At 44.8% G+C, this 71,842-nt stretch overlaps 1 protein-coding gene and 1 long non-coding RNA gene across 7 annotated transcripts; one reads left to right on the top strand and one right to left on the bottom strand.

Moving 5' to 3' along the window:
• Positions 1-12,975: 12,975 nt before the first annotated feature.
• On the bottom strand, positions 12,976-40,876 carry LOC132014300 (uncharacterized). 5 transcript variants are annotated; one of them, XR_009403278.1, is made up of 8 exons: positions 40,789-40,876; positions 29,062-29,197; positions 22,860-22,969; positions 19,520-19,626; positions 17,973-18,134; positions 17,672-17,707; positions 15,409-17,317; positions 12,976-13,353 (listed from the first exon to the last, which is right to left on the bottom strand). It is a non-coding gene; the product is annotated as an uncharacterized LOC132014300 (long non-coding RNA). The 5 variants fall into 5 exon arrangements; XR_009403275.1 differs by lacking the exon at positions 19,520-19,626; XR_009403276.1 differs by lacking the exon at positions 19,520-19,626 and having other exon boundaries at positions 16,720-17,317.
• On the top strand, positions 40,808-46,694 carry LRATD2 (LRAT domain containing 2). Of its 2 annotated transcripts, none has more exons than XM_059395157.1 (2): positions 40,808-41,369; positions 41,889-46,694. In XM_059395157.1, exon 2 carries the CDS (start codon positions 41,982-41,984, stop codon positions 42,930-42,932), a length of 951 nt encoding a protein of 316 aa, XP_059251140.1. In that variant the 5' UTR covers positions 40,808-41,369; positions 41,889-41,981; the 3' UTR covers positions 42,933-46,694. The 2 variants fall into 2 exon arrangements, with proteins under 2 accessions (XP_059251140.1, XP_059251139.1); XM_059395156.1 differs by having other exon boundaries at positions 40,809-41,355.
• The last annotated feature ends 25,148 nt before the right edge of the window (positions 46,695-71,842 follow it).

The raw sequence follows: 71,842 nt of genomic DNA, 5'->3' as shown, positions 1-71,842 counted from the left end.
ATAAATTAAATATATGCATTACTGCACTAATAAATCTTGATTCTATCTCTTATTTAGTAATTGGTCTTATGCTAATTTCTTATCTGTACTCCAGCTTCCTGATCCTTTAAATGGGGACACTGGGATATATATATTGGGTGTTGTGAAAGTTAAAATAATTAATATATGAAAAGCATTTAAAACAGTGCCTGGTATACAGAAAAATGTTTAAAATGCCAGATATAATTATTATGATTGTGTCTATTATAAAACACACAAAAATGAAATTTAAAGAAAATAAAAAACATGAGACAAATTTTATTTCCTAAACTTTTATGCCTTACCTAAAATATTGCTAATACTAATTTTAGCAAGAGAAATACAATTAAATATGCTCTGTTGTTTTTGAAAGTCTGGACACAACATTTTGTGGTACAGTGATTTCATGGCCTAGTTCAAAATCCATTTCATTTCTTGATTTTACTAACTGCCTAACTGAAAAAATATACTTCACAAAGGAAGTCCTTATGGAAAAGGCATATTCATATACAAGTAACCATATTAGCTTGAATTATTATTGAGTCCTGGCCCCGACTTTTGGTCCCATTCACTAATAATTCTAAGTTTAATGTTGATATTTGATCAATAAATTTCCATTTCATATAATGCCAGCCTCTTTTTTTAAAAGATTAATGGAAAGTATTTAATATCTATATATATTTTACAAATGGTCTTAAAACTCTAGAAAGGCTTCATTTAGAAGATTTTTGAACAGACAAGAAAATTCAGCTTTAAAGCCTTATTAATATCAAAATATGAGAGTTTTATAGGTAAAATACACCGATCTTCATCTCAGGAACAAAAATCACATAATGATGGAAATATGTTTAAACATATTTTCAAAATTCTTTCTCCAAAGCATGAATTTCTTTCAAAAAGCTGTTATTTTCAGGGATACCTGGGTGGCTCAGTCTGTTAAGCATCTGACTTGGGCTCAGGTCATGATCCCAGGGTCCTGGAATGGAGTCCTGCATTGGGCCCCTTGGTCAGTCTACTTCTCCCTCCACCTGCCACTCCCCCTACTTGTGCTCTCTCTCTCTCAGACAAATAAATAAAATCTTTCTTTTTTTTTTTTTAAAGCTGTTCTTTTCTCATGTATTATCAAAAACATCACCTTTACCTCAAAGGGATCAATTAAGTGGATACATTTCATCATAAAATCACTGTCAGATTATCTATTACCAATAGTTTTGTTTGTTTGTTTGTTTTAGTGTATGTGCTGCCGAAGCCAGCACTAGATATTATTTTTAATCCCATGATATGTCTGAAAAAGAGTCCAAAAGAGAAGAACAAGATTTTCTGGTCTTCCCTTTTTCTTGTTATCTTGGGCTTGAGTTATCAGTATCACTGTTTTAAGTAGGCTCTACACCCAGTGTAAAGCTTGAACTCACAGCCCCAAGATTAAGTGACACATGTTCTATGGACTGAGCTAGCCAGGTGCCCTTGTTAGTATAATTTCGACCTGTGGATTTTTTGCAGGAAATATTTTAAGTCACTTATATGTTTTAAGAGGGCTAGTATATTAAAATCAGTAAAACACTGTATAAATATATTTCATCAGGTACATGTGAACTGGGGACACCTGGGTGGCTCAGTGGGTTAAGCCTCTGCCTTCAGCTCTGGTCACGATTCCAGGGTCCTGGGATCAAGCCCCACATCAGGCTCTCTGCTCAGCAGGGAGCCTGCTTCCCCCTCTCTCTCTGCCTGCCTCTCTGCCTACTTGTGATCTCTCTCTGTCAAATAAATAAATATATAATCTTAAAAAAAATAACTTATTAAAAAAAAAAAAGAACACGTGAACTGCAATATGGCACCATGCATTCATAGCAAATGAATGGAAGAGTTGGGCACCACCAGCCTGAGTTCTGGAGTCCCCATCCTTGGCAGTGTCCTTGAAGACCAATCAACTAACTTACCTATTTGATGATGGAACCAGGAGCAGTCCATATATTAAATATTAGTAAAGCCTAGCATATTTCTACTTTCTTAAGATAAAATATAACCAGAAATTGAAATTCTAATATTTTCTTCACAGATATTCTTGCATGTCCCTAGAATGTTCCCATCCCTGTTTGGAGACTATCCCACTACAGCTGTGTCCTACCAACAGCACCACCACGTGGTCGAAAAGAATACCACGATGCATGCTTTTTCCGAGACCTGTTTTTCCCACTAAAGAGACACGAGCACCACCAGCTTTCCTCTTTCTTCTGTCCTTCATTGTATTTACCACTAAACTCAAACAAATTAAGACATATTATTTTATTTATTTTATTTTTTTATAATTTTTCAAAAATTTTTTATAATCATATAATGTATTATTAGCCCCAGAAATACAGGTATGTGATTCGCCAGGTTTACACACTTCACAGCACGCACCATAGCACATACCCTCCCCGATGTCTATAACCCCACCACCCTCTTTCTACCCCCCTCCCCCTGGCAACCCTCAGTTTGTTTTATGAGATTAAGAGTCTCTTATCATTAAGACAAACATATTATTTGAAACTACATCTCCCTCTTGTTTCACTTATAATCCCCATGTACGTTCTTCCTACTCGTTTATTCCTGTTAGCTGAAAATTCATCCTTGCATATAAGCATGAAGACGGTATTAGTTACACGTCAGCATCCAGAAAATAAAAACTATACATTTTTATCTAAAATTACACGGTAATTCTCAATTTCAAAGCCATCACAGATTTTTAGACATCTCCTTCACAATTCCTATTTTTCCCATAAACTTCTAGCCATATCCTCATCTTCCCCTAGTTGCATCTGTTTGCGTGAAGCATTAGCCTTCAAAAGACATGCTTCCATCTTTTTCTTATTCAGTTGTAACACTGCTGTTTCAGGAGTCTCCATCCTTGGTAAGATGGAGTAAGCACAATGCATTCAGTCTCTTTCACTGAACACAGCTACAAAACAGGGACAGAATACACAATAAAGCTACTCAGAGACTCTGAGAAATGAGCAGTAGCAGGAAGATTGGGAAACAATATCAGAATTTGAACTATCACCAATCAATGGTGATTTATTCATTTTTTTCTTCCCTTAGGTATCTCCCCACCTGAGTACAATGTAGCCTGAAACCAGCAAGTAAGTATCAGCAGAGAGATCTCCAGAAGAAGCCCTTAATTTGGCCTCAAAAAGTGCAAACAAAGTATGTAAATTTCCCTCATCTTTTTTTTTTTTTTTTCCCCTTCTGTTTCATACCCTGGTCCCCACGCAATACTCTGGTAGTGGTGGCAGCGGTTCCCCATGGAAGCCCCCTGAATGGGGAGGGTGTTGAGGGACCCTTCCTCTCTGTGGAACTACAATTCCAAGAAGGTGGGATAAAACCATTTCTGCTCTCTCTCTCTCTCTCTCTTTGTCCTCCCAGAAGTTGGCCCCAGACATGGACAAAGTCACAGAAATGCGAGGCAGGGGAGGATTAACTCAAGCCCCAGTTTTCTAGCTGAAGGAGCAAAAGGAGACACCCAGGGAGCAAATATCAGTAGATTGCAAAAAGGAAGGAGATCAAGAAACTGATCCCATAAAGTTACTTATAAACTCATACGCATTCCCCCAAGCTGTATATGCATGGGTGTGCTCCTAATCAGCGTACCAAAGAATTCCAGAACTGGACACACCAGCCACTGCCCACATCTTAGCCTGATCCCTGCATGCCACACACATGATCTAACCAGACCTGCAAAGGCTTTAAACCTGAACTGACATTGGAACGATAGCCCACAGAAGAAAGGATGGAACTTGTAGCCTGAACCTAACCAGGACAATTGCCTGATGCAACAGAAACTCCCCATCCACATAGGAAAAGATGATCAATCGACAACAACCCCAAGATGACAGTGTTATGGGCTGAACTATTTTCCCCCAAAACTTATCCACCGACGCCTTAACCCCTAGAATCTCAGAATGAGACTGAATTTGGAAATAGCTTCTTTTAAAATGTGATTAAATTAAAATGAAGCCATTGCAGGGGGGAAGGGGGTTCTAATACAATCTGACTGGTATCCTTATAAGAAGAGGAAGCTCAGACACACAGAGACCCCAGGGACACATGTGCACAGAAGAAAAAGCATGCAAGACACAGTGAGAACACAGCCAAGCACAAGCCAGGGAGAGACACATTGGAAGACACCAAACCTGCCAGAGCCTTGGTCTTGGACTTCGTTCCTCCAGAATCTTGAGGAAATAGATGCCTGCTGTCTAAACCCCTAGTCTGTGGTCATTGTTATGGCAACCCTAGTACACTAATACACACAGGTATCATAATTTTATTTTTCATTTTTTATCATGTTTAGTATGTTATGATAGTCACCATACAGTACATCATTAGTTGTTTTTTTTTAAGATTTTATTTATTTATTTGAGAGACAGAGATTACATGTAGTCAGAGAAACGGGCAGAAAGAGAGGATGAAATTAGTTCCCTGCTGAGCAGAGAGCCTGACGCAGGGCTCGATCCCAGGACCCTGAGACGATGACCTGAGCCGAATGCAGTGGCTTTAATCCACTGAGCCACCCAGGCGCCCCACATTATTAGTTTTTGATGTAGTGTTCCGTGATTCCTTGTTTGCATATAACACCCAGTGCTCCATGTAGTCTGTGCCCTCCTTAATCCTCACCACCGGGCTCACCCATTCCCCCCACTCCCCTCCCCTCTAAAATCCTCAGTTTGTTTCTCAGAGTCCACAGTCTCTCATGGTTCGTCTCCCCCTAATTTCCCTCCCTCCAGCTTTCCCTTCCTTCTCCAAATGTCCTCCATGCTATTTCTATACCTCACATATGAGTGAAACCATACGATAACCGTCTTTCTCTGCTTGACATATTTCACTCAGAATAATCCCCTCCAGTTCCATCTGTGTCGAAAAAAAAGTTGGGTATTCATCCTTTCTGATGGCTGAGTAATATTCCATTGTATATATGGACCACATCTTTATTCATTTGTCCATTGAAGGGCATCTTGGCTCTTTCCACAGTTTGGCTACTGTGGCCATTACTGCTATGAACATTGGGGTACAGATGGCCCTTCTTTTCACTACATCTGTATCTTTGGGGTAAATACCCAGGAGTGCAATTGCTGGGTCATAGGGTAGCTCTATTTTTAACTTTTTGAGGAAACTCCACACTGTTTTCCAGATAGTATAACTTTCTGATAAAGACTTAAAAGCCTCTATTTTTAAAATACTACAAACAATAGCAAACATTCTTGAAACAACTGAAAAAAAAATAGACAATCTCAGTAAATAAATAAAATACCAAAAGTATCAAATGGAAATTTTAGAAACAAAAAGCACAGTAACCAAAAACTCTATCAATAAGCTCACTAGAGAAAATCGTCAATGAACTTAATAATAACATCAATAGAAGTTATCCAATCCAAGCAACAAAGAGAAAGGGGATTGGACACAATTTAACACAGTCACAGGGACCTGTGGGGCTATTGAAAAAAAGAAAGAAAGAAAGAAAGAAAGAAAGAAAGAAAGAAAGAAAGAAAGAAAGAAAGATTGATTGCTGGAATCCTAAAAAGGTAGGAGAAAGAAGATGGTGCTGAAAAAATATGAGGAAATAATGACTGAAAATTTCCTCCGTCTGGTAAGAGACTTAAACCTACAGATTTAAGAAAATGAAGCAAAACCCATACAAGATAAGCCCTCAAAAATCCAGGCACATCCTAATCAAACTTTGAGAAACTAACAAAGAAAAAAAATATTTAAAGCAGCCAGAGAGAAATGATGCCTTGTCTATGGGTGGGGAGGGGGGCACTTCAAATGACAGATTTCAGAAACCAAAGAAGCTAGAAGCACTGGAGCTCTCACAAATGACACCCAACACATGACTCATAAAAAAAAAAATTATAAACTGAACTTCATTAAAATTAAGAACTTCTGCTCTGCAAAAAACATTGTTCAGTGATTGAAGAGACAAGCAACAGACTAGAAGAAACTAATTAGATATCTGACAAGGGACATGTATATGTATAGATAGAACTCTCTCAACTCAAAAGAAAGAAAACAAAAACCTGATTTTTAAAAATGGGCAGAAGAACAGAGGATACTGGTATGGCAAATATGCATATAAAAAAAGATGTTCAACATGATGAGCCATTAGAGAAATGTAAATTAAAAGCATAAGATGCTAATGCCTATCTATTAAAATGGTTAAAAAAAAAAGAAAAGAAGAAAGATACTAGTAGTACTGTTAGTGAGGATGTGGAACAACTGAAACTCTTGTATTTTGCTGATGGGAAAGTTAAAATGGGACAGCTGCTCTGGAAACAGTTTGACGGTTTCTTAGAAACATACATGTGTCCTAGAAGTCCTCAGAAATTCCACTCCTGGGCATTTCTCCTTGAAAAATGAAAACTTGTATTCATTCAAAAACCCTGTACCTGTTTGTTTACAGCAGCTCTATTTCCAGTTGCCAAAACCTGGGAACAACCCAAATGTCCTTCAGTGGTCAGGGGGATACACAGACCTAATATAATGAAATACCACACAACATGAAGAAGGAACAAACCACTGATGAACAGAACAACGTGGCTGGACCTCAAAAGAATCAGAGAAAAGACTGTTCTCAAAAGATCCCATTTATGTAATATTCTTGAAGTGACAAAAAACTAGTAATGAAGTGATCCATGGTTTGCCAGGGGTAGGGGTGAGGGCTGCTGTCACAAGGTAGTTTTGGGGACACCATAACTGTTCTGTAACCTGACTATGGAGGCGGTGCCATAAATCACATGTGTGCTCAAATTTGAAAAAACCATACACCTCAAAACTGTCAATTTTCCACCATGATAATTTAAGAAATAAAATTAATAGGGTGGCTGGGTGACTCAGTTGGTTAAGTGACTTGCCTTCAGCTCAGGTAGTGATCCCGGAGTCCCAGGATCGAGTCCTGGGTTTGGATCCCAGCTCCACGGGGAGTCTGCTTCTCCCCTCTCATGCTCTCTCTCTCTCAAATGGATAAATAAAATCTTAAATAAATAAATAAATAAATAAATAAATCAAAATAAAATAAAGTAAATGAGGGAATATATTCTTCTGTTTTATTTAGTTATTCGTTGGGTAACATTATTACTTTTCCAAAAAATGCCCATTGTCAGCTATTACTTACATTATTGGAGGAATGAGCCTTTGGCAACAGGCCTGTAAATCTAAATACAACTTATAACAGTATTTTCAGCAAAAATTGTATTTTGAGTTACCCTGACAAAGAAGAAGGGCTTCGTTCAAAAGTCAAAGAAGCAAGATGAGGCCAGACCAAGACTAGCAGGGGGGCTGGGGGTCAGGATGAGAGCTGCGTGCAGAAAACAGCCCCAGGGACAGTGAGTGGCCTGGGGTGCTCAGGGAGACAGGAAACGAGGCGGCCCAAAGAGGGGAAACATCAGGCCTGGGGGAGCTCGAGTTTTCAGTAAGTGGTTTATTTACCTTAAAGAGGCTGAAGAAACTACTTCAGAAAGGAAGAGACTGAACTTCTCAGTCACCAAAGGTTAGTTAGTTCGGCTACTCTCGGCCACCTGGGTTCTTCCCTGCTGGGGCTGCCAGAACAGAAGGCCACAGACTGGGAGGTCTACATGTATTTCTCAGGGTTCTGGAGGCTGGGGGGTCCAAGATGGAGGCTCCAGCCGTTTCAGAGTCTGGTGAGGACCACCTCCTGGCCCACAGACAGCATCTTCTGGTTGGGACCTCACATGCCAGACGGGACAAGGGGCCTCTCTGGGGTCTCCATCATCAGGACCCTGATCCATCCCTGACCGTTCCAGCCTCCCGACCTCATCGCCCCCCCGCAAGGCCCCACCTCCTCAGACCATCCCACTGAGGGTTAGGATACGAATATATATGAATATTGGGGGGACAGACGCGTTCAGAGCATCATACCACGCCCTCCACAGGTAAGGTGGCACCAGAGCTAAATGCGGTAAATTCTAGAAATAACTTTTTTTTTTCTTTTTGTCACAAATACAGATACATATAGACCGTGCGTGGGGTGGGGGAAGGGGGTGTTGGTGAGGACAGCAGGGAGGCGGCGGCCCAGGGGCTGTTCCCACTGAGGCTCGGCTCTGAGCAGAGCGTGTCAAGCACAAGCCAGACCTACCCATTGGGGTGATCCCGGCGGGACACGCCTCCTGCGGGGACTCTTTCCAGGTGCTTTCTGTGCCCACGTTCAGAGTCATGCTTGTCAAAAGCCAGCTAATCTTCCTGGGCAGGAAGGTTCTCCGGGCGTGGGGGGCAGGGCTGCGGGTGGGTGGCGTTTATCCAGAGGGCCAGAGTGCAGATTCTGCCAAAAGTCTGTCCTTTGTGCCAGGGGTTGTCTGCGCCCACGAGGCAGCCGCCTGGAGCCAGAGTCCGGAGCTCGCAGCGAAAGCCCTGTGGAGACGGAGCTGATCCTTCCGGCTGCCAGCGGCCCGCTTCCCAGGCAGGCTGTGGGAGGAGGTGATGGAAGGGACAGGACTTCCGGTTGACCCTGGAGCAATCGGAGACTCCCCACCCCCTCTGCCGGCCTGGGGATGTACATTTAGTCCAGCACTGCCACAGTAGGAGCGGCTCAGGGGTGCAGCCGGAGGCAGGGAGGTGCTGGTGGCTGGTCCGAGACCGAGCCCCGCTATAACTGCTAAGATTCTGGCTGGTCTGTGCCTGGGCTTGCGGGGCCCAGGACAAGCTTCATGGGAGCCGCCACCGCCCTATCTGGAGGGGCCTGCCTCTTTCTCCCCGCTGCGCTCCCTATGCAGAGCCTGGTTTCTAATTTTACCTGGGAATCTCCCAAGATTTCAAACCAACGTGCAACCAGCACAAGTTGTCCATGGCCTTAAAAGATGAGTTTACCCTGCGGTACTGTGTCGCTTTGCTCAGGAGCAGGTGGGGGCTGAGGGGCCCAACAGGGAGCCCGTGAACAGTTTCCTCCAGCAGCAGCATGTGCTGTAGGCAGACGGGCCAGAGACAGCCCTGGCCAGGCCCAGGCAGAGGAAGTCACCGAGCCTGGCTGCACCACCCACAGCTGCCCAGATCAAGGCTGCCTCCAGACTGTCACACTCACTGAAGACACCCAGGGACCAGGCAGAACTTCTGCAGGGCCCGTGGATGCGCCTGATTCTCTAGCAACAGCCAAGCCTTTAAATGATGACAGGTTCAGCTAACACCTAATTGAACCTCCTGAGAAACCCCAAGCCAAAAACAGCCCAGCCAAGGTGCTCCTGAAGTCCTGCATCCAGAAGGGGTGAGGGATAATAAATGAGTATTGCTGCTGGGTCCTACGTTACACCCCTCTCTAGGGGGCCTAGATGCCTCTGCCCTCCTATAAGTTACTTTATTTCTCTTCAAGTACAACATCTCATATTACAGAATGGCAACCAGCTACCTGGAATTATTCAAGAATGTATCGCAGGGTCAGGGAGCTAATTTATAACCAAGTTGGAATTCACACTCCAGACAGGTCATAGAACTGAGTTGCCAGGCACCAGAAACACAGAAACGGAAATGGTAAAGTTGGGGGTCGCTCAGAGGGAGACCGAAGGGCACAGGTGGACAAGGGTCATCAAGTTCAGCTGGAAGAAATGAAAGAGCTAAATTTGCAAATCCGGTAGGGTAAGGAGGAAAATCTTACCCAAAGCGAGAAGTGAAACAAGACGAGAAAAATGCAGAACTACGGGATGGTTTGTGATCTTTTAACGGCAGTTGGGAGGGTAGCTGAGAACACAGCGGGAGTGAGTCTAAGTAGAGAGTGTCTGACAAAGCCAGCCTGCTCATTTTCTGTTCCTGGTCACCCTGGCAATAGGACCTCCACCTCGTGATGATATTTAAAGGAGAAAAGTGCATGCAAATGAAGTAATTTGTGATTTTATTGGTGCTGGTGTTCCCATGTGTCTAGTTTGCTCCACCTGAGTACAAATCTGGGAGGAGTTTTGTGCCAGAAAAAAATGAAACCATAAAAAGGAACAGGGAGAATATGACAAAAGCTTGGGCTTGGAATGTCTCCCATAAACCCCTGGTCTGTTTCTTCCCCCCCATAACCCTGGTAGGAATCAGGTTAAGTAATAAATCTTGCAAGTGTTCATGTCTGATCCATTCTGGCTTTAATGCTGAGGAAAATCCTCTAAGTCAAGGCCCCAGCCAGTCAAGGCCAGCCAGTCACTCCCAGGGCCTGGGTAAGGGTTCAGAACCCTACGGGTGTCTTGCTGCTTGAACTGCTCTGCCCGCTTTGGCCATTTTTGCAGGGAATTAGGTGCCCAGAAAGAGTGTGTTAGTTTCCTAGGGCTGCCTTGCCATGTTGCTCAAACAGGGTGACTTAAAAAACAACAAAAAAAAATTCATTATCTCCTAGATCTGGAGCCTCAGAGTCCAAAATTAAGGTGTTATCCGAAATATGCTGTCTCTGAAGGCTTGTGTCGGGGATCCTTCCCTGACTCGCCCTAGCTTCTCATGGTTTGTTGGAAATCTTGGCTTCAACCTCCACTGTCACATGGCCATCTTCTCTGTGTGTGTCCATGCGTCATCTTATAAGAAACCAGTCATGTTAGATTTGAGACCACTCCAGGGACCTCATCTTTTTTTTTTTTTTTAATTTAAATTCAATTAGCCAAGGTGTAGTACATCATTAGTTTTTGATATAATGTTCAATGATTCATTAGTTGAGTATATCACCCAGTGCTCAGCATATCATGTGCCCTCTTTAATGCCCATCACCCAGTTACCCCAACCCCCACCCACCTCCCTTTCCACAACCCTCAGTTTGTGTCCCCAAAGTCAAGAGTCTCATATGGTTTGTCTCCCTCTCTGATTTCATTTCCGCTCCATTTCCCCCTCTGTACCCCTGTAGCCCTTTGCACTGTTCCTTATGCTCCACATAGAAGTGCAACCATATGATAATTGTGTTTCTCTGTTTGACTTATTTCCCTTGTGCCCTCATCTTAACTTGATTATATCTGCAAAGATCCTTCTGCATGTAAGGTCTCCTTTTGAGGCATTGTGTTAGGATTTCAGTATAAGGATGTGCTGGGGTGGGGGAAGCATTCAACCCGTGACAGAAAGGGAGCAGAATTCAGAGTCAACAAAAATAGATCAAAGGAGAAATGACCCAAAATGAAGTCCAAGTTCATTCACACTTTATATATACCCACCTGCACTCCTGTGACAGTCCTTCCTTTGTCTCCTCGTGTCACTTGCAGTCCCCACACCATCACAGTTTATCTAAGAGATAAGGTGCTGCCAGACTTAGAATGAGAAGATACGGCTCACCAGGACTCTCCTGATGAGTGTGTGACCTTCTCAAGTTGCCCACCTGAGCACCTGATCAGTGACCTTCAAACAAATGTCCCTCAAACATATGTCCCTCATGGGTCACCTGAGCTTTGGTGAGGCATTCACAATAGGCAGGAGTTTCCTCAGTACAGGAGACAACTACTTCCTAGACAGGTGCTGGGTCCGAGGTACATCTCTGAGCTCCCATCAGTCTGCAACTCAACCTTACAGAAAAGCACAGGCAAGGGGAACACTCATCTATAAATACCTAGGGAACAGTCTGGAAATGGCACACGTCCCTTCTGGTCACATTCCACTGTCCAGAACTCAGCTATATGTATGGTCACACTCAGAAGCCAGATAGGCTGAGAAATGAGGTTTCTAGCTGGGCCATATTTTCCACTAAAAATCAGGAGTTTCTTATTAAAAGTAAAAGGGAAGATGGGTATTAGTAGAAAACTGCCGCATACTTTATATACGTATTTTTAATATTGTGAACATTTTCTGTGCCACAATCTTTCAAAACATCATTCTAATAAATGCATAGTTTTCAACCACTATTAGACAGTTGTATAATAATTTACATCATTATTTCCCTCTTACTGGACATTTTTGTTAACTTTTTCACAGTATAAATAATGTTGCAAAGAACAAACTCATCTTTGTGCAATTCTTTGATCGTGTCCTTATGATAATCTTCTAAAAGGCTTCTTTTGTTTTTTTTAAAGATTTTATTTATTTATCAGAGAGAGAAGGGGAGAGAGCGAGCACAGGCAGACAGAATGGCAGGCAGAGGCAGAGGGAGAAGCAGGCTCCCTGCTGAGCAAGGAGCCCGACGCAGAGCTCGATCCCAGGACGCTGGGATCATGACCTGAGCCGAAGGCAGCTGCCTAACCAACTGAGCCACCCAGGTGTCCCCTAAAAGGCTTCTTTGAGGGGTACCTGTGTGGCTCAGTGGGTTAAGCCTCAGCCTTTGGCTCAGGTCATGATCTCAGGGTCCTGGGATTGAGCCCCACATCGGGGTCTCTGCTCAGCAGGGAGCCTGCTTCCTCTACTCCCCACCTGCCTTTCTGCCTACTTGTGATCTCTTTATCTGTCAAATAAATAAAATCTTTAAAAAAAAAAAAAAAAGAAAGACTTCTTTGAGGCCCCAGAACAGGGACCAAAATTAGCCTGAACTGCTGATCAAGTCATCTTTGAGAAAAGCAGATCTTCCATGTTCTTGGCACACTCTGCCCCTCCCCCATACCCCTTTGCTTTGGCCAGCTCTCCTCCTAGGCCCAGAACTGGTTATCAGCAGCAAGGTACTTGGGAGATAAATTGTTTATAGCCAGATGTGCCATTACTGGGTATTTTCAGGGAGTTTGATTCGAAGGGCTGGCCTTGAAATTGTGTGCCATGTGTCTCTAGGCCATTGGTATGTACTATTTTTACTCATCACCTGTATTTGCATACTGCTTTATAATATGCAAATATTTAGCTACACATGATCTCACTGGCTGGATCCAACAGTGATTTTTCTGAAACACAAATCTGATAGTATCACTTCCATCGCTTAAACCCTTTGAAGTCTCCATGGCACTCTCAGGTTCCAGTCCAAATTCCCTAACATGATTTATGAATCGCTATGACTGCCATATCACTTAGCTTTTACTGAAGAAGGAAAAAGAAAAAAAAACACTCAAAATTTAGCTGAATAAAATATTCGCCATTTATTTAGCTCATGATTTTATGAGTCAGTAATTTGGGCTGGGCTCAGCTGGGCAAGTTCTTCTAATGAGCTTTGCTGGGCTCACTCACGCATCTGTGGTCAATAGCAGGTCAGTTCTGCTTCTGAAGATAGTTGACTACAGGCCAGGGATGATCAAGAAGACACGGGGCAAGCGTCTCTCATCACCCAACATGTTATCATGGACTTATAAAATTGGGCCAGTCTCCAAGAAAAGCAAGCAGCTTTTCTGGGAAAGCATTTTTCTAGCCTCTTCTTGATCTTCCTCTTATAGTTGCTAATTTCTCATTGACTGAAGCAAGTTCCATAGGTGATTCAGATTCAAGGATGAGATGAGATGTCCCCTGTTGATAAGAGGAAAAGATGATGTGGTCATTTTCACCATCTACCACAACTTCCTTTTCTAGTCTCATCTCTGTGTCCCTGTTTTCTTCTGCACAGACTCTGTTCCAGCCAAACAGAACTGCTTACAGCTCACCGTCCTGCCTTCTTCTTTTATGCTTCCAAGCTATGGTTCAGGCTAATGCCTTGCCTGCTATTCTCCTCCATTATTCACATAGCTGATTCCAACTGGGTCACATCCTAGATGTCCCTTCCTCCAGGAAGCCTCCTCTCATCCCCAAGTATTATTTTAGTCTTCTCTGTGCTTCCTCTCCCAGCCCTTACCATGCTCTGTTACAAATATCTGTCTTCTTGTCTATTTCTCCTACAAGACTATAAGGTACTTGAGAGCAACATTTGTTAACTGTTGTGTATTTTGTACCTGGGGCCAAATAGTGGGAGCACGACAGCTCTTACTAACTGCATGTGAATAAGTGAAAGAAAATATGTGTAGGAAAGCTTTTTGCACATCTGTAAGCACCCGACATTTCATGAGGATGGAATCTGCGAACTGGAGGGGACCTTAGTTATCTTCCTGTCCATGTATAAACCCTTGGAACATGGCTACTAATTGCTCCTCAGTCCATCAGGCACAGCCATAGAGATGAAAAAGTCTTCCCTTTAGCAGAGCTCAGTCTATTGCTGAACTGTTTTTAGGCTCAAAACTCTCTCTCCAATTGAACCCAAAACTATTTCCTCGTGCCTCGCACCTGTTGTGGGAGACTGTCCATCTGAAGGCTCAAAGGTAGAGAGTAATCTAGTTGCCACACATCATGCCTCTTCGTCTGAGATGTAGCAAGCATTGCTCTCCTAGCATGTTCTTAAAGCCCTCACCATTCCGCTGGCCCTCCTCAGGACTTGCCCAACATATCTCGGCTTCTCTTGGAAAATGACATCCAGAGCTGGGCAAGATCTTCCCCTGGGATTGAGAGATGCATCTCCCTGGTTTACAGATAGACCGTGGCGGCAGCCGCGAAGCTAAGGAGTGCTGGGAATCGCAGCTCCCATAGAAACGGAGCTCAGGCGCAAATCAAAATATTAGGATGACATTTCTAAAAAGCACGTTTCATCTGGCACTGGCACGAGGACAACCTGTGTCTTTTTTTTTTTTTTCTTCCTCTTTCTTTAACCTATTCTTAGCATTTGTATCCAGGTCATGGTCCCCAAAAGTTCAAATTTTCCTGATTTCAAATACATATTTCTGGTAGAAAGTGGCAAGAGATAGTGCAGTGGGTGTCTGTTTATGAACAGACTGTAAGCTTTGGGATGAATTAAACAGGGGTCAGACAACTCGGTCCAAAATGCAGTAGGTGTGTGCATTAAGGAAGGGACTTAACCCCCCCAACGCCGTGCTTTTCCTCATCACCTCTGGGTTACTGTTAGGATCATATGTGTATTTCGAGCTTGCCACGTGTCAAACTGAGTGTATTGGGCTCGTCTTGCGAGAAGACAAAATGGAGACTCGGAGGATTTGTAGAAAGGATGTAGAAAGTCATTTGCTAGGCATCCCAGAGCTAGTAAGGGGACGTGCTGAGCCCTAAAGCCAAGCTTCTTTAGCTCCAGATCCCATCACCCAGTGAACACTCCCGTAGGCTCCTGCATCCCTACCTTGAAAGACTGGCGGGTGATTCCTGTCACTAAAGGTGATGGATAGGAGCTGCCCCAGCTCCGTAGCCACAGGGCTCACGTGGTGGCTGGGCACAGCCCTCAGTGGTATGGGCCTGGCAAAGACTCCACGCAGTACAATACTCCGTGAATCTCTCTGAGGTTTGGCAGCTGTGACCGGTTTTGTTGCTATATTGGCACACTTGCCCAGAAACAGATTAGAAAGCAGGAAAATTTTTTAAAGACGGGGGTGGGCGGGGGAGAGAACCCACTCTGATGTGTTATTTCGCTAACGGCCTTAACTTTGTAATAAATAAAGACTGCAAATGGGAAGCAAATGCATAAACTGAAAATACGCTGAGTGAATCATGGCACGCAGTATGTACAGTATATAAATATTCATGTTAAATTACCTTTTACTCTGACTCCATGGTTCTCCTGTGTGCACTTAAGGCTGAGTGGTTTCCGTAGGCCTTAGTTACCGACACAAATGCGTGTGACTTTTGTGAGAGCGTGAGGAGTAACTAAGGACTATTAGCACAGGCCTGAATAATGTCGGATCCCGGTGTTAGCCCCAGAAGCTCAAGCACCCTGTCTGCTTTTGGCAAGAGAACAGTAATCCATCTCCTGGTCTTTCCTAGTCAATGGAAACTGAGCTGAGGGAGAAAATCCTTAATCTTAGCAACAGCAGAATCTGGTATTTGAGCTGCAGAGCTTAGAGGAAAAAAAAAAATAAAAAGCCTCGTTGAAAAGTTCAAATCTAGGTAACCAGTTTCTGAAAGAGTCTTTTGTGTGAACTGGAGACAGGCTGCAGGGGCAAAGAGGAGTGAGGGCCATTCAGGGAGGTGCCCAAGCTTTCAGGAATGCGGTGCAGGGTTGGTTCCCTTCCTGTGGGGAGAATGGCAACCCCGAGAAGGGCTGGTACAGGCTGACACAGCACTCCTTGGGAAAGCCAACAGGGGGAGTGAACGTGCCAGGAGGCTCAGCGGTCTCAGAGGCCAACATTCCCTCCCTTCTTTAGCTCTGACCTCCCAGTGACCTTGGGGTTAAACTACAGTCAAGTCCAATGGCCATGATAACACTTATCTCATTCCTCTGTGCTGCGTGGTGAGGCGCTTCCCACCAAAGGGAACGTTTTAAATGAGAGCTCTTGGAATTTCTTACCAGAACACAGAAAGAGGTGTTGCAATCTTACCCCCGCAAGCCCTCCCGGCCTGTGCCTGCCTAGGAACGCGAAGTGTGTGGAACGTGGAGAGTATGTGGTTGTGTGTGTTCACATCATGCTAGGAAAGTATCTGAACGGAAAAAGGATCCTACACAAATTCTGATATATATAATGGCAGAATGACTTTAAAGCGTTAAATGTGGGGCGCCTGGGCAGCTCAGTCTGTTCGCAAGGGACTTGTGACTCTTGATTTCCGCTCAGGTGAGGATCTCAGGGTCCTGGCCGTGAGCCCCCTGTTGGGCTCTACACTCAGTGCAGAACCTGCTTGTCCCTGTCCCTCTGTTCCTCCCCCACCCTCATGCTCTCTCTCAAATAAATAAATACATTCTTAAAACAAAACAAAACACATGAAGCCTAGCTTTCTTCTATGCCTCATGGGTGCAAACTCATTACATCAGCATTTCCTTCACATAAGAGTCTATAGTCCATGAAGTTAAAACTTCCTAAGTATAGCTTTGGGTGTTTGTTCCAGTTAACTCAACAAGCACTTTCAGAACACCTGTACGGAGGCAGGGATTCTATCCAGGGCCAACACGGCTCGTGCAGAGAAGAACGGAGACCCCCGAGTCAGACCAAGTTCGGATTCTGGCTCTGCCGCTTGGACCTTTGAGACTTTTGGTAAAAATGCTGAAAATTGTGGTGCCTCAGTTTCTTCATCCATACAGTGTAGGTAACAGTGCACCGTAGGGCGGATGTGAGGATTCCGTGAGTGAGCATGTCCGTAACTCAGTAGCCTGATGCATGTTTGCTGGGATTGCATCCCCGGTGTCGCCTGCGTGGAAGGCACAGCCTCACAGGGAGCCTGTCGGCAGAACAGAGCGTGTCGGGGTGTTGAGGTCTTGAATGGGGTGTGAACACAGTTCCAGGGAAGGGCAGACACAGGGAAACTAGAGAGAAGAGCTGATGGTGTGGAGTGTGGAAGGGCAGCCTTCTGGATGGAGGCTCCGCAGGAGCAGGTGGATGGAGGTGGGCACCGAGACGTTGTGTCCATCCACGGCACTGGATCGATGGAGGATTGGGAAATAGTTCTATTTCCCGTTGGTGTTAGAGAATCTTAGTGAAGTATCTCTGACTCCCTATTTTTGGAGCATTTATGACTGTTTAAGATGAAATATAAAATTAAAAATTAAAACCTTAAAAACCAATTAAAGAATAGAATAAAATAGAGTAGAATAGAAAATAGATTTTAAGGGAGACAGCCATGCACTGAATGCCTACAGGTCCTTTGCATGTGTGATTCTTTCACTTACTCCAAATAACCTCACAAGAAAAATATTATTGCCCCCACCTTAACAAATGGGGAAACTAAGGCTTAGAGAGGTGACACGGCTCATCTAGGTTCACACCATCAGTAAGAGGGGGGAACTGCGGTGCCAATCCCACCTTGATTAAGGAACTTTGGCACTGGGCAGTAGGAAGACAGGCTCCCTTCCCCATTCAAAAGGACTCACCTGTGTTTTGCTTGTCTGTCAATATGTGGAATATTCCTATGAAGTAAGACACAACATTTACAGAAATCTAGGCACCATGACTGGTTCATGCTCACATCAAAAGCTAAGGCAGAAGAACCATGTGGGAGGTCCGTTAACACCAAGACTGGGGACGGACCTATCCCTCTGAATCTCTTTGATGAGAGCTCACGTCATCTTCACACGCTCTACATCCCACATATACTGCCTCGTGGCAAATTGAGTCCCCTTTTCCTGACCCTCCAATAACCCAAATAATCCTTATTCTTCTGAGAACCATTACCTTAGTGATCAGTAGCTTAAATCACATTTTCTTTATAATAGCAATTCACATGCAACCCAAAACGGCAAAGAAAAGATGACAGGAGTTTCAGGAGGTGGGATGGGTTCAAAGAAGTAACTTGAGCATTCCTCAGGACAGGAGAAACGAGTCAGGTTTCTTCTTCTGCCAAAGGAAGCACAAACTCATCATTACTTGGGCATGGGTGAGGACCACATGTATAACCCCTGTTGGGCCCTGCTTCATCTGCTTAGCCCTAAAACACTGCCAACTCTTCTGATCTAGAACACAGAAATACTAAGTGTCACAGTTAGCTTTCCTTAAATACTCTGCACCAGGAACTATGCCCTTAAGGCCAACAAGCCTTAGGTCATTGCATTCTGTAATCAGCTCTACCATGCTGTGAAGTTTGTGCTGGGTATCTTCCCTTTCCCTTCCACCACTGTCCCCACCCTCTTCACTTTGCTCCCTTGACCCTGGGAGGGCTGGTCTCTATAGCTTGTAACACCTGCTTTCTTGCCCTCTGGCTTCTCCTTGGGTTGGGCCAACAGGCAGCCTCAGGAGAGCAGGGCTTGGGAGAAAAGAAGGAAAGGAAGGTCAGGTCCTCTCTCTATGAGGCCACTTCTGGTAGACTAAGTTCTTGGCTTTTCTCAAAGAGGTCTTTGCTAAGCCTCTCTTCCCCCTTTGAGTTCCTGTCCCTTGGCTCTTCCCTCTTTCTACTGGCTTACATGTAGCCATAGCTCTGCTAGGAACCTGAGTTACCTCACTACCTTGTGTGGCTTCCTTAACCACTTTCATACATTTATAGCTTCCTTTTTTTTTTTTTTTCTAACTAAAACCTGTTTGAATGACCCTAACTTAAGTGAAGCAGCCTCTATTTCCTGTCAGGATCCTGATATAGGCATCACGATTATACCCATTTTATAGACGGGTCCTCACACTAAGTAAAGTCACGTGTCCAAGGCCTCATAGCTATCCAGTGGCAGAACTGGATTTCAAAACCAGCCCACATTCTTAACTGCTGTAGTGGAAGAGCAGTAAATAGTTCTGGACAATGCAGGCACACTGGGCATCCTGGGGACGCAGCCTTGTACCTCCTCACGGGAACATGCGGTGGGAAGAATGACACAGGGCAGACGGTTTGCACCCCTGTCAGCCTCGCTGTCAGTCAGAGCTTACCCAAACGAAAGTGGGCAAAAAACAGACATCCTCACCGGGCTTGCTGTCCCTGACACTGGACTCTCTCTATGATACTGGGGCAGAAAACACCTGCCAGTGCAGGGAGGCTGGGAGGGAACACCAGACACATTGAAATCCTGGCTGGGAATCGTATTCTAGAGCCCCCATCAACCTTTCTCTTATGGCCCTGGTTGAATTAAGAGAGGATCCCATTGGGGCCAATAGACTAGAACAGACAATGGTTGATGGTTTATTCCAAAAGGAAAATCAGGGCCAAATTTGACCACCCCCAACACTGAACTCATTCACTAGACCCTAGGAGAATCCATAGCCAGAACTAAAGATGCCACTTGTATCTGAGCAAGACTGACCTCAGCATGCGAGTTTCTGTCTTCCACCTCAGGAAGCTGCATCATCTTTATTTAATTCTGCAACACTGAGCCTCCCTCTGCAGCGTGAGGAATTTATCATCTCAGGCCTCAGATTAAGTGAAAAGAATTTTTTTTTAGCTAAAATAGTTACGTATATACATTTCCATAAATCATTTTACCATAAATTAGGAAGAAGTCTACTTCCTCTGCCTAAAGCAAGAAAGATTTTAAGCGACAATTCTTGACAGTGCCTTCTTCCAAGTAGTTCTGGAACCTCCTGTGCCTATCTTGGGACTCAGCGTACTGAATTATGTTGACAGATCATCTCCTGCCCTGGAAAGTGAGGTCCTTATAGGCAGATCCTGTACCCCCTTTATCTCTCCATCCCTGGCCCAACACAATGCCCAGCATACAGCAGGCACTCAATACACATTCCAGAAGAACGCACGTGGATGCCCTCGGAACACCCTGGGAGGGTTCCCATCAGCGTGTGTTACGCAACTACGTGTTGACTCACCAGCCTCATCCGTGAAGGGAGACACCATCTTTTATTTAATTTTATACCTCGTATGTTTGGAATATCATGACTGCCCAAAATATATTTTGTACGAAAAAAAAAAAGAACTGGAGGATACAGCAAACAAAAAATAAAGCTTCATTGTCTTTGGCCCCCTTACACTGCGTGGATTTACTTAGATGGCTCTTTGAGTTGGTGTCAGAGGGTTACATCCACTGTATGTCCCAGTCATTCCACACAGGGCTGAATTTCCATCACGAAGTTGCCATAAAGAGAGGACAATCGAATGAAGGGTTTGATAAGCAGGATGCTAGTGGGGCTGGTCACAACAGTAACAGCCTCTTCCCTCACCCAAGCCAACTAGTTATTCCTAAGATCTCAGGTCCAGTGCCCCTTCCTACAGGAAACTACCCCTGGTTCTCCAACAGCAGTCGTGGTGTTTTCCTTCAAACACTTCATTTTGTATGTTACTGTACATTCACTGGTGTGATCTCTTTGGCAAGTGCCTGACTCTTCTGAAAGTTCCATCAGTGGCATCTGTTTTGTTCATTATTCTATTCCCAGGACCAAGCGTGCTGTCTTCCAGTGAGGTGTTCAGTAAATCAGTACTGAATGAATGAATGAACAAATGAATGAGGAGTGAATAAGCAAACTGTCACTCTACGCTCAACTCATACTGGACCACATTTGCTCATTCTTGGTCCAATGTTCTTTCTCCCAGTACCAGCCATTTTAAATATTGTCTTTTATGTGTATGTAGGGATTGAGGTTTTCCGTGAACCAATCACTATGACCCGCCCTCCCGTCTGTTCACATAGGTGCTGTGCCGGCAGGTGGCCTATCCAACATCTTGGCTACCTCATAAAAGAAAGCGGGAAACTCTAACCCAGTGTTTGTTTGTTTCTAAACCAGTGATTTTGAAACACGCTTTCTGTAGAAGACCATTTTTTTTTTTAAGATTTTATTTATTTTATTTGACAGAGATTACAAGTAGGCAGAGGGGCAGGCAGAGAGAGAGAGAGGAGGAAGCAGGTTCCCTGCTGAGGAGAGAGCCCGATGCGGGGTTCGATCCTAGGACCCTGGGATCACGACATGAGCCGAAGGCAGAGGCTTTAACCCACTGAGCCACCCAGGTGCCCCAGAAGACCACTTTTAAAATCTATATCCAACAAACTGTAGTATATCCAAACAATGGAATATTATTCCGTGATAACAAGAAATGAGCTGTTAAGCCATGAAAAAACATGGAAGAAACTTCAGTGCAAAGTGCTAATAAAAGAAGCCAATCTGAAAAGCCTACATCTTGTACGACTGCAATGACAGAACATTGGGAAAACTGTGGGGACAGTAAAAGCTGTCCAGGAGTTCAGGAAGGGACGAACAGATGAAGCACGGGACATTCTTAGGACAGTGAAACTACTCTCTCTGACCCTGTCATGTGCATACATGGCATTATGGGTTTGCCAAAACTCATGGAATGTCTAAGGAATGAGCCCTAATTTAATTTATGGACCTTAATAATAAAGAGTATTAGTTCATCAATTTTAACAAATGTACTACACTAAAGGAAGAGAAATGAAAGAGAAAAAATAAAATAAAAGAGAAAACCCTGGAGTGGAGAGGAAAAGGGGAAACATGGGAACACTCTGTAATTGCTGCTCACTGTCTGACCCTATAAATCGAGAAGTGCCCTAAAAAGTCACTACTTTTTTTAAAAATCTGCATCCTAGCTGGTCACTCAACATATAAGACTAGATGGGTCCTAGCTGAAGTAGGAGTGCAGTCCTTCCCACTTTCTATCTACAAACTCATCTCAGACCTCACCTTCCTCCTTGTGGGTCCCTGAGATACTACTGTGGCTATGCAGTTGCATGAAACCTTCCGTTGCTCTGCCTAACCCCCCAGCTCCCATCCCCACCCCCACACCCCAAGTATGTCCTAAATAGTCTGACCTGATTCCCTGCTCTGAAGTCCAAGCTACTGTTTTGCAGTCCAAGCTACTGCTCTGTAGCCCATGGCTATATTAGAAAGGCAGGTGGTCTCCTGTGGCTTCTTATAGACCTTAGCACAATTTACCTGATTGAAATACTACTCTTCTCACTTTGGCATTTCCATTAGAGTGGCTGAGAAATCCCAATTTCGGCCCAGGCATCTCCCACAAATGTCTACATAGGACTTGTGGGTATGAGAGACCGTGGAGGAGTACAGACAGGACAGAACAGATTTTGAACTGGGTATATGTGAGGCCAGACAGTTTTCATATTCCAAAGTCACAGCCAAGACTCCTCAGCAGTCCTACTTATAAACACACCCCGACTGCTAACAAAGAATCCAACAGAGAACTCAACAACCCCTTGAAGGCAAACCAGAACCTGTTAACTAAACGTGGTGACACTACAATTACTGGCAAATGTTTGCTGGGCAGAAGGGGAGTCTGTGAAATGCTGCAGGGCACGGAGACAGTCAGGAGCCAGTTCCACCAATTAATGGAGTGCTTCCGAGTAGCAGTTGTGTCTGGGAGAGTTTCTGAAATAAGCCCTGGCTGCACCAGCTGAGGTCCCTGGGAAGGGGGGGAACAAACTCACTCTCTCCAGCAGCAGGGAGGCAAGAAGCACAGCATCACCATCGCCATGGCTACCCAGCAGAGCCTGCCTCAAAGCCTTTCAGGAATCTCTGCTATTTGTGGAAACTGGATTGCATTCCCCAAAGACCAGCATTCCTCCACCCCATGCACTTTCTCTTTACTTTCCCTCACTCCAATTAAAAAGGCAAGAGTGGACACTTGTCCTCCACTCATGCTGGCGACCTTTCATGACAACTCACCTGGAATGCCCCCGTCAGAGGCCATACATCGCAGAATCGATCCCAGCAATTTTCATTCCCATGTATTCACAGGCCATCATGTGAAACACCATTAGCATACTCCTGAATTCCTAACGGGATTGGAGAAAGAAAAAAAAAAAAAGATCCTCATTGATGTGACCAATGTGCCAATTAGGGACTGAGGTCTTTCTTCTTTTGCTTTTCTGCATTGTCATCTGAACACAATCTCAGGCATAGGTGAGTGACAAGACAATGTAATTGCTATTGTATATTTGCCACAAAGAACGCCCAGTTAGAAACCTTCCCACTGGGGCCAGCAGTGGATGTTAGTCTGCATTTTTTCAAATAAAATAGGGGAAATGTGTAAATTGGTTAAGAGTTTTGGGAAAACAATAGAAACTGAATAGAACCGACTTTCTCAGTCACCTAACAAAACAAAATAAAAAACATCCACAGGAGTCTGTGAGGTTTTCTGTTCAAATGTCCCTAGTGGGGCACCTGGGTAGCTCAGATGGTTAAGCATCTGCCTTCAGCTCAGTTCATGATGCTGGAGTCCCGGGATCTGGATGGAGCCGTCCATCTCCCCACATCAGACTGCTTGATCAGAGGGGAGTCTGCTTCTCCTTCTCCCTCTCTTCCTCCTCTGCTCATACTTGCTCACTCTCCCTCTCAAATAAATAAAATCTTTAAAACAAGCCAAAAAAAAAAAAAAAAAAAGGCCCCTAATGTTGTCTGTGCCCATACATTTTCTTTTCTGGCCACTATATCTCCATTATTCCAGAAGAGACACCATTTTATTTTTAGGGTAGCGTCTCCAACATTGCTTCTTTTGCAACCCTGATCCAAATATGCACTTCTAGTGGGATATGCCAATAATCATATCCTAATTACTTAGCCACAGGAAGGGCATCTCCCCAAAAGCAGACCAATCAGAGTTCTTTCTAGGAGCATACAGAATAGAACTGAAGAGAAAAGGCCTTTTTCCCTTCGCTGGGAAACTGAAAAAGTGATTTCTGGAGCTGAGGGCATTTGTGGCTCCAGGGAAAGCTTTTATCTAAAGCAATGAAGAAGACATGCAGAGAAAAGCAGACATGATAGGGAGAACCTGTGGACATTCAAGTCCTTGGTTTAAGGTACATGGGGTAGACTTAAATCATGTCTCCTTCTATCCACAACCATCATGAATCATCTGGCCCCAGTTATGCCTCATGAGGGATATCAGAAACGAGCAGAAGAACCATCAAGTTGAGCCCAGCCCAAAATGACGGTACAAAGAGTAGCAAATGAAAGGGTGGCTGTTTATTTCAGCAAGTTTTAGTGTGGTTTGTTGTTCCACAATAAATAACTTGTGGGTACCCGGGACCTTCCTGATACCATGTAAAGAGGTGACAGTAGCACAAGAAACCATGTAGAAAGAAGAACCCACATATCTCAAAGATCCCAGCTGTCCCAGCCAGCTGGCTAAGGTCACAGATACAACACTAAACCCAGCGGACACCACATGGAGCATATGTGAACCTCACACATGAGTTGCCAATCCACAGACTCATAAGCACACAGATGTTTATTTAAACTAAAACTTTAGAAGACACTCAGAAGCCACCTGTCTTCCAGATTTCCCCCAATCTGCTGTGCGAGATTGTTCAGTGCATTCCTAATATCAAATCACTCCTCTTTCCTTGACTGAAAAATCTTGATTTTGTGTAGGGAGGCAATGTATCACCTCTAAATGCTGTGTCCATTTCCCTTGCAGCTAGATGTGGTTATGTGACACAGCTGAAGCCTTTAAGAAGGATATGACAATTGAGGAGGCAGACCACATCTCTTCCACTTTCCACCTTCCTTATTAGAATACAGATGTGATCACTGGAGCCACAGCAGCTCTTTTGAGATTGTGGGTTTGAAAAAAAAAAGAGAGAGAGAGAGAGAAAGAGAGAGAAAATAAAAAAGAATCACAGAGATGCCATACCTGATTTTGTTGAAGAAAAAGAAAAAAATGGTCTTAAGACACCTGCTTAAAGTGAGCTGTTTCACATAGCTCAGTTAGATCTTCGGAGAAATGGGTTAGATATCTGAAACTGGGGGCACCTGGGTGGCTCAGTGGGTTAAAGTCTCTGCCTTTGGCTCAGGTCATGATCCCAGGGTCCTGGGATCAAGCCCCACATCGGGCTCTCTGCTCAACAGGGAGCCTGCTTCCTCCCTCTCTCTCTGCCTGCCTCTGTGCCTACTTGTGATCTCTCTCTGTGTCAAATAAATAAACAAAATCTTTAAAAAAAAAAAATAACTGAAACTGGTGATGGGAAGAGTCCTGATCAGTCCTGATCCCCTGGGGAGTCCTGTGGTCACCTCTGCATGTCATACCATAGGATGCAAGATGCACTGCTTCCCCTTTCTCTCTGGCTCACATGTAAACACAAAGGCATTTTCCTCTTTCACCTTAAAATAAATAAGATAAGTAGATGTTTTCAAAAAGTATTTCTTTAAAACCCAAAGAAAAACTCAAAGAAAACAACTACAAGAAATATAAACAGCATGAAATTGCCCTGTTCCCATCACATTGGATCCTAAAATCACCAGCTAAGCTCTATGGATCCGACTCCAGTCTCTTAATAAGGACAGTGGTTCTCAAAGAGGAGTCACCAAATCAGAAGCAGTCAGCATTACCTGAGAACTTGTCAGAGATGCAAATTTCCAGACCCCACCCCAAACCTACCTACCAATCCCAAGCTCTGGGGGCGGGGCTATCCCTAAGTGTTTGAACAACACCTTCTGGTGATTCTGAGGTAGTCAGTGTTTTGGAGCCACTACTTTATGATAAATATTTGCCAACATAGTAAGACAATAAGCTCCCCACCTTTTCTTTAGGGTAAAGCCTAGGGTTTGATTCGAAGAGAATTTGGTGTCATATTGTGATCCTGCTGTATTAGCTGTGATATCTGGGGCGTCCTGTGGTCTTCATTTGGTCCACAGATAAAATGCGATCATACTTTTTAGGATTGTTTAAAATGAAATGAAACCTGCAAAATGCCTGCCCATAACCTGGCTCAAGGCAGCTATTAAATAAAGTCAGCTGACTCTCTTTACAAAGTCTGCATCTCAGTCCTGTTGCCACAGCTCAGTCCAGCAGCAAATGTCTGGTATATGCACCCAAATTACTTTCAAATATAAAAAATAAGTTCCCCGAGTCTAGTTCAAATCCCCCAATACTTCTAAATACACCCCCTTCAGCGAGGTGTCAAGATGGAGGGTCCTCCTTGTATTTTAACCGCTTTGCTAGAATGACTGGCACTAGTCAGGCCCCGGTGGTCTGGCCTTTCCAGACTGAGACCAGAGGAACTGCCACCCCCTAGGGCATCTCCGGCCTCCTCACTTCCAGGATCCTTCCTTCAGTGTCCTTCTTTTCGATGAACCCTAAATGACCTTTAACCATATCCTAAATACTCAGAGAGTTAATCATACTCAGAAATAATCATCTGCTCAGAGGAACCAATTCAGAAACAGCTGAGGAGGGCAAGACAGACCCTTGACCATAGTTTTTTGTTTGTTTGAGTTTATTGTTTTTTTTTTTAAAGATTTTATTTATTTATTTGACAGACAGAGATCACAAGGAGGCTGAGAGACAGGCAGAGAGAGAGGAGGAAGCAGGCTCCCTGCTGAGCAGAGAGCCTGATGCGGGGCTTGATCCCAGGACCCTGGGATCATGACCAGAGGCTTTTACCCACTGAGCCACCCAGGCACCCCCGAGTTTACTGTTTTGAACAAGGAATCTATATCCATGATTAAAAGATTCAAATATTATAAAAGAGGAAATTATGCAAAGTTATTCTCTTTTGTACTGCTGGCACTTAGATCCCTACCCAGAGACAACTATGCTTACCAGCTTTTTGGATAAACTTTAAGAAATAGTCTATATATGGAAAAATCGTGGAAAAAAAAACTATATATATATAGTAAGATATATATATGTGTGTGTACATATGCGTATGTACACACACATACATTACCTTCTCTGTTTTCCACAGAATGTAATATATTATACACACCGTCTGCACCAAGAATATGGAAATCATGGGCAAAGGGAGATTAATAAGAGACCTTCATGCTCTTCGGAGTCCTATATGGGGAAGCCAGAGAGTTTGGATGATATCATCTGCAACGTAGAAAAATCTTATTCTGTGTCTCCTGTGTCTCTGGCTACAGGCAGACACTCTCTTGATGACTGTACCCATGTATGCATAAGTGTGAATACTTGTGTGCCTTACTCTGCAAACACACAAACAGGACCACACCCATCTTTTGGAATCACTGTTCTCTGTTACACACCCGCCTGGTCACTCATCAGTCCCAGACTGGACTTCCAGCCCCTGGGATGAATTGCTGCTAGAAGGCCCTGTACTGACTGGCTCCCTGTTCACTTTTCTCACACCCAAGACTGTGTAGCAACATCCAATTTACTGGGGGGACTCTTACTTGACATTGCCCAAGCCTTAAAGCCCAGTCTGCCTAAGGGCACATATCCTCCTCCTGCATTCCTGACACTAGCTAACAAAAACTGATGGGATCTTAATCTGTTTCTCCCCATATTTACAGATGGGAAAAATGGGGCCCAGGCCTAGGGCCAGGGAAATCCCTAAAGGATCATGGATAGCAACACACCCTGGAATCAGGACTCTGGGATCAGCTTGGGCAAAGAGACTTTGGATGTCTAACAGTAGTAAGTCCTAATCCTGGGTTCACTACAGGAGACCTGTGTTTTCCTCATTCTGGAGCCCTTGCTGGAAGACCTGTAAGGTGCGATAATAGTACTTACATATAGAATAATTAGGGTTATAAAACAAATATATGCAAAACACCAAATAATGTGTACTACAGAATAAGCATTTGCCAGATTTTAAGTGGTGCTCCCACATTTCTTAGAGGTTCACCCTCCGAACTCTAGCTTGCTTTCCTATTTCTGTAAACATTATTCAAATACAGAGAGTAGCTCCTGCATGGGGGATACAAAGATGATCAAAGATGATGAGAAGTGGAAGGGGTGGCAGAGAAACCTAGCTAGTTCCCACACTCCAGGGAAAGCTTCCTTCTGTGGAGGTGTGATGAGGCACTCTGGGAACGCAGAAAACTTATCTACCTGCTGTTGACAGGATAAAGGGCAGGGTCTGTGTCTCTGCTGGACCAAGGACAAGCATGGGGCGAAATGAAAATATCCATTTCCAGCCATATTTCCTCTGTGAGCCCACAGAGCTACTCAATGGCACCCCAGGGTCTCTCAGGTTTTTTTTTTTTCCCAAATCCTATAGCCTGCACTGTGGGCACTTTCATTTCTGGGCTTCCAGATGCACAGGAACACAAGAGTCTCCCTCCTCTGCAACAAGGCATGTCCTTCCACCTTTCACACTCAGGCCCCTGCATGACCTCTAGATGAAGACTCCGGAGAAATAAGCCTCGGAGGGTAATTTGTCAAGCACGGCATTCGGCAGCGGGGCAGGGAATCTTTCCTGACTTCTGCAGATAGGAGCTCACATCACAGCATGAAATTTGTTTACCCTTATCTTTGCACACAAGAACAAATTATCCCACCCTTGTTATAAATCCAGCAGCCCTGCATCTGTGAGCAGGTTTCCACGTAAATCTCCGGCAAACACTCCTTGGCTGACTGTTCACTTTGTTTGCTGCCTTTCCCTGGCCCCAGCTCGTGGGACTGTTAGTCTCACCAGTGGGTACCCTGGTTTTCTTCTGTAGAGATAACAGAAGAAAAGAAAGAGAACAGCCAGGGTCACGTTCGCCACAAAAACCCCACCACCTACAGCAGAGCAAGGATCCTCTCTCCCAGCTGAACTGCCGTGGCTCCATGGGCCGCCAGAGAGATCCACCAAGCCACAGGGAGATCCTGGAAGGCCAGATCTTACCAGCCTAGAGGGCCCTTTGCAGACTCACTCTGTTCCAGACAGTTAGTATGAACAGATGGTCCCGAGTCAGGTGAAGAATCTGTCCAAGTGGATTTTAAATGGCCTCAGCAGTCATTTAAATAATGTGGGTCATGCAGGGGAAGGGGACCCCTCCGGACAGATAAGAGATAGGTGCCCATCAAAGTAAACATCCTTGGGCTGGATCCTTAGACCTCAAAGAAAATAGGATGGCTTAGTGGAAAAAAAAAAAAAAAAGTCATTAACCACAGCAACAATAGCTACAGATCCCTTACCTTACAGCACAGGGCTCCATGGGGCTCAGGGCTAGGGTCCCTGAGTGTAATTCTCTGGTGTTACCCCTCCAGGTGTATGACCCCACAGTGCCCATGGTAGTTCACAGCAGAGGGGGGCGCTGTTCAAAGTAGGGACCTGAAGCACAGAAAGGTTAAGTGAGATGTTCAGGGTCACACAGAAGTAAGAGGTAAGAGCTTGATTCAACAGGCCGTCAGACTTCAGAGCCTATGTTCTAAGATAGTGCTTCCTATGCACTAACACACACAAGAAGCTTCTGGTGACCTTGTTCAAATGTAGATTCTGACAGATCAGAAAAGAGCCTGAGATCCTGCCTTTCCCACAGGCTTGGCTCCCAAGTGAGGCCCACGTGAGGCCCATGAGGCCAGGTCAAAGACCACATTTGAAGGGAGGGCAGTCCAGCCCAGCAGTATAATGTGGAAGGGGAGTGCCTCTGTTGGCCTGCCTACTCTTGTTACTTGTCCAAAGAGAAGGAAGAACAAAAATCGGGAGTGAGCTCCTAGAAATGTCGTAACTCAAATCTAGTAGCAGAAGTTAAGGTTTGTACAACATTTTATTATTTTTACTTCATCTAGTAATTTTATCAATATTATTTTATAAAGGTATTGCACATAGCAGTTAGAAATTATAAACAAAACAAACAGCCTAGTCCTGCCCCACAGAAAATTTGAAAATCACTTCTCAACACTACTACACTGTACTGATTCCCTCACAAATGGGGAGTCTAGGAGCAGGATGTGTAGGAGCGTCTGTACCACCTCTGTTCCACTTCCTATAGGTTCCATTTTCTTGTGGGTTTGAGGCAGTTCATCTGCCTCAGTTCATAGGCTGCCATCCACAAAACCCCTCATGTAACGTGAATTCTGTTCTGTCCCATCCTGGTTTGGGAACCTCTGCCAATTCACTCAGCCCCTCTGAGGCTCCTTTTCTTCCTTCGTAGGAGAAAGCCCACCTACCGCATGTGAACAAGGGTATAAAGCATGCACAGGGCTTAGCACAACACTTAGAAAGATCACTGGCAATCAGTAAAGAGCAGATACAATCATCATTGGGGGGGAGAACTGCAATAAATAAATTCATACCAGGCAATCATTGACTCCATCTGCATTTTCAAGAAAATGCTCCTGACACTCTCCTAGGCATTGGGAAGGCAAGAGGATGCATTTCTCTCAACAAAACTGAATTAATTTCTTTTCAACTTAGAAAAGTTGGCACCCAATTTCTCACCAAAGTCTGCAACAAAAGTGAAATTTTAATCCTAACCACTAGGCAAGAACAGTGCCCCAAGGCACTGCAAGATGTCTGATCATCAAGCAAAAATGTAATTATTTTCATTCGGCTGCACTGCAGAAACTTAGGCAGATAGGTGAACTAACAGAGTTTAGAAAGATTTTCAATAATAAGGCATAAAACAAGGCAGGTTTTATTTAACCTTCAGTTAAGCAGAAAGCCAGCTAAGGAGAGATGCTCAAGGTGGAGTGTTCCTAGTTAAGGGTTGTTAGATTCTGCCTGTAACTCATTTACATAAAGACTCAGAAGGCAAGAGCCTCTGAGGTTTGTGGACAACGGAAGGAAAGCAGCTGAGGACATTATTGGTAAATGTTGATCAAGCCCTTGACTCTTTGGGGCAGGAATTTGTAAATCACTAGGTGAAGGAAATTTGCCAGGTGGGAACAGGAATCTTTCTGACCTCACCAAAATGGCAGACTTCTTCATGCTCAGGTTTTGTTGGTGTCGTGTTTAAGTGCTTACAGGGATGTAATGATTCAGTACAGCACACTGAAATCCATAGTTGGCATGTCCCCAAAAGTCTAATGACTCAGACCTTCCCTCAGTAATAAATTCATTTGTCAAATTAGTCAGGGACCCCAGCTTGTTTCTTTCTCCCTCTCCCTGGGATATCTAGATACAGAGAGTTCAGGTTCCTTTTCCTTATGGGGCCATCTTCTATCTGTCTGTCTCTGAAATCAGTATGGGTGTGCTGAAGCCTAAGACTGGTCTGATACCCTTGAGCTAGATGCTCTGGTGGAAGCCCACATAGAGGAGGAGGAAGAGGAGAAACAGCTAATGGCTGCACTTTGCCTTTGCCTTTGCACTTTGCCAAGAAGCCCCTTCCTGTTGTTGGTCACATCAGTGGGAAAATCAGTGGCTGGAGCACCAGGGACCTCGGTCCAGTGAGGCTGGGTCCATATCCTGTTGGTTGGCTGATTTGCCACTTTATTGTTTCACTTTCCTCAGCAGTAATATGGGTATTAGAATCATAACAGAACCTGCCCTGTGAGGTTATAGGAAGGGTCAACCAGGTAATGTTTACAAATAGCAAGGTACCTAGCACAGAATGAATTCTCCTGCTATCTCAAGAGACAAGACTTTATCTTTCTGCTGGTTCACAGTGAAGAGTAGCATAATATGCTACCCCAAAAGGCATTGCTTTGGCACATGGATTAATTTAAGTTGAAGGCAACTGAGCAGAAGCAGATACAAGAAAAGCTCTCTGTCCTTCCCCTTCTGCCTGAAGACAGAACATAAATAAATGCCCCTTGTTAAGGTGCCCCCTTCCACACTTCCTGTACCATTGGAGATAAGATGGCATAGAGGAAATTTCCATTAGTTTACCATTAGTTTCCCCATATATTTGCCTTCCCACAATTTGCTTTCCCTAGAAGTTCAAAGGCCTTTGTCTTGTCACTTCTCTACAAAATTACTGCACTTTGCTAAAATGCAAAAAAGCCCAAGTTGCAACCACACTTTTGATCTACTCATCAGCAAGGGCTCCTCTATATGTGTGTGATACACACATTAATAAGCTTTTATTTGTTTTTCTCTTGTTAATCTGTCATTTGCTAGTCTAATTTGAGGACTCCAGCCAATGAACCTAAGACAGAGAAAAATTGTTTCCTCCCCTACAGGAGCTATGTACAGAGTGATTATAGCTTCTCCAATTTGCAAAAGCTTGGTAAACATAACTTATATACTTATCCTTTTGGCTCAGTCTCTAAATATCCCTTTTCTGGCATCTCCAACTGCTTTTAGGGTTCTTAAGACAAAGGCTTAATTCTATGCATTCATTAATCCATTCCTTAAAAAATGCTTACTGAACATCTCCTAAGCTGTTCAGTAGATGCTGGTTGGTGTGATGGAGGCCTGAGCATCTAGAGGGCAAGGATCAGGTTTTGGCCCCTTTGCACAGCACGTGAGAACGCTGGATGGCACAAACTGGCATTCAGTAAGGATGCCTGGTACAGGACGGGCAGACACAGCCGCTGAGTGCTATGAGCAGTGGTGCACATTCACCCCCAGCCACAGAGTCCAGGGCAGGGCTAGCCCATGGTTAAGTCCTCCCTGTGTAGAGGGAGAAGTGGATCCCAACCTTTGCTCCTGCAGTCTCATCAGATAACTCACTCATTCACTCAAGCGGCCATCAACCCCCAATGCCATGAACTTTAGCAAAATCCTTTCTTGATATCTGTTCCCCTGAATAGGTCCTTACTGACTTCCTTTTTTTTTTTTCCCCCTTTTCTGTTCCCCCCCTCGACCCACTTTACTCCACCAGCTTCTTTCTGATTCCATTCTATACCTTCGTTTTGAGAACGGAACACATACTTGAAACTCAAAATCACTTTTTCAAGAAATGCTTCTCCTGAGTCACAAAAATGAGAATATCAGGCCCATCCAAAGAAGGGTCTGTTTACTCCATGCATAACTGTTAAGCTTCTACCATGTGTATGACACTATAAAGGACATAGGGGATGTAATGGTGACACGTCAGTCCACCCTCCTTGAGACATGGGCAGCGATGAAAGAAGCAAATGCAATTACTATTGTAATAAATGCTTCATAGGAAACAAATGCGCTGAGGAAGGTCAAGGTGGGTAATAAACTCGTTAGCAAAACCCCCTCTGAGGACTTGACTTAATTGGAGGCATAAATAATACAGAGGATTTAACTTTCTGAAGAGTGGAACTCCAGAACACTCCAGGCCCAGCGAATGGACATATCAAGGTCTGAGGTAATCACATGCTTGGCGTGGACAGGAAACCAAGGACTGGCGCAGCTGGGCCGTACAGAGTGCGCAACTGGGAAACTGGGAGGACATGAGGCCGGAAGGGTAGTTAGGAGTCAGCTTCGTGAATGAATGCGAAGATGGAATGTGGCATATGAAGACTAAGGAACTCAGCCATATTGGTTACTGTCTGGCCCAGCAGGGTGGTGGAGGTCACCCCTACTCCGTGGCACTATCTCGTGTCTGATTCTTGACTCTGCAAATCACTATTTGTGTTGCCACGGGCAAGATGCTTATGGATAATAAAGCCCAGCTCACGGGTGAGGCTTAGATGAGTAAATACACATAAAACTCCTGGAATGGTGTTATTTATAGGAAGCACTTCACAGATGTTAGCTGCTACTATCTTAGTTGTTTATTACCACTTGCATGAATTCTTCATCATTTGAGGTATAATCCTTAAGCTCAAAGACTCAGAAACCCACCTCAGCCAACCCACGGAAAGTGTTGGGACTTCAGTGGGACTGAAGCATAAAGCCAGGCCCCCACCTCTCTTGCTGACTGACAAAAAGAAATAGAATTATCAGGTCAATTTGAACTCTTTATAAGCATGTCTTCTATAAGTCCCCAAACACCTCTCAGGAGGTCACTTCATTGGTAGGGAGTAGAACATGTGAGGTAATGTTAATGGTGGGTGTCCTGGATCTCTAAAATTATGTTTTAACCCAAAAGATCTAAGATATTATAGTTTTAATGTGCAATCACTTGGAAACAATTAGTAAGATACTTTACTTTCCTACCATATTGTAAAATTGTTGAGCATTTTACATTTACAACACATTTCGTTTCAGACTGGCTACATTTCAGGTGCTCAACAGCCACACAAAATTAGTGGCTACCGTATTGAACACAGCAGATCTATAATTTCTTGGTGAATTTAGCTGTGTTAACCCGGCCTCCACTTCTTAACCCCTCTGAAATTCAACTATCTAGGATAATTCCTGGCACACCACAGGCATGTGTTAAATTTTTAAAGTAATTTTCTCATCTCTAAATTAAGAATAATCCTAAAATGTGTCAAACACTGTTCTAGGAGCGAGGGATACCTCCATGAACAAAACAAGAATCCCTGACTTTGTAGGGCTTATACTCTAATTAGGAAAGGTAATAAATGAAATAATATAGAATCCTAAAAGGTAGTCAGTGAGTTGAATAAATGATAGAGAAACTGAACAGCAAAGAAGAATAAGGAGTATATATGGGAGGACGTTTGGAATTTTAAATAGTGTTGCCAAGGAAGGCTCACCAGGAAGCTATCATCTGAGTCAAGACTTAGCACACCATGAAGTTATCTGGTGGAAAAGTGTTCTAGGCAGAAGGAATAGCAAATGTTAAGGCTGTGAGAGAGAAGCATGGCCACCATAGCGGAGGAACAGCAAGGGGCCCGTTGTCTGGAGATGTGAGTGAGGGGGTATCAGAGAGGTAACATGGAAGACAGGCCAGGGCTTTGGGGGCCATTTGAGGGATTTGGGCCCTTCCCCAAATGATGGGGGAGCGACAAGGGAGCTTTGAGCAAAGCAGTGACCTGGCTTGGCTCATAGTCTCTTGGGATTGCTAGAGGCTGCTGGGTTGTGCAGAGCCTACAGTGGGGTAAGTGTCCCCATGAGGTTCCCTTGGTCCCAGGCCTAGAAGTGGCTTGGGGAAAGCAGACAGAAATTGACCAACCAGATTTGTTAAGTCTCATGCCCCCAATCCTGGGTGGATAGCCCCCCCTAATCTGTCCTGCAGAAAGCCATGCTGAACAATGCTGTCTTCCTCCCTCATGTCTGCTCTCCTTCCCTGGAAGCATGAAGAATGCCCAAGGAAAGAAAAGGAGGTTGGGTTTGCCGCGCTGAAGCTTTTCTCATTATTGACAGCCCTGTCTCCTCTCTAAATATCTCACCCTCCCCTTTTTTTGCACAAGAAGTGCAAAATAAGATTCTTACAATTTAGACTTTTTTTGAAATCTCTACATTTGGATTTGCAGATATGCCAATATTTGGATTTATAGAGCTGTAATTTAAGCCGGTCTCTCCCCTGGAACCGCCTGGTGAAATGCATCTTTCATGAGGCTCATGCAGGAGCCCAGCTACAAGCTCAGACTCCCGAGCACAAATCAAACTCTCCCGTTCAGCATCAACAGTATGTTGTCAGGGGCCTCCCAAAACAGCAAGGATCGAAGGGGACAGGCCTCCGTGTTTTCCCACTGGTGAGTCCTCTTCTAGAAAAGGATTAAAAGGCTCCTCACAAGTTAGCCACAGGACGAAGGGATGGAGAGCTAATGGTTTGGTGTGGGCGTTCCAGCCCCAGACCCCTTCTCAGGGCATCTCCTCTCCATGCCCACCCACAGGGCAGCCTAGCTCTGGCCCAGCCTGCCTGAGACAAAAAGCAAGTCAAATACAGAAGCCGAGGAAAAGGATCGCAGTCAGTAGGGGCGCCCGGGTGGCTCAGTCAGTTAAGCCTCTGCCTTCAGCTCTGGTCACGATCCCAGGGTCCTGGGGGCACTGGGCTCCCTGGTCAGCGGAAAGCCTGCTTCTCCCTATCCTTCTCCCTCTGCTTGTTCTGTCAAATAAATAAATTGGGGGCGGGGGGGGGGGGGAGGATGCTGCTGAGCAGCCTCTGTGATTCCTTCCTTAATCTGAAGGTCAAGGAATAATTCAGTTAAAGGGCAAAAGTCTTTATGCAGGTTTTAAAGCCCAAGACAGCCAGGCTGAGAAGGTGGGGAGGGTAGTTGCATGCCACCAGCTCTCAGAGGAGAGAGAGGCCCAGTCTTCACCTCCTGGGAAGCATCTGATTAAAAAAAGAGAAAGAAAAAAGAATATGTGCCCAAAGCAGGTTATTTGCTGTCTGCGTATGTAGTTGCTGCTGTATGTGTCACGTCAGCTGGAGATGGGGGCCCTTTGTGAGCTAAAACACCTGCCTCACCTGGCTTCCCTTTCCTCTCCATTCCACGCCCCACCCCCAGCAATGCTCCAGAGAGGGCAATGACCATGATGGGGAAGTGCCTGTGTAGGGCAGCCAACTGTCCCAGATGGCCCAGGGCATGCTAAAATCAGGGTAGTCCCAGGCAAACCAGGACGAGCTGGTCACTCTACATCCAGAAGACACACCAGCCCCCTGGTCCAGGGACTGGCCCATGTCTGCTGGTGCCCCTGAGCCTGCTGGAGGCAGTGGGGAAAGTAGACTTGGAATCAGCCATATTTGGATTTGAAGCCAGCTTGTCCTGTTCCAGTCGGCAGGATGCCTATCCCTAGGCCTTTGGGGGCTTATCTGGGAAACCAAAAAAACAGGATTGTATGGAAATTTAGGAAGACCGGGCCCACAACCAATGGCTGGCTTTTTCCTCCCCATAGTGAAATCATCGTCTGGCTCTTACACGTTGTGTGAATAATGCCTGGTGTCTCCATAGGCTTCAGGATTTCTAGCTTGCTTCCAGGTACACCGTCTCACTGGAGGATTCACAAGTGAGACAAGCAATATCATCAGCCCTACTTTAGAGACTGGGGAAGGGGGCCAAATGGAGAAGACAGACTCCAAGGTCATGCCCCTGGCAAACAGAATATCAGCCCACATCACCTGTTTCCATTCTGCTACTGCACATCTCCTACAGTTTCAACAAAACCCCCAGCAGTGGGGAACAGTCGCAGGTAAGTGTGGGAGTTTCCCAATACAAGGAGGTATGAAGGAACCTGTTTTCCAGCAAATTCACTTAGCTATCTGCCGCCATGGGGAGCCTGGGGCCCAACCCCGGGGACCAGGCAGAGTTCCAGACTGCCTAATCAGATAATTCTGCCCTTGTGCACCTGTTTTGTACATTCTTGGAGTGAGCCATTCAAATGACAGCACCTGCAGAGTCAGGGCTAGTGCCCTGTCAGGTAGAAATGTCGATTCTCGATTATTCCCCACTGCTTTGGACAGAAGACTGGGAGAATGACTAACTGGCATTCAACACAGCTTGCTTTTATTGAACGTCTCCTCCAAGGAGGTGTGTGGGATGTGACACTTGGGTCATTGCTGGGTTGGGGGGATGAAGGGACAGTGTGGCTGAGAATCCCAATCCAAGGAACAGGTCTCCAGCGAAAGGCTGCTCTTGGGGGGGATGGTGCCTTCAGGGGCGGGCTTCCTCCTTTGTCTGCCAGGCTCCATTGGTGCAGAATGCCTTCCCTCCTACCGCATGGCCTTTTACCAGACCTGCTTCCTCTCCAGTCCATTTTCCAAGGGCAGCCAGCTTGAGGACCTTCGGACCTCAAAGCCTCCTACCATTCCGACTGCACCTCCCATCCCAAGCCCTCATTCACTGGCTGATTTCCTATTCCTGAGCATCCCAATTCCTTCCCATCTTGGTTGGGAATACAGAGGGAATGCCAAGGCCAGCTCATCCCAGTGCTAGCTTAAATTTCTCTTTCTCAGGAGTCCATCTCTGGCCATCTTACCCAAAGTAGGACAAACCACCACCCCCACCACCCAGCCATAGTTAATCCCATTACCCTATTTTAATTTCTTTTTTTTTTTAAGATTTTATTTATTTATTTGCCAGAGAGAGAGAGCACGAGCGAGCACAGGCAGGCAGAATGGCAGCAGAGGCAGAGGGAAAAACAGGCTCCCCGCCAAGCAAGGAGCCCGATGTGGGACTCGATCCCAGGACGCTGGGATCATAACCTGAGCCGAAGGCAGCCGCTTAACCAACTGAGCCACCCAGGCGTCCCCCTATTTTAATTTCTTCATGGCTCTTGTCTCTCTCACAAATTCTTCTTCATTGACTTCTTTGCCACTTGCCTCCTCCTATCAACGTATAAATGCCATAAGGGAAAGGACTTTGTCTACTGTGTTCTTGTCTTTATCTCTGGAAGACACTAAAACCATCCAAACTCAAGTATTTGCCAAATCTGAAAGAATGTGTTTGTCTCTACCTAAAACAAAGTGGTTGTGAACACAAGCTTAAAGTCAAGGGGACCTGTGAGATCATCCCACTTGCCACCTGGCCTCTCTGAACTGAACAGACTAACAGAATCAAGAACTCACTGGCAGTTGTCATTACTAATCTAGAGTTGTGTCTCCCTCAGGAGTCCAACACCCCTGATGGCAGGCATTTGGGAATTTACTTGTGCCCACATGCCTTCAAACTTCCCCTGGGCATCCTCTACTTCCCCTTCTTTCGGGACATGTCATACTGTCCTAAGAAGTCTACTTATTTATCTGTCTCCTCCACTACACAGAGCCTCATGGGGACATGAATACCTCTAAAACCTAGCATGCTGCCTGTTGAATTTGTAGAATGAATGTGTGGTATATAAGACAAGTAGGTACCTAGTACATCTTCAAGAAATATGTTTTGAATCAAGCTCTCTCTAAAAATGACATTTTAAATACATGAATTAAAGAATAATACCAAGTGGTATTTGACCAAGGGCTGAATTACATACAATCAAGTGATACAATGTGTAGGATAGAACTTGAATGGCCAACAGAGAGATCAGAGATAGCCAACACAGAGGTTCCCCAGGCCAGCCAAGGAACTAGGGTAGTTGAGGTGGGTAGGATGGGATGGGGGCCAGCTGGAGTACACCTCATTTCCAAGGCAATGGCTGCTTAGTTCTAGCTCCTTGTTGCCATCACAGAATGTGGGCCTGATGGGCTTACATAGTTACCTTTTTCAAATAAAGTTGAAAATCTAACTTTGAGACTTCCCAAGGCTCCAGATGGTTGACAGCTAATTTAACTTTAAATTCATTAAACGATTATTTGAGATGAGCAAAGAATGCTTGAGAGCACTTATATAACCTCTGACCGATCAAGAGCCCCAGGTGACTGGATGGAGGTTGGGCCCTAATCAGGAATTAATGGAAGAAGCTATGCAGGAGGCAGGTTATCAATATGGCCCAGTATACTGCTAAAGCCTTCATCAAGCACTTATTGAGCACTTATTACCTACCAAGCATTGGGATATAAAAATGACTCAGAACCTGATTCCTCTGAGACTTTTTGCTCAATTCAAGAAATGCTGTTGAGCCATGATCACATAACCGGAACGCAGCTCCTCAAGACAAGGGGACAGGCACCTAGACAAGTAGGTGTTGTTTCCTCCTCATTAGATCTTTGTCCCAGAGTGCTGGAAGCAAACTGTTCTACCTCCCTGTCCTTCTGTGGTTTCTCCCATCCCCAGCCACCGTACCCAGTACCAGCTGGGGCAAAGTGGTCTACTGCTACTGACACCCCCCACAAAGGTTTCTCAAGCTAACAGACATGGAATGACTCACCATTCCCTCTGTAAGCCTAACCCCTCTCTGTAAAATGGGTACCTCCATGAGCTCACATGGTGGTGACACACAGCATTCAGGTAACAGCAGCACCTCAACGTGCCTGAGGCTGTTTAGAAAATATTTTAATTTCGTCTGCACAGCAGGCACACAGAAGTCTCTTTTTTGGCCTAACTTATACTGTGATCTTGGACTTGCTGAAGGACTAACTTCTATCACAGCCCTGCCAATATTGATTGTTCGGGCTCAAAAGTACGTAAGTAGATTGATTTTTTTTTTTTTCCTCTCAAACTAAAAAGGATCGCAGTAGTGTTAGTATATTTCTGTTTCCACTGGTTGGTATGCACACTGAATAAATAATAGTGTTACCTGGAAAATTTTAGTTAAAAGAAACAGTGACGGAAAACAGGGTAGAAGAGGTCTTAAGTTGCATTCTTAATTCCACTACAAATTAGTCTGGTGTTCCAGTGAATGCCTGAGCTCCACCCCCACTCCAATCTATTGTTTTTTAAAAGACAACACTAAGGTAACCTGCCTCTTAGGTAAGGAACAAAATAAAGGGAAAAGCAAAACACACACAGGCAAATACAAAAAATGAAAAAGCAAAATCAGGTTGGTGGGAGCAAGTGTCCCCTTGTGATGAGGTTAATAGGCAACACTCCTCTCCTGTCACTTCTTCTGTAAGTCAGCAAGGAAATACATCCACCAGAGGCCTCAGCAAATTTGTTCCTAATTTAAGGTCAATTAGATAATCCCTACATCCCCTATTCTCAAGAAAAACAATGAGAGCAAATGCTTCCTCTAACTACCAGGCGACCTGGTAACTCTTGAAACAAGAGGTTATGAAATCTACTTTGTGCTAACTTCCAGGGACATGTACTAAAACAGAGCGCAGGGCTTGGAAGCAAGCCAGCAACTAAGACTTGGTTCTGTTTTATACTGTTTCCTTTCTGTGAACTTTTCCCCCCACCGGAAAGTTTCACAGCACTCGTTCCAGAAACACCTCTGAACTGAAACGCTTCTCCGGCTGTCCCAGTAAAAAATTCTTTTCTGCGACCTTTGGTAAGAAATACATTCTAGGAAAGAAAAGAAAAGAGCAAACGTCTGTTTACTACCTAGTGACTATTCGTCTCTCTCCAGGTCTCCGGGGGGCGGGGGGGGGGGAGGGGAGAGGCGAAGGGGGAACAAAACAAACGCCAAAACTCATTCCCTCTCTCATCTCTACACTGGCAGGGGGCGTATGCCTCCCAAAGTCCTTTTAAAGCCATCAGCTCCGAAAAATACGAACTGAGCAAGCATCGAGGACCTCCCAGAGCAAGCCCCGGTTCTAAGAAGGCAAGTGGGATTCCCTTAAGCGAGCGCAGACCCCGTCGTTTAGGGTACCAGGAAGCCCGCCCTTGATTACTCACCAGCAGGATTTAAATCAGCTCCGGCGCGGGGGCGTGGCTTGGGCGGAGCTCCGCGGACCTGGTGGGCGGGGAGGGGGCGGGGATCCCGGAGGCTCTGCGCCGTGTGGGAAAGACCTGGGCTCCGGGAGCAAGCGTCTGTCTCTTTAAATGCCAGGGGCTGCGCTCCCGCCCGGAGAGCCTGGAGCCGGATCTACAATCCCGTCCCTCCCGCTCCGGCGCTTGTTGCTCGCCGGGTCCGAGCGGGAGCTGCCGCCGCCGGGCAGCAAGGCTGTTTCCTTCTCCGCCTTCTCGAGCCCCACCTCCCCCGAGACCAGGTTGAGGGGGAGCAGCAGCCCCAGCAGGAGGAAGGGGTGCGGTGTAAACAGGCATTGCTCCCCACCTTCAAGTCTTGGAGCGCTACGTACCCGCGGGGGCAAGACATGCTTCTCTCCCCTCTGCCCAGCCTTGCTGCCACCGGCGCCCGGAGAGGAGGGATTGCGGATCCCACACCTGCAAACTCACCGTAGAAGTCTCAAGGTGCGGCTGGGGGGAGGGAGCCAATTCCCCAAGGCCGCCACCTCTCTGCGGGTGAGTTTTCGCAGGTAACCCGAACCAAAGGGCGGGCGAGCGCGCGGGGGAGGGGCGGGCGAGAAGGAAGGAGAAAGCGCCGCAGGTGAGCCAGGTAGGGCGGCTCACCTGCACCGGGCGAGCTGGGAGATCTCCGCCGGTTTCCCCGAGGATGGAGGCTTGGGAGCCGTCTCGGGGGCCGTTCGGACCCTGGGGTGAAAGGAAGGTTAAGAAAAGGGGATTGGAGTAAAGTTTCTTTTCTTTCCCCCTCCTGCCTGGGCTTGGCAGGTAGGGCGCCGGCGGAAGCGGTAGGAGCTGCTGATGCAATGGGCGTTTGCCCGGGCGAGGTGTAGTGTTGGGGGCGGGGTAGAGCTAGGGTTGCCCTGCCTCCTGAGACCGTGACCCTAGAGGTGGAGAAATGAGGAAAGGCTCACCATATCCGAGCTTCCCTGTAAAATGGCTCCAGGTGTTCGGCTCCCAGCCCTTCCTTCTTTTATGAAATCCTTTTCATGGAGGGGCTCCTACATTGCTTCCTTGCTTTCCTCTCCCAACAGGTGGTCTCCGCCCCTGTCCGGGGACCCGTGCCAATGACCCTAGTGGTGGTTTCGCTTTCTCGCCTCTCGGCTGTGTGAACGTGTATCTGCTGCATGATGGGTAACCAGGTGGAGAAACTGACCCACCTAAGTTATAAGGAAGTTCCCACGGCCGACCCCACCGGCGTGGACCGGGACGATGGGCCCCGCATCGGGGTCTCCTACATCTTCTCCAACGACGACGAGGACGTGGAGCCGCAGCCGCCGCCCCAGGGGCCGGATGGCGGCGGCGGCGGCGGCGACGGCTTGCCCGACGGCGGGGACGGGCCACCACTGCCGCCGCCGCAGCCCTACGACCCGCGACTGCACGAGGTGGAGTGTTCCGTGTTCTACCGCGACGAGTGCATCTACCAGAAGAGCTTCGCGCCGGGCTCCGCGGCGCTGAGCACCTACACGCCCGAGAACCTGCTCAACAAGTGCAGGCCTGGCGACCTGGTGGAGTTCGTGTCGCAGGCACAGTACCCGCACTGGGCTGTCTACGTGGGCAACTTCCAGGTGGTGCACTTGCACCGGCTGGAGGTGAGCAACAGCTTCCTGACGGACGCGAGCCAGGGCCGGCGCGGCCGCGTGGTGAACGACCTGTACCGCTACAAGCCGCTGAGCCCCGGCGCGGTGGTGCGCAACGCTCTGGCACACGTGGGCGCCAAGGAGCGCGAGCTGAGCTGGCGCAACTCGGAGAGCTTCGCCGCCTGGTGCCGCTACGGCAAGCGCGAGTTCAAGATCGGCGGCGAGCTGCGCATCGGCAAGCAGCCCTACCGGCTGCAGATCCAGCTCTCGGCGCAGCGCAGCCACACGCTCGAGTTCCAGAGCCTGGAGGACCTGATCATGGAGAAGCGGCGCAACGACCAGATCGGGCGCGCGGCGGTGCTGCAAGAGCTCGCCACGCACCTGCATCCCGCCGAGCCTGACGAGGGCGACAGCGACGCGGCGCGGACTACGCCGCCTCCGGGGCGCCCCCCGGCGCCGGGACGGGAGGATGAGGCCCGGGAGGCGGCGGTGCACTGAGAGGCGAGCTGAGTGCGGAGTCTTGAGAGGGAGCCTTTGGGACCAGCCGCCGCTCCCCCTTGACTCCTCTCACTCCCTCCTTCAGTACCTTCCAGGCCCCATCTGGGCTCCTGGGCCATTTGGAAAAAAGGAGAGTTGGCAAAATGTGCAGCCAGCTGTGGCTTGAGCGTGTTACCCTGGACAGAGGAATAAGAGGGAGCAGGTAGGAGCACTGGGGCCGGTGCGGGGGTGGGTCACTTCTTGCCTGTCCTCTGGATCTGTCTTCCTTTCTGACGTGGGCCAAATGGTGGACTTGTCTGACACTTCATTTTTGCTGTACCTGGGTCCAAAATCGACCCTTCCTAGGCCCTCGGGGGTGGAGGAAAGTTCAGAGTACCTGTGCCGCCCTTGCCTCCTTCCTGCTTCCTCTCCTCCCCTGGCCTTGGAGGGGGCCCTGTACGGAGGCCTGGGAGGGTTTGTGGCTGCGCCCTGCCAAGCACCGGCAGCCGCAGATCTGCTACCTCCACCCCCCCCCCCCCAGGGCTGTGTGTGGGATGTGGGAGGCCCGGGTGATTGCTGGGGTGTAAGATTGGAGAGACCAGGCCTGGGTCTGGGAGCAGCAGACCACAACCCAGCAGCCCCCTGTGAGGTGTAATAAATAGTTGGGTCAACTTGGGCAACAAAACAAAGACTTTGCTACCTCCCCCTCGCCCCCCACCCCCAGGTAATTCATCTTCTAGAGCTGGCTTCTGGCGGGAGTCTCCTGCTCCCTCCTGTTTGAGCCACCACTTCCCAGGTTCCAAGTAAATCATTGTCACGGGCCAGCCAGGGGAAGGATTCAATTATGATTCTGTTTTGCCGCCTTTGTTTCTGGCCTGCTTTGGTGTAGGCGCTTGGATCCCCGTTGTTATGAAAGGAGGGAATGGCCCTTTGTGTCTCTGATCTAATTAAACCTGCTGGGCTGTGTTCATCCGCAGGTCACACGGGGTTGGCTCCTGCCACCCCATAAAGTATTCACTACAGAAGCAGCCAGATGGAATTGCCCTGGCAGAAATTAGTTAATTTCTCACCCATCACCTAACCCCCTTCCTGAACAGTGAAGGTAACCTTTTGAAAACTATAGGGCCTGTGATTTTCTTTCTTTCTTTCTTTCTTTCTTTTTTTTTTTTTTTTTGGCCTCCTGGGTTCCGGTCCCATCCCCCTCACTCACTTTTTTTTTCTGCGGGTGATAAAATCTTAGGCTTGAGGTCTATTCAGTGATAAGGTGTTTGTTTTGCTAGCCACACCTCATGCAATTTAAATCAAGACGCTAAGTCTTGTTACACTGCAGCAGTCTCTTTGTTTCTTGGAGAACCCCCCAGCCCCCGCCTTCAGAGTGATTTTGCAATTAAGAGGGGTAACAGCCATCACAAATTAAATGCCACCTGGTAGAGTCAGCACCGAGTCTGGTGACAGTCCTGAGGCACAGGTTGGTGGTTGTGAGATCTGTCGCAGCAGGCTGGCCTGTACTCTTTGGGTCTGCCACTGATCTTGTTTCCTGTACTGTGGGGCTTCTAGAAATTTTTACAGCCCATCTCTTGTCTTTAGGCGAGCCCTTGGTTGATGTGTGTCCTTGATTTCACAGTGCTGCTTTGCCTCAGATTGACATTGCTAATTCCGTCCCAAAAGTTTCGTGAAGTTTTCCTTTCTTTGGGGAGTCATTTTAGAGGACACTGAGCAAGTCCTTTTTTGAAGGAATTATTAAAGTTGGAATGGAATCCTATTTGAGTTGTCCTATATTGCTGTGGACATCCTTGGGCCTTCTCCGTGGGGATTTCTAACTCCTGCAACAAGACTTGAAGGATTTCCTTGTATACTTTTTTCAAACTTGGAAGTTGATGCCATAATTTTTAAAAGCCTAGACTGTCGTAGCACCTCAATATGAAATAATTTAATTTTAGGGGCATTAGCTATGTTCCCTGTTCTCACAAGGATCACCAAGCAGGTCCTGTCCCTTTGCTAAAGATGAACCACACTCAACCCTAGTCTGGGACTTTGGAGAGAGATGTCTGTCACCTGTGGGAAATATAGATGTAGTTTTCATGTGTAGTATGCTCTCAGCTTCATGTTTATATTCTCTTGTTCATGGAAAAGCCAATCAAGGTAAAAGACATTGGGGAGAGCCTCAGATATCCAACAGATTTGGGTTTTATTTTGTTTTGTTTTGTTTGCTTAACATGGTAGTTGAAAGACCAGTATGCAGACAGCGAGCGGGGATGCCGGTCCAGCAGTTCTGGGCTGGCTAGCCAGCTTAGCTCTCCGCCCCCCTATCTCTGGTGGCCTCCTTTGCCCTCAGTTAAAAAGTGAATGTCCTTGGTCACATGGAGGTACCCCAGTGACTGTCTTGTTACAAAGGAACTGCTCCTTGTGGGAAGTCTCCACTTGAAGGAAGAACTCTTAATCCACACCAGTAGTAGTATTCTGCCTCTAGAGAAGAGGTTTCTGAAAATGAACTAGAAGAGGAAGTCCACCCACTGCAGAGACTGCTTTCCCAATTCATGCAAGTATTTTTACTGGCTACCGGAGGTGTGAAGTATTTAATACGAAGAATGATTCCATTGGAAGTTGTCTTAGGGCTCTCTGAGGCTCTAACGTGAATCGACAGCCCAACAACGGAGGCTGCAAGCAAGGGGAAGCCGTCAGTGCAGCTCTTTCCTCAAGGTGGCAGTGTTGCGGATAAGTGAGTTTTCAATGTCCAGGCTACGGCTACATCTGGCACTTTAAAAAATATATATATATATTTAATAATTTTTGTTTCTCCTTGGGAATAAGACTTTAGAACTATTTTGTACTGTGAATTATGTATGTTCTCTGAAAGAAAAATTGATTCTAACGTTCTTCGGAAGCTGTGGCAGGGATAAGAAAGACCCCGGACTGGAACACCTACTAAACGTAATGAAACAAATTCTATTTTCTTACTTGAGCAAATATTTTATTGAGACTGCTTATGTATGTCAAAGGAGCCCGCAACATCAGCTACACAACTTTTTGTATCGAAAGAACTCGTACTTTTTGTAGCTTTTATTCCACATGTAATTTAAAATGACTTTAGCACTAAAATGCCTATAGAAGAAGACTTGACACCAGACCTTTAAGGAAATTTTTAGTTTTTATGAAAAATGACACTTCAGTGGTTAACCTTCTCGTGTCTTTGGTGCTTCTGGCCCTAAGAGCAGCACTAGACAACACGACAACCACGTGGAAACATATTTTTGAAAGCAAAACTTTAATTTTATACGACATATGCTACGGAGAGTGAAGAAAATTAATGACTAACCGTTTTCTATTTTTTTCTTTCTTAACAAAATGGAATCCACTGTGTCGAAGACTCTTGATATTAATGTGATTGTCTAACCATTTTTTAAAAAATAAATTAGAATAAAATCTATAATCACGGTCTTCAAATGGTTTTGTTTGGGAAGTTACATTTGTGAATTTTTTTTTTTTTTTAAATCATGGTAACTATAAACTTGACTGGTTCATTCAGATGTTCACTATGTTTTGTTCTTAGCTGTAATTTTTGTGACCCATGGAGAATTACATTGACTAATATGGTAAATTCTATGTCTATTTTATTTTCTAGTGAATTGTGTAAACTGTATTTTTGTTGAAGAATGTATGTTAAATCAATGTTACGTTCTCATACCACTTCTTGAGAAGGAGGTTCTGATTTGAAATTGTATCATTTCCTTCAAAATGAAGGGCGGTGTTTAGTTAAATAAAAGATTGATGACATCTTTTGAACCAGTTCCTCTTCACTGTCTTATTAAAATAAAATCTGTCAAGTCTTTTAATGCTCTAAGGGTTTCCAATAAACCATCTCTTAGTGTTAACTGAATTGATATTTTTTTCCACTTGTATACCTCTTTCTGCCATATGTGGTTCAACAATTTCTGATAATATTAGTGGGTCGTCTCATCTTTACATTGCTCAGTAAACGTTTTGAAGAATTCATATAGTGACAAAGCCCTCCCTGCATTTGCTCTGTGAGAATTAATCACCCGTTGCTCCTAGGCTCTCAGTGTTCATGAAAAATGTCTCATAAACATAAATTTTCGGTACACATTGATTTTCAGAAGCAATGCAAACATTGCTGATCACCACACTCCCATGTTGGGAATCTACGCTGGGACGTTTTGGTATTAAGATCTTGCATCTTGGGTGATTTCAGTTTCAGACAAAGAGAATGCACTCACTGGGTAATTGAATTACAGAAAGCGGACAACGTGACCACATGGCACTGTTGGCATAGCAAGGGAGGCAGGTGCCAGCAGTGGGTAGAGGAGCAGATGTGGCATCTGGGACTGGTGTGGGAGGCCACCAGCACTCCTCTGGCCAGCTCCTGAAGCCACTGCCCTAGTCGTATGAGGGTCAAAAGCCCAGGCTTTGTCAACAGGCTCTTACAGACTTTGGTAGGAAAAACCGGGAATGCCGAAGGTGTTTTCCCAAACACTCAGCAACAGGAAGGCCATTTATCCCTAGAATGGGAGTCCTTAATTTATCATGGTTGTCCTTGCACAAAAAGTAAAGGGAGGGGAGACTTACACAGAATGTGCATTTATTCTTGGGTGATCTTGGTGTAGGCTCCTGTTTGAGTTTTTTCTAAGTGGACCGAGCTAATGTAAGAAGATGACATGTTCAGAAGCCTTTAAAAGGACTTCCAAAATGAACAGACCCAGAATACATGCAGAAGGGCTTTTATTTCCTTTTACTGAATTAACTGGTGAAACTGCTTATTGAATAAATATAGCCATTTTATCTGCAGAGTAGATGGAAGAATGATTGGTGTGCACTTGGAATCACAAGATACTACTAAGTATTTATGAAGAGCCCAAGGACGCTGAACTCTAGCCCAGGTACTGGAACATACAGAGATTACAAGCAAACACAGCACTGGTTTTAGAATAGAACAGGAGAAGCAAGTGAGTGACCTTGCCCTGCCCTCTCCCAGAACTCCATTGCCAACCAGTTTATGAAGTAGGGTGTGAATTCAGGCCTTTACCTGATGGTGATTGACAGAAGTGGCACAGGTCAGGCTGGATGGAAGTAGAGGGAAAACAGCCCAACTCTGGCAGCCTCATGCTGTGGTCCTGGAGTCATGATGGCAGAAGGCATTATTTTGTTCAATTGGCCAACACAGGCCACTACTAGAAGATAGACTTTGGTGCTTTGTCAAGGTGGCCATCAGTGACTCAAAAGATGAGCTTTGCTACTTTTGCGGGGGGGACTTATACAACAATGCACTTAGCTTTCAGGGTTTGATGACCTTGATAGTGTGTTCATTGAGTAACCTCATAACTGAGGATTCTCAGTGGTTAGGCTAAACTGGAAGTAGAGAGTCTGACCCAGGCATAAAGACTGAATAGTGGTAAGTCTGGTCAGTTAGACCCGCTGGGTTTCTCTTCTCTGGGCGCCACTTACTCTTAAGCTGCTAACCTTGGTAGAAGTTAAACACTTCCTTGCAAGCTTTATTTTATCTTCTGTACAGTGTGATTTATGACATAAGTCAAATTCACTGAACTCTGAATTTCAGTTGTACTTGCAAAATAATATATAATGTATATAATGATATAATCAGACTAAAATAATATCTACTTCAAATGGTTGTTGTGAGCACAAAATGAAACGATGCACTTAGAGCCCGGATCAATAGCTCTTATGACTGACGAGAGAAAATCTAGGATATTATAGGTATTCAAAAGCCTTACTCAAAATGAAGTTTCTCTCTGAGAGAGAGAGGTCTTCCTTTTAGTTCTGGAGTACTTCTTAGCTACCAGAAACTGGTAAGATAGAGATAAGTCTAGTTAATATTTAAATTGTAGAGGGTTTGAAATGTTTCTTGGGCTTTGATCTTTAGTAGATGATCCCTTTAACTTGTTTGTGCATTTTATTCAACAAATATATCCTAAGAACTTGTAAGGTACTAGGTGCCATAGATCCAAGGGGAATTAGAAGTGATAGATAATATTAACACTGATGAGATCACCTCGTCCCCCCTGTTCAATGTTAATCATCACAATGGCCTTTCTGGACAATTGCTGATAGCTTCATTTTAGAGTTGAGGATACAGATTCAGAGAAATGAAGCCATTTGTCTCTGGTCACACAGCTAATTAGGCACAGCCTCGGGCCTGGAATGGGAACGCTGGTCTCCAAAGCCCCAGGCTGGGATTCCTCCATGAGGAGGTCATCTGGCCTCTCTCGCGCTCTGGCTGTCCCTCCTTCTCCAAACCCAGGGAGAATACGGAGAACCTTACTCTGCTCCAACTTCTGGCCGCAGCATTATCTGAGAAGGGGGTGATTTTCCCTCTTGTTGCAGCAACTCCAAAGGCAGTAACGCTTGAGGCAAGAAGGGCAGAAAGAGGAAAAGCAACTCCCTGTTATGAGTGACAGTAATAAGCCCTGGGCTGAATGCTGACCATTCCCTTATTAACCTCCACCTTTCCACGGCTGAGCATTGCAACAATCCCTACTCCAACTATCCCTCTTCTGTCTGTGCTTTCTTGACTCTCATTCCCCCTCCAGGCCGAGTTCAGGTCACAGGGGCCTACTTAAGGTCTCGCTCCAGCCCCTGACCTGCTGTGTGACATTGGACAAGATTGTAACTTCTTTAAGCCACCATGGCTTACCTAAAAATTGGGGCTACTGGGACTCTAGTTCATAGGGCTATTCACTGAGAGTATGTACACCAAGTGCATCACGGACCTCTTAGGTGTGGTATAGGGGCCATATTGGCTCTGTCACAAATGTGTGGCTACAAATATGATATATGATCTTGAGCAAGTCCCTTTACCAACTAGGACCCTGAATCTACATGTCTGTGTGTGGACTACCCAACTCTAGTAGGAGTCCGTGACAAGATGCCAAGTGCAACTTTATCTTTTGAAATGGTTCTAGAAGTTGCTAGTTGCTATACTTAATTATAACCAATTAATACTAATGGCTACTTGTTCTTTGGCTACAGCCTTAATATGTAGAGAAATTAATATGTAAATGTAAAAAAGTAATAAGATGACTGAATTTCAGGGAGTGCTTTTATTGTGAAGTGTTAGGACTATACACACAAAAGAATGAGAGACTATGGACTCTGGAAATCAAACTGGGGGTTCACAGGGGAGGAGGGTGGCGGGATGGGTGAACCCGGTGATGGGTATCAAGGAAGGAATGGATTGCATGGAGCACTGAGTGTTATATGCAAACAAGGAATCATGGAACACTGCATCAAGAACTAATGATGTACTGTATGATGATTAATGTAACATAGTAAAAATTTTTTTTAAAAAGTAAGGACTATTCACACAAAAGAATATTTTGAACTGGCAAATTTTGTCACCATCTTTAATATTAGAAACCAAATCCGGGCCATGAATGAGGAAAAAGGTGACGATAAGGGTAAATTAATCTGTATCTCCTTTGGAAATGGGATTTCCTCTGGAAAAAGTATTTTGTTGTTGTTCTGTTTTTAATTGTTTAATTTTGTTTTCTGAACACTGATTTTCTTTCTTTTCTTTTTTTTTGGGGGGGGGCACATTAGGGTACATTTCTCCTTGCTACCCACCTGAACTGTTGGCCAATACATTAAAGGCCATGGAGAGAATTCTCTTGTATCTCAATGGATATGCATGATTTATTCTACTTTATTCTAATGGGGTCTATTTCTTTATATATTTCAGTAAGAGCAAGGTTGTTCATAAAGTCATAAAGCATCAAATGGTGGCAGTTCTTGGTGCTGACATTTATTTTAGTACTTTTTTTTACAAAAAAAGAGTAATAGACTTTATTTTTTAGAGCAGTTTTAAGTTCACAGCAAAATTGAGTGGAAAGCACAGAGTTCCCACATTCCCCCTCTCCCAGCCACACAACCTCCCCCAGGGTCAGCGTGCCTGTCACTGTGGCACGTTGTTACGAGGGCTGAACCAACACTGACACGTCATCGTCAACCACAGTGACAATAGGTTTCATACTTTTGTTGGGCCTTCTATCCTTTTGAAAAATGTATTCACCATGGTAGTACACAAGACACACGCCTTCCTGTCTTTCTCTCCCAAGAGAGGAACTGGACTGCTTTCAGCTGTTCTCAAAACTTGAGAGGCACGTCTCTGCAGGGCCTTTCTCTTTTCTTTGCCATTCCGAACCATGTGTCTGGCTAGAATTGTGTTCGTTCATTCTTTAAGTATGTATTGACGCCGAACAGGCAACGTGCTACTCGCTGGGCTAGAAAGAGGAATCCTGGTGGTCGTGTGCTCCAGGGGCCCACCCACATTCTGCTGAGCAAGACAGACAGGCACACAGTAGGTGCAAGACTGTGATGAAAATGTGCTGATGGAGAACTGGCAGGCTCCAGGCATCATGGTAACACCGCTGAGGGTTGTATGTGGGAATGGGGAAGGGTCTGGACTAGCCTTCCCAGGCAAAGTTAAGCAGGTAGGAGGAGGTGTTATCAGAGAAAGATGCGAACATAATCCTGCTTCCAACTCATCAACCCTTTATTTTGGGAGCAAAACACACATCTGTCTCTATATGTGGCAGGGGAGGGGGAGGAGGGCCGTGAGAACAACTACTATAAATTGCTTAGTAATTCCGTTTTCTCTTTTTCGTAGTGCTGGTACAGATCTCAGCCAACGAGGGCACATTATCGAAAACTCTGAAAGGATAATTTGACTGCATTAAAAGTGTTCTGTTCTCTTTAGCACCATCATCCAGCTGACTTCAGGCATAGCCAAGCAGCTCCAATACAGTTGGGATGGAGGCTGCTGCCTGTGTGTTTGCGGGAGCCGAGAAGCACCGTGGAAAGCATTGCCTGGCATGGGAGTCGGGCCTGGGTTGTCAGCCCCGCAGCTCCCATTCTGTGCCACTGGGCCAGATGCCCTCGCCTGGCTTGCGAGGCTGTCGTGTATTCATTTGTAAAGTGGGAGTGATGTGTCACCCACCATGCAGGGTTTTGGAGTTGGCGATAACGCATAAATCACTCAGAAGTAGTCCTGGCAGGAAGTTACATGCTCAGGGATCGCTTGCCATGACGAGCCATTTTCCCTTTTCCCTTTTTTACCCTGTGTTCACGACTCACCAAAATCTCACGGGTGAACGGCAGATTGGAGCAGGTTAAGCTAAAGCAACGGAACTAGAGTCAAGATGGCCAGAGATGATGTGACATTTGGTTTTGTAATGGCTAAAATGGTTAGTATTTCTGGCTCCGGGTGTTTGGGGGAAAATCATAAATATATGTGCGTGCGTGCACGCGTGCACACACACACACACATACACACACATGCCAGGTGCATCATTTCATCTGAATCTTTAGTTTTCTCCCCAACCTGATGACCTGGGAAGTGAAGCCCAGGCATTGATATCAACGTATCATCTTAAAGGTGTAACTATTTTATTCCCTCCTGGTTAGTGTCTGTCTCTGCCCGCCCTTTCAGGCCTATGAATATTTTTTATTAATATAATTTTATTACTTCTTTCTTACAGCTCAAAAATAATATGTGCTGAAAAGAAGTTCAAATACCAACGTATATAAAGTAAAAGAAAGGACATTTTCCATTGCCTTCTTTGACCTGTAACCAAGGGCTATCAATACTACGTGTGCCGTGTGTTCTTTCTAGAATTTTTTCTATGAACATTCAGATGTGGTTAGCTGCATGTATTTTTCCCCATGTTTTTTAATTATGTGACCCATAATACTGTGACACTCCTTTTTTAACTCATTAATAAACCCAAACCTTTTTCATATTATTACAGAAAGTGTCTAGAACATTCTTTTTAAACAGCTGTTTAGTATTTCATAGAAAAAAGCTTATGTTTCTTATTTATGCGTTTTTTTATTGATGATCATTTCAACTATATCCAATTTTTCTTAACTATAAATGATAGCACAGACATTTTTTGTTATTCTTGTTTTTGGCATGTATGGGAATATTTCTGAAGGACGTAATCACTGAAGTGAAATTTCTGGATTAATGGTTATGCAAAATTTAGATTTTTTAATTTTTAATTTTTTGTGGCATAACGTGACAGAAGAGGGAGAGAGAGAATCTCAAACAGGCTCTATGCCCAGTGCAGAGACCCATGCAGGTCTCAGTCTCAAGACCCTGAGGTCATGACCTGAGCTGAAATCAAGAGTTGGACGCTTAACGGACTGAGCCACCCAGGCACCCCTGCAAAATTTAGATTTTGATAGGAGCAACCCTATGACCCTGTATAAAAGATTGTGCCAATTACTGTAAAGCTGTATGAAAATATTTGCTTACTTATAGGTGAAAAATAGCACAATGTTGTTTGAGTTTCTATGGGAGTTTTATTTTTTATGACCTGAGCTAGTCTCATTGGTATCTCCAAGAATTCAAATCAGTGGCTTACTAGTTTTATTCTATTCCAAGCATTCTAATTCTCTCCAAAGCACTTGGGTCAGCCTGGGGAATTCTTGAGTCCAATCTGTGAACTTGAGCAAACTGTAGAAAGGTAACAGTAGAAAGTATCCAAAATTATCCTTCTTTTAAAAGTGTTAGAGTGTGCGGCATGTGATTTATACCCTTTAGTGGTTTCCAGTGGTGCTTAGCTTGAGATCTAAGTTCTTTGCTGTAGCCTGCTGGCCTGCACAATCTGGCCTCTGCTTATGCTGCCGACTTCATTTCTTATCACTTTCTCTTACAGTCAAAGTCCAGCCTCACAAGCCTATATTTTTTTTCCCTAACTACACCAAGGTTTTTCTTCTTGCTTTAGAGCACCATTTTCAGACACTCTGGCTACTGACCTACAATCAGAAATGAACTGTGTATCACAACTAAATGCCTGCATCTGTTTATGTGTATATATGTATGTATGTGGGTGTACATTGATACCTGAAACTAAATTTTACCGAACAATTCCTAAGTGTATTGTGATACCGTGTAGCAAGATGATGTCAAATCATGGCCCCCCACAGTGATCTGAACTCTAATGTTTTCTGACCAGTCAAAATCCTAAGATTGATGATTCCCTGGTAAGGGGAAAAAATATCTAGAGTCTCATAGTTTCACCACTTTACAGTTCACTTTGGACAAACCTTTCATTTTAATGTCTGTGACTTCCTCAGCCTTTCCTTTGGAAATGCCCATGTTCACTACGTGTTTGTAGTTTCCACAGCCCTGGGCTAGGCATGAGGGGGTGATGTGAATTGTATTCAGAGGCACATGCAATGCTTCAATAGTCTTGTTGGAAGAATCAGACTCAAGAATCAGAAAACACCTGAAAGCAGTAAAGATAGAATGAGACATTCAACTGTGAAATGTAGTTAGGGACAAGAGTTCATCAACTCCTTCCAGCGATGACAACAGTAATTTAAGGTGTTGGTAACGTTACTCATTGTCAAACCGTGTTTCACGGGTATTGAATTAAATCTCCGCGCCTTCTTCTTAATATATTGTTACCATTCTCCTTGAATTACCATTCTTCCTTTGAGAAAGGAAATAAAATGTTTACTGAGGGCATACTATATCCCCAACCACATGGTTGGAACCTTACAAATGGTATTTCGTTTCATCTCCGGCAGAAGCTGGGAGGTTGCCACTGTGATTCTCACTTTAATATGAAGTCATGATCCATCCAAGATTGCTGAGCAGTGAAATGGGCCAAACAAGATCCAACTCACGGTCATGTGACTCCCGGCCGATGCGCTTCCGAATGCATGGCAGGTGCGTCCAGTGGTCTCATTCGCTCTCATTCACAGGCATTTCCAAGTCACACAATGACAAAAGCTTCTCTTCAGATTTCCACCTACATCTTCTTCAGTGGCCCCTGGCACCCCGAAAAATGAAGGTAAGCACCCGGACAGTCCAACTGAGAGATGACCAAGAGCTAAAGGAAGATGAAGCCCCAAGTGCAAAGGGCTGTGATTTTTTTTTTTTTAACTTAAACTTATTATTTGGGCATAATTTCAGTTGCTTGAATAAGCACAGTGCAGAAGAACCTCTATCTGCCCTTGGTGCAGATTTACCTTTTGTCAACGTTTTATTCCATTTGCAAAGTGCAGGTGGGATACCTGTTTTAATGTCCATGGACTGTGTCTAGCAGGTTTATTTCCCACTTGAAGTGTCCTCCAGCCCAGCTCTCTTACTCGTTCTTTCTCCCCATGCTCCCAACTTCAGTTTTGCACCCTTGCCCAAGACTTCCCCCATTCTCCCCTTGTAGGTAGGAGGCTGGCTCTGCCAGGGGTCCGGGTGAATTCAGACCACTGGTCTTCCGCCGACTCACCATTGTAACTTTCAGAGAGGCATTTTCCTCATTGAAAGAATGGGCCTGAGGTAGCACCTTCTGGCATCTCCATGAAGATTATGTGGAATCATTTGAGAGAAAAAAGTTCAGCCAGAGTATGAAGCACAGAGTAAATTCCCCTAGAAATGCAGACTCGCCTTGCAAAGGACCCCTATGCATCCTGTAGCCATTGGAACAGCTGTGGCAGAAGTTAAAATCTTGAAACACTTCCATAGAAACTGATAAGTAGCTGCTTCCCCCAAACCCACCCCTCACCACCGCAGCACCCCCACCTTCCTGGACACCTAGCCACAACCCTGGGGCTCCCATAATATCCCCACAGACTAATAGGTACACACTTGCAGAGCTGAGGCCTCTAGCACTCCGATGGGTTGATGACTGGTGAAAAATGTTAATATCTCTGCAGAATATTAGCTTAAGTGCCTATAAATACTATCACCCCCATTTACAAATGACGAAGGAAGTTGAGGGATGGAGGGAGTAACTTTGTCCAATGTCACACAACCGATTATGACTTAAATCTGAGACTATTTAATTTCCAAAGCCTTGCCCAGTCCCCGAGGAACAGAGTACCCATCCCCCAGCACCTGTGACCTTGGGCAGTGGACTTTGTCTCCTAGACAGGGAACACAATGAAAATGATCCTTCCAGCTTCCCTGCTGATCTACAGAAGTTTTCCTTGTCTTTTTGTTCACTACAAATAATCAAGTTAAGTGGTCAGTTTTAAGCCAGGGATCAAACTCAGCTTGTTAATTATTCACAGAGTTGATAATTCTGCTCTGCTCTTGAAACTGCTGAACCGGTTGGGACAAGGCAGAACCACAAAGCTAGTAAAACTAACTTTTTGAAAATAACTCATTGAGTTAGGACATAGGAATATTTTTAGAGAAAGGATATGAGCCAATGAAAGTAAAGACACAAAGAAAGGAACATGGCCTTGGGAGCTAGAGAGACTCTCCAAAGAGCTGTGTGCTATCGGGCCAGTTATATATAAGTAATCTGTGTTTCATCATTGGGGAAATGAGAATAAGTACCTTGAAGACTTACTCTGAGTAGATACAATAGGTGCACAGCACTGAACTCAGTGCCTAGCACCAAGAGTGAGTCAAGGTATTTACTAACTTGGACCACAAGGACCCAAAGAAACCAGAGTTATAGAGAATCAGCATCCCAGAGGCTCAGAGGCCCCCAGCAGGCAAGGAGTTAATACTTCCTTATTGAGTCATAGGGGGCAAGGAGGCTGTATACCCACCAGAATGTCAATCTTTGAGCTGCTATACTTGAATCTCCTGGCTGAGGAACTGCCCTGACTGGCAGGAGAAGAAAGTGCTCAGCCACCATTCAGTCTACTCTTCATTACATGAGAAAGACAGAAGGAGGAGAGTTAATAATTTGGGATTGGTTTGCTTCCAATGGTACCCAAAGGGCAAAGAGTAGAGGGAAGACCTTCTCCCTCATACTCCCCAGAAATAAGTTAATAACAGATTCTTATATCTTTTTGCAGATATTAACCAATTAGCCTTCCTTCCTTCCATATAAATGGAATCATAATAGAGTAATGGCTAATATTTATCATGTGCTTGCTATGTGCCTGGGAAGATTATCAGTATCTTATCTGGACTGTATGCCATGTAACCCTCTGTGAAATAGGTATTGCTTTTATTTTCATAGTTTAGATGGGAAAACTAAGAGGCCCAGAGGGGTTAAATCACTTCCCTAAAGTCATACAACAGATAGGCACAGGAAAAGAACCCAGGAAGTCAGCATAAATCTCTCTCACTCTGTTTGATGCCTCTATAGTATCTCTTTATGGGACTGAATCCCAGTTTATTTAGCTTACTGTTGGATATTGATCAGCTACATCACCCACCTTTGTATATTTATCTTTGAAGTTTGAACTTTAATTTGATGTCAGTTTTGTGCCAGGCCCTCTAGGACACTCCTTAATGTATTGTCATTTAGTGCTCAGACATACTCCATGACATCAGGAATCGTTCCTTATGCAAGTAAGGGTACTGAGTCTCCGAGCAGTTAAGTGACTTTCCCAAGGTCGCAGAGTTCATGATTGGCAAAAGGGGGAGTTGAACTCAGGCCCTCTGAGTCCAGGGCCTATAACAGCACTGATGTTATGGAACATATACAGTTGTGTGTGAAAATGCCCATGAGGAAGTTACTTGTCTATAAGAACCTTCTCCTTGTAATACCATTATTCTTTTATATTTTTTCTTGTTTTACTATTTCACTGAGACTCCATTTTCATACCCATAAAGCAGAGATAATAAAACCTACTGCTATGGACTGAATTGTGTTCCCCAAAATTCATATGTTGAAGACCTAAACCCCAATGTGATGGTATCTGGAGGGTGGGCCTTTGAGGGGTAATTAGGTTTAAATGAGGTCACAGGGGTAAAGCTCCCATGATAAGATTAGCATCCTTATAAGAAGAGACACCAGAGGGGTACATGTGTGACTCAGTCAGTTAAGGGTCTGCCTTCAGCTCACGTCAGGATCCCAGAGTCCAGAGATTGAGCACATGGTTGGAGGGGGGGGGGCATTCCTGCTCAGTGGGGAGCCTTCTTCTCTTTCTTCCCCTCCTCCCAACCCCCTCCCTCTTGTTTGTGTGCACCTTCTCTCTCTCTCCCTCTAGCTTGCTCCTTCTCAAATAAATAAAATTTTTAAAAAAGAAAGAGACACCAGAGGGCTTGCTTCCTCTCTCTACAATGTGAGCACACAGTAAGAAGGTAGATGTCTGGAATCCAAGAAGAGGGTCTTCACCAGAACCTGATCATACTACATCCTGATCTTAGACTTCTAGCTTCTAGAACTGTGAGAAATAAGTTCTGTTGCTAAAGCCACCCAGACTGTGGTATTTTGATATGATAGCCCAAGCAGACTAATTACCTAACTTATAAAATTGTTTTAAAATTAACATAAACAAGAAGGATAAACATCTAGACTAATTATAACATGAATTATGGAGTCACCATATGCCGGGTGTTGTTCTAAGAGCTTCACATGTGCATTAGTTTCCTAGAGCTGCCATAACAAAATACCACACACTAGGTGGCTTAAAATAATAGAAATCTATTCTTCCACAGTTTTGAGGGCTAGATGGTCAGAAGTCAAGATCTTCACAGGGACAGACTCTCCTAAAAGTCTCTGAGGGACGTTATTCTGTAGTTTCTGGTAGCTTCAGGCATTCCTTGGCTTGTGGTGGCATAACTCCAATCTCCACTTCTTTTGTGACATTGCAGTTCCCCCCTGTGTCTCTGTTGCCACTTAGTTGTCTTCTTCTAAGGACACCAGTCATGTTAGAGGAAAGGTCTACCTTACTCTAGTTGCTTCTAGTTGCTTCTTTGTATGAACCATACTTTCCTATTTCATTGTATGTGTTGTATTTTTTTGCTGTTGTTACTGAAAACTGGCCATTTTAAATAGTATGATGTGTCGACTCTGAAAATAAGATTATCTTCTCCTTTACATCTACAATGACACTATTTCCAAATAAAGTTCCATCCTGAGATAATGAGGGTTAGGACTCCAGCATATCTTTTTTGGAGAGAACAAGTCCTATCACAATACATATTTTCTCATTCAATCTCCACACCAATCCAAAGAAGCAGGTATTAATATCATTCCCATTTTATAGAAGAAGAGATCAAGGCTCTGAGAGTTCACACAACTTGTCCAAGGTCACATAGTGATTAAGCCAGTTTATGTTCTATTGCTTCTTGGCTCATAGAGGTTGAGGGCAGAGTAGAGGCATTGTGAAAAAAAATGTGGATTTCTTTTATTTTGAAATGACTCAGAAATATCAAAAACATTTAGACTAATGCCCCTTATGAACATAAATGCAAAAATCCTTAATAAAATATAAGCAAATCAAATCCACACATAGATAAATAAGATAATTCATCATGACCAAGTGAAATTGAATATATTTATGATAACTGATTTAAGTCTTTGCCTCGTGAGTCCAGTATTTGGGTTTTCTCAAGGACAGTTTCTTTATATTTTTTTTCTTTGTATGAGCCACACTTTCCTATTTCATTGTATGTGTTGTATTATTTTGCTGTTGTTACTGAAAACTGGACATTTTAAATAGTATGATATGTCAACTCTGAAAATAAGATTATCTTCTCCAGGCTTTGTTATTATTGCAGTATTTGCTAGCTTAGTTACTTTCTTGGACTATTTCTATAAAATCTGTATTCTTTGTCATGTGTGGCTACTAAAGTTTCTATTCATTCGGCTTAGCGGCTAGCTAATGGCTGAACAAGAGATTTCCATAAAACTCTTTGAACTAATAATCATCCAGCCTTTTTAAGGGCTGTGTGTGCGTGCACATGTCTGTGTGTGTGTGTGTGTGTGTGTGTGTGTGTGTGTGTAGAGTTATGTTTTCAGTGCTCTGTCAGGCAATTTACAATGCTAACTTATACTTAACTCCTTGCTCATGAAGAGACTTAGCATAACCAGAGGTGAGAGGGTGGGCCATTCTCAGGGCCTTCTTGTGCATACACATAGTCCTGAAAATGCACATGGGCTTCTAGATTCCCAGGAATAAGCTGGAGCTTTTCAAAGATGCCTATGGATATCTCATTACCCAGCTTTTCTTTTTAATATTTTTGGTCTGCTCCTTTTTAGCTCCAGCTGTTAATATACCTCTGGGCAGTTGTGATATTAAACAATTGCCAATGATTGTATTTGACAAATACTCTGTGGGTGGGGCTTCTCACAAAGAGCAAACTCTGATTAGATCAAATAAAGACGTCCTTAAAAGTGAGCTTTTTTTCAGGAACTGCCAGACCGATCCCATGCTGACAATTTCTAGGAATGGGACTTCCTGGAAGCTCCAAACTCATTTTGCTTTCTTCAGTAGCTGTTAAGCTGCTGTTTTTCACAGCTACTGTAGCTGTGAGGCTGTTGGCTCTCCATGCTACTGAAGAGCTGGGGAAAGGGTCATGGGCAGGAGTCCAGTGAAAGTGCCACAAGGCTCACTGTCCTTTCTGAGATCCAGTCATCTTTCTTGAATAAATGCTGCTTGATTGCTGCAAGCCACTGGTGATTTTTCAGAGTTAAGAAACAGTTAATTTTGACAGTTTTCACGAGTGTTTCATTGCTTTTAGAGGAATGGGTTTGAGAGTTCCTTAATCAACCATTTCAGAACAATCAATTGTATATCCGTTTTCTATAGTTACATAACAGATTACTACAGATTTAGAGGCTAAACCCACACCCATTTATTATGTCATAATTTTTTGTAAGTCAGAAATCCTGGCACAGAGTAACTTTTCTGTTGAGGGTCTTACGAGGCTTTGGAGCCACACTCTTCTCTCACCCTCCTTTAGGTTGTTGGGAGAATTTAAATTTTTATTGTAGGATTGACATCCCCACTTTTACGCTGGCAGGCAGTCTATCTCATCATCTCAAGGTCATCCCTAGGTCCTAACTGTGCCCTGGAAACTTACTTTCTTCAAAGCCAGAAGGAAAAGTCTCTCTCCAGTCTGCAAAGGTAGATACTGAAGTTATGTAGTCTAATCATGGGAGGGACTAGCCTATCACATTTACAGGACATACTCACACTCAAGGAGAAGAGATTATATAAGGTATATATACTGGAGGTAGGATTGTTGGGGGCTGTCTTAGAGTTTTGCCTACCATAGGTTTAATTGTAGGTTTTCATATAGCACTTTCATATAAATTAACCTAATATAATTGAGATAAATGAGGAAGGTGTTCCAAAACTCATTTCAGAGATGTGAACTAAAAGTCTGAGAGAGATTATATAGCTTTCTCATAAGGACACAGGAAATGATTAAGATTAAGTCCTCTGATTCTGGTAGAGCGCCTGCCCTCTGTCCTACCACACACCTGTCTGCCAAGTTAAAGGTCAATCCTTTCCAGGCTTTGTTGTTACCTGGCTATGAAGATGTTAATACCTGAGGCCTCTTTAAGGGATTCTGTCTCTGGAACAGTCTCCCCAGGGCTCCTGCGTCTCTTGCATGTGTATCTGGGGAGAATACCCGAGCATGGAAAACAGTATTAACCAGGAGTTTTGATAAAATGGAGTTTTCAGGGGGTGAATTGCAATTTAAATAGCTGAAAAATTCCATTTACTTCCAGCAATGTATTCTGAATGCTCCCTCTGGCCCAGCTCAAAAGGAGCAGACCATCATCTTCCACAGAAAGTAATGGGATTTTTATTTTTGTCTTAGAAGTGCCTTGAAATCAGCAGTCTCAAGGCTGGCAATGGGCCTTCTGCGAAGACATCATCAGAAAGAATAGCAGAAGGTTCTGAAGTCGTCAGCCATGGACCAAACTCATTCTCACTTCAATTGAATGGTTTTGCAAGTGGTAGAGGAAAGTGACCATTGCAGACCAGCTTTCCCACCTCCCTACTTAATCTCCTTTTCCAGCGTGCCCAACCATCTAAAAGGCAGCAGGTTTTCTTTAGTTCCAATTCAAACCTTTTGATTATTCTGTGTCTTTCTATGGTAATGCCAACAGCTATGTGTGGCCCTCACCCGTTAATCCTTCAAATGACTGAGGGACAGGAGAGCTGGGATGGCGGTTCCCTTTCCAGATTCCCTTTACTTGGTCCCCACACAAATTCCCCAGCTACTGTGAGAGAATAGTTCTCCCCTTCTCACCACAAAGGCTATCTCCACTGACTCAAAGTGGCAATGACTCACATAACAGGTGTATTTAGTGCTCCAGAACTTCATACATGATCGCCCCGAAAGTAGATCCTGCCAAGACCACATCCTTGCTTAGCTTCCTCCCCTGCCCATCCTGCTTCCTGCACTCCCTCTCTCTTGAGGGCCCTCTCCAGTCCTTGTATCTGCCTTTACCCAAATCACTGACTCAGGCGCTGCTTTGATGTCAGATAGGCTGATAAGACAGATAGAATGAAGTTCTGCTGTACCCTTCCTCTAAGTTCAAAATAATGTCATATCCAGGAATTAAAGGCCTTGGTATAAAGAAACATTGGATAGTCCACTTGTCCTCATTAATATGGAGGTCATTTACCTCCCAACCTCAGTTTTCTGGAATAAAGCCACAGATATAAAAAGGCATTTGAGTAACCAATCTTGATATGGTAAAATAAAAGGCGATCTGTACCTTTGTTGTTAAAAAGAAAGTGCAGTTTCGGTGCCTGACAGTTACCTAGCCTACACAAGGCTGGGTAAGCCTTGACCTCTCCAGTTCTGTTCCCTGTCGGGAAGGCAGGGCTCAGCCCACATACTTCTCAGTGCTGCTGGAAAGACAAATAGAACAATGCATTAAATGAGTTAGTGTATATCAGGGCTTCCAAAAAACAGAGGTTCTATCATTAAGATCTCTGTGTGACAGGAAATATGCTATTTTAGTCTGGGTACAGGCCAATTTCTGTTTCAAAGCTGAGGCTGAGAGCAGATCCTTTTTCTTACAAACAAAAACAAAAACTCACCAGCTCCAAGCAAAACAAAAATGAACTTTGATATTTCTCACCACACTGAGTCCCATTTGGAGAGGAAGGGGACGGATCACTAAGCTGGGGGAAAACACGAGGTCCAGCTGTGCAGGTGTGGAGAGGTGGGCACGGGTGGTAAGACAGGGCAGGCACCGCCCTGGGCTCCTGCGAGTCTGCTGAGCCCAAGGAGTTGGGTCAGCCTCACGTAAACATGGCGGAGGGATGGCCAGTGCGGGAGGTGGCGTATATCAGCATCGGTCGTATCTGGGGAGCAAGAGCTCTGTGGATATATGTCTTACTCTCTGTGATTTTATGTAAATTTGAAATATTTAAAAATAAAATGGAAAAGTAAAGGTAACAATGGACTAAAGGAAAAGGATGAAACCCCCACTTTGAAATGAACTAAATACGTCATGATTTACACTACCCTTAACTCAAATTGATGCATACCCACCATACGATTGTGTAAGTCAATTTATATACATACATGTATATATCTCTATGTATTTTTCAAATAACACATATAATCACACATGGTTTTAAAGGAATCTTTTTACCGGACATCTGCCCCAGGTCTGTAAATGAGCAAATGCTTGAATCCTGTGCCTCCTTCGCAGATGCCTGCTTCTCCTAGATTCCGGGATAGCCCTGTGGCCCGTGTTCTCTGAGAGGTGCAAGGAAAGCTGTTACCTTGTAGTTTGTCCAGCTGTTTTGGTTGTTGTTGTGATGGCAAGAGCCACGTTCTTTCCAGTTCTCTACATCTCCAAGCTGAAACCAGAAGTCTCTGCATTAAAATTGTGAATCTAAAAATGTGCCCTGGTTTAGAAAGTATTCCTCGTTTAGAACCATTAATGTTGTTTCATTTCCTTTTCTCGGCTACTAGTGTAGTTGAACATGTGTTCTGCTCATCAGTCACCCCTAGCCCCTCCCTACCCCAGAGCCAGTGTGTTCCTAGATCTACTCTCGGGAGTCCTGGGGAGGAAGGTGCTGGGGGTGCCAGACAGGAAGGAAGCAGTGGTAGGGTGACCTCAGGAGGTAGGAGAATTGAGATAGATGGTCCCTCATTCCAGTTACCAGCTCTTTCTTTAGGGTTTGCTCCTCTCTGGGGCTTAAATCTCCTCTCAACATTCCCCTTAATTCCTCCACGACCTGTCCTCCCCAGGGTAACTCATTTTTACTAGTCCTTCCGTCAGGGTCCAGGAGGAAGACATCTTTGGGTTAGTGACATTCAAGGACAGTTTAATCAGAAGACTACAGAGGTCATCTGTGGGTATAAGGAAACCCTGAGGGAAGAAGCAGTACCAGGGCTGATAAGAACAAGGTTCCTTTACCTCCTGCCAGGTCCCAGGGAAAGAGGGACAGAGTGGTATATGGGAACAGAAACAGAGAGGGCCTGGCCAGTATGGAGAAAGCTGCCTGACTTAAGCAAGACCCAGGCAGGAAGGAGACCAACCTGCTCCAGGTGTGACTCTGAGAATAAACAACCCACCTCACGCTCCTCCCTCCCTTTTAACTTGCCAAAGCCTATGAGGAACCAAATGGCAAGGGAGCCCGATGACGGATTCATCCAGGTCAGCCTCCGGGGCACCGAGAAGGCTGGAGAGTGGATCTGGGCAGGTCAATGGAACACGTCTGGCACAAAAACCATGAGGACCGCATTTCACTCAGTGTTTATACAGCAATCCAAGAATCCTCGAATTGAGCCCCAAAAGCTGTATAATGAGAATTATTTTGCTCCGATAATTCAGTGACTACTTCGCGTCACCCTGTAAGGAGTTTATTACTTCCGCACAAACCAAGGCAGAGAATGATTAATTATTTCCTCCAAGTCACATAGCTAGATAGACTGGTGAGAATAAGTGCATAAGACCCCTTGCTTATCCCACCTACGCTCTACAGATTCATTCTCCTCTCTCCTGGGACACGCCCTCAGAGCCAGACTCTTCTCCCTCAGCCCTCTGAGGAGCCTTTCTGAACTGGTCCCATGCCTTCCCTTCCTCTCCAGAAATGGACTGTGTCACTGGTCGGGGCATTAAGACATTGACTGAGTCCAGGAACCGACAGGCAGGACCAGGCCAGGGGGAGGGTCTGTAGCAGAGCAGGGCATGTAGCAGACAGACGGAGCCAGGGAACTGGCAGAAAGGGACACACAGAGCAGATGCAGACTTTCACCTGTAGCCTGGAGGTAAGCCCCAGAGGAAAAGAGAAGGAATGCAAATGTTGTAAATGAGGTTGGCGCAGCTCCTTAAGAAATGGGTAAAAGATGACGAAAGAGGACAGTGACATCTCTTTAGTCCAATCAGAGCACCCAGTGTTGGCACAGTTTTAGTGGCTAAGGCAAATTCCCAGATATTTCAGTAGACCATAGTTGACTAGACCGTGGGCCTCCTGAGGTTGGTGCTCCTCATTTTGGTGTCCCTACAACCTACTCCAACCCAGCCTAGAGCCCAGCACGTCGTAGCCAATATCTGCAAATGCATTTGCTAGATGAGTGATTGGAAACAGAGTAAATAATGGAACCCTGAGGTATCTGGGAGCCAATAACATGAGGAACATAATTCAGGTGCTGTTGATTTTTCAGTGAAGTGGGAGTCCTTGCGAAGGCCGTCTAGTCTTTGGGAGTCTCGGGGTGCTGCTATATGAAATGACAACTCAAAATTCCTACATTTGGGACGCCTGGGTGGCTCAGTTGGTTAAGCAGCTGCCTTCGGCTCGGGTCATGATCCCAGCGTCCTGGGATCGAGTCCCACATCGGGCTCCTTGCTCGGCAGGGAGCCTGCTTCTCCCTCTGCCTCTGCCTGCCTCTTTGTCTGCCTGTGCTCGCTCTCTCTCTCTCCCTCTGTCTCTGGCAGATAAATAAATAAAATCTTTAAAAAAAAAATTCCTACATTTGCAGGGTTGCTGGGAAGTTGTACACACGCACACACTCACGCACTCACACACGCACACACTCACACCTCAACACCACTCTTGCATCTAGCAAGGTCACCGTGATAATGAGGGGCAGCTTCCCCTGGGGTTCCTCTGTTGCTCTGCTACCTTCATTATTTGAACAAATTTGTTTCTAGACAGTTCCATCCATCTAAACAACAAACAGGTCTTAAGCGTCCCGCTTGAGAAAAAAGCAGAAGAGAAAGCTGTGCAGATAGCAAGGTGATCTCTGTTATCAAATCAACACAATAGTACAGGGTCCTCACCCTGCTTATAGCTGTTACAAAGGGAGGTGTAAGAGCCACCCCTCCTCATCCTCCCTGAGGTAAAAGCTCTCACGGCAGGGACTTGCTGAGCCTTCCCATGCCAGGGCGACAAGGGGACCACGACATGGGTGCTCTGGGGGTTCTTCTCTGGGTTAGTTGTGATTGTTTTTTTGTTTGTTTTTTCCAGTCCACCTTTCTCAGTCTATAAAAGTTAGACTCTTTTTGCCTTCATGATTCTCACAAAATTCCAGACCTTTATTCTCGTTCCCATACCTCTGCGCCCTCATTCCACCAAAGGCATTATGTTTAGTGGTAAAATGAGTTCAGATGGCATTTAACATAAAAGATGGCAGACTGACTCCCCCTGGCGCTCTGCCTCCACTCCCTCCCGGACACCCGCCTGTGGGCTGACAAGGAGGGCGCAGGCAGGGGCTCTCCCTAACTTACGATCACGGCCTTTGTAACGTGTGCTCATCAGTCTCCTCTGCAGCCTGGGTGGTAGAGAAGGAGACAGGATGCTGGAATCAGGGGCCATAAAACATAAAGTACCTAGCAGCTTCCCATCAAGAAGTTAGCTAAACATAAAAAAAAAAAAAAGTTTTCATAAAATTCATCAGCTGAGAAAGGTACTTGGTCCATGAGCATTATGATGACCCATATAACATGAATCACAGTCATGAATCCAGGCTGGACTTTGAGCAAATTTACCTGAAATGTGCAGCATTTGTAAGCATTGCTTTCTGCTGCAGGAAAATTGCAGCAGGAGGACTCAGTTGAGGACATCCCATACCACCCTTCAGTAGCATTCACCCAACTGACCTTGTGCCCTCTCCTCCTGCACTCCTTGGAAGAGGAATCACTTTGGATTCATTGATCGTCTGGTTCTTACTGATCCTTGGAGAGCGCCTGACAAGGAGGTTCTCCTTTACTTCCACGAGGATGGGAATCGGAGCCTGGAGTTCACTGATCTGCAAAGGCCTATAAAGAGTGTTCATGAACCTTCTGATAATTCTGCAAATTTTGTCTCAATGTTTTCTGTGGCCTTCTTTTTCTGAGAAGAATTTCCAGATCTTTCAGGAGAGTCCTATGGCTACGCATGTCCTCCAAAACTTAAGGACCTCTAACCTGGAGGGTTAGCTGAAACATCTGTAAATTTTACACAATATATTTTAGGCAAAAATCAGTTGGGGGTGGGGGACTCTCTTTCTCCTTGGCTTATAGGAGTCTCACTCTTTACCCAGAGGTTATTGAAAGACCTGTGTACAGAGACACTGAGCACAGCAAGGAGTAGTGGTAGTCGAAGCTGTGTCATGTCCAAGACTCTGGTACAGCTGGCTTTCTGGGTCTATGTAGTCTCCCCAATACTAACTGTAAAGTGGTTAAAGAAGAATACTTCCCCTCCATCCTTAGCCACACAGATCAGCCAGGAAGGGGACGTGCTGATTACACAGAAGCTTCGATAGCTTTTGGATAGTCACACAAATGTGCTCTCACAAGCACATCCACACTCAACATTCTCTGAGTGTGCAAAACCTGGGAGTGAATCTTCTCCTCCCCCCCTCCTCCTCCCCCTCCTTTCCCCTCCTCCTCCTCCCCCTCCTCCTCCTCCTCCTTCTATTTCTCCTCCTCCTCCTCCTTCTTCTTCTTCTTCTTGTAGGGAAAGAGAGGGAGTGTGGGAGGGCCAGAGGAAAAGAAGAGAGAGAATCTCAAGAAGTCTCCATGCCCGGTGCAGAGCCGAATCTGGGGCTCAATATCATGACCCTGAGATCACAAGCTGAGCCGAAATCACAAGGCAGATGATTAACAGACTGAGCCGCCCAGGATCCCCAGGGAGTGAGTCTCTTTAAAGTCCCAAGGTCAGTGTCCTACATGTGAATTTTGATAAGTTTCTGAATGCCCCAGCCTCGTTTTGTCATCCATTCAATCCAGGTGAGTTTGCTTACCTAACCTGCCTTTAAAAGATTTAATAGTTAAATGCTAGCATTAGTGAATCACTAAAGGGAGGTGGGATGGGGGAAGAAGCCTAAAAGAACATGGAAACCAAGGCATTCTAGTCTTACTGGAAAGAATGTGATTGTTCTGCAAGGGCAACCATGACCAAAAAGCAGGGCAGACTATTTCCAGGGAGAAGAAACTAACAGGTAAGGTAGAATTTGTGGAAAATGGGTTTGGAAAACAGAGTCCGAGTGTACTGTGTGCAGCTCTAAGACCTTGAAGACTATTCTGTAGGTCTGCTATGCAAGAGAACCAATCGGTGGTGTGGATTTGGACCAGATGCCAGTTCAGTGGTTGTGGTGAAAGACCATGTGGACCTTTTTGTATTTTGCTTTTAGCCTTCTGGATACCAACCTGGCTACTCAGTAGCCCTGAAAACAGATCTCTGGACTGAAGATCATGGAGAACAACCACTCTTCTGCATTAACACTGTTGGAATGTGACTACTTCGTGTGTTATTAACTTGCACATGTAACATATACATTGAAATCTTTAAAAATACTACTGCTATTCACAAGGATGTAGTATGCTGGGTTATTTCTGTCATTTTCCCCCAATACTCTGCAAAATAAACCTAATGGCTTTGTTGGAAATCGGTTGGACCTGGTGGATACTATCAGGAAATAGCTTTACTTCTTTCTCTATCACCTTCAAACTAATTTGCTTCTATAGCTTCTTGGTCACTTGCAAGTATTAAAATGTCCAGTCCAATTTAAATCAAAATTTAATCTCATATCCAGTTTAGAGCTTCTTTCCCTCTGCCCAGCTCAGGCATGTCTAGATGCTCAGATACCAGTGAAGGGAAGGGGTTCTTCAACAAGTTTTGCTCCACTTCTTACCTGACTCGCACAATAGCTGATGGATTTTCCAAGGTTAGGGTAGGGAGAAGGATGAGAGAGACCTGGTGGCAGAGCTGGTGGCAGATGCTGTTCATGACATTCTCTTAACTGTCGAAGACCCTACAAATGATAGGATACAGATGTTGGCTCATCAACATGGTATCTGTCATCAGGGACACTGGCTTCGCAAGGCACTAGTCTAACCTCTTGTGACTTATCTCAGTTTCTGCACCTCCTGGTACCCCAGTCTGCTTGAGCACATAAGTGAAGCTGTCTGCCTTTCATGGGATTCACCTGGCCCCAGTAAAATGCACACATACTTGCTTTGTATTTTGAGATGTTTTGATGGGACCTATCCTCCGTCTTTTCCAGGCAAGTGCTGGGTATTAGGCTCTTAGCAACTAATGATGGCAGAACATATTTGAAGATCGCCCAAGAAATCCACTGTGCTCCAAGACTATATAGCTTGGGACTAGTCCCTGCATCTCCGCATCCCACAAGCATTGAGTCTGCTTCCTTGTAACAAATCCTCTCTGCAAGATCAATTATCCTAGATGTCCTCATTTTGCTATGGGTGAGTGGAAGTAAACTCGTGCCCAATATTACTAGGCTCTTTAGAAGAATTCCTTCTCTCTAAAGGAGCTTCTAGTCTTCCTGTTAGCAAGCTATTGGGAACATTGATTTGGTTACAGACCAGACGTTCTCCTGGAGAGGGGTCTAGCTCCTCTCTTTAGAACACATGGCTACTTAGCTTTCCTATCTTTGGGATTTCAGCCAAAACATGGTCCAACTGAACATTGGCTGTTATACTTTGCCCACAAGGAACTGAACTGCAAAGAAACTTGTTGCCAAATTCCAGAGGTTACTCAACTTCTAAGAGCAGAGGTCAGATTTGAATCCTGATCCATCCTTCTCCTATATGTCACAGCATTCTCCTTAACCAAAGCTGCCCAGGACCCAGAGGAAGGGATTGTACTTAGTCTCACTTTACAGATGAGTAAACAAAGACTCCATGAATTTAAGATTTACCCAAGATCACCCCATGGGCTAGTCAAGGCTGCAGCAGGAAATAGGTGGCTCACACTAAGGAATTCGCTTCATCATAGTTTGGTAAAGGATTATTTAAAAGCTGTGGGCAGCATTAGGAAGCCACAGGGGTAGGGCAGGGCTCCAGGACTGGTTAACAGCAGGGTTGTTACCCAGAGGACTAAAGGGAGGAGGGAAGGAGAGAACTGTCTTGAGGGCCCACTTTGAGAGCAGAAGGGACCTCAGGTTGTAGGACACAGCAGGTCATAAGTCACAGCTCAGTAAGGAAGGTGTCCTGCCTCTCTCCTCTGTCTCCAAGCTCCTCTGGGGGCCAAACCCAGTAGGGAACCAGAGGGCACTGGTGCCTCTTGAAGTTATCCCTGTATATGAGTCTCTCAGAGCCAAGATCAAGAGGATTTAAGGTGAAGAATAGATCTGGACTACTCAGCTAGCAATGGCAGAACTGAAGTTTGAAACCATGTCTGCCTGCCCCAAACCTTTGCCACATTTAGTAGCCTCTGACTTTATCTCATGATGTGGCAGTGACAGTTTCACTGCATTGTAAATCCTCTTGGGGCAGGGACTTTATCTTACCGTGTTTATAACTACTGCCATCTCGAGCACACACAGATATTCATTAAGAGTTTGTTGACTGCATCAATGGGTATAGGGGCAGGCCATAGGTAACCTTGAAGCAGAGGAGGACAGTATGAGCAGAGGGAGAGAAGTGGTATTGCAGGAAATCTGTGTATGGGTACTTAACAAGATAATGTCTATAAAACTATGTATACATACAATTTCATATTGCATATTTTGTATACATTGTCTCATTTAAACCTCACATCAACTTGTAAAGTATCACCCCTTGATGAGTCCTACAAGTTGATTTGTGTAATGACAGTAGCTGATAGACTATGACTTCAGGCCACCTGATCCCTAAAGCCAGTACTTTTTCAAGTACCTCTCCACTGAGTATAATATGGTAAGATAATAGCATAACCCCGGCTTGTTTTCAGTCTCTGCCTGTCTCTGCCTGTCTATCTCTCTTTTCCTTCTGCCATTGATACATTGCATAAATCAAGTCATCTGTCCTTTGGTATGTTCCACTGTCTGGATGTGTGTTGTTTCCTTTACAGTTTCATTTAACCTCTTCTTTCTCATCCCCTTTTCCTGTAAGTGAACCCTTGAGGATTTATTTGATTCAGATTCATATTCAGATTTTTTTTTCTTTTTGGTAAGAACACATTGTGCATGGTGCATGAGTGTTTCATAACATAGCATGTCAATAGAGACACAAAACGTGACCACCCACCACTCACCTTTCCTGAGGCCTAGATGAATTGGTGGATTCTGGTGATTTACACAATTTTAATTATCATTATTAGTAACAGGTATTATCAAGTAAAGTATTAGTAATGTAGCAGGCACTCTGCTTGGCATTGCATTTATGTCACCCTGTTGAATCCACACAAAGACTACATGAGAAAGGTATTCTCATTTTCATTTTTTAATGGGAAAACTGAGGCTCAGAGGTGAAATGGGTTACCGGAAGTCCTACAACTAGTGAATGACATTATCTGAAGTGTAACTAGTATACAACTAGTGAATGGCAGACACAGGATACAGATTCAGATCTGATGAAACTGAGTCTACATTCTGAACCACAAGGTGACATTATTTATGGTTTTATTTCTTTTCAATGCATTCTCACAGACCAACTCCTAGAGATTTTGATTCTTGTTCCTTTAATATATTGTCTGTGTCAGAGTAATTTAGACTTTTAACTTTAGAACCAGTGTTGGGAAAAGGGCCAAAGAGGGAGGCCACTTCAGTGCCAACTGGACCACAGGAGAAGGAAGGAAAAGATAATAGGTTATAGAGCAAGGTGCTTAGAACAGGTGGAAGTAGGCAACAAGTTCAGTAAAGCAATGTATTGAGATCCTTTTAATTGTACTTTATAAAATCACAATCTAAAGCAGTTTAAGGAAAAAGGATCACTGATTTAATCAGATCACCAAACTATGGAAAGGCCAGAGGTAGACTGACCTTGGGAATCACTGGACCTAAGTACCAGAATTCCATTGGTTGCTGTCTCCATCTCTCAGCTCTGCTTCTTCATGCATGCTGGTTT

The sequence above is a fragment of the Mustela nigripes genome, chromosome 3 (assembly GCF_022355385.1).
Source record: "Mustela nigripes isolate SB6536 chromosome 3, MUSNIG.SB6536, whole genome shotgun sequence".
NCBI lineage: Eukaryota > Metazoa > Chordata > Mammalia > Carnivora > Mustelidae > Mustela > Mustela nigripes.
The sequence above is the reverse complement of the archived record's forward strand: the minus strand, read 5'-3'. Positions and strand labels throughout refer to the sequence as shown.

What these genes read in the sequence shown, in the direction of transcription:
- LRATD2 (XM_059395157.1), top strand. Translation starts at nt 41,982, where the DNA reads ATGATGGGTAACCAGGTGGAGAAACTGACCCACCTAAGTTATAAGGAA.